The following is a 72,089-nucleotide window of genomic DNA, read 5'->3' on the forward strand; positions in this document are numbered from 1 at the left end:
GACACAAAGCGGTACGAAGACATGCCTACCGAAATAAGGAAAACATTTTATGTCAGACCCATTCCAAAGGACATGGACCCCAGGCTCCACGAAGGCAGAAGGAAGGCCAGGGCAGAACACATTGAAAGAACACTAGCGGGGAAGGATAACACCTTCTACACGGACGCAAGCGCTATGGAAGTAGCGAGCGGCAGAAGCAAATACATAGGTACGGCAGTGGTAGTAAACAAAGATGGGGAACTAACCTCCGGGGCATCCACGGAAATCTGGAGTATAACGGACGCCGAGGAGTTGGCCGTGGCGCTGGCGGCAGCAAAAGGATATAGGGAGAACAAATCATTGAATATTCTCACGGACTCAAAAGAGACCTGTCGAAATTATACGAAGGGCAGAATTAGCAAAGCTGCTCTTAAGGTGCTCAGAGAGTGCAACCTCTCAGAGAGCATAACAGTCCAACATAATTTAATCTGGATACCTGCGCACGAGGGCATAAGGGGCAATGAGGCGGCGGATGGTCTAGCTCGAGCTTTTTGTTTCCGAGTCGGACAGCAGCAGGAGAGCCGTGGTCTGAGCGCCATGGTCCTCGGGGAGAGCTATTCAGAACTACTCCAACATCACAGAGGGGTGAGATATAAATATCCGCCCCCGCATAAAGCACTAACCAAGGAGGAGGCAACAGATTGGCGTAGATTACAAACAGGTTCCTTCCCCAACCTCTTTATATACAACAAGATGTTCCCAACGGAATATAGGGGCACATGCCCGTGGTGCGGGGCCACACCCACACTATTTCACATAACATGGGAATGCGAACGAAACAACGCATTCCGAGAACACAAACCCCCGAGTGCGGAGCACTGGGAGAGCCGGCTCGTCAGCTGCGAGCTCGCCGTCCAAAAGAGGATGGTAGAGCACGCACGGGATGCAGCCAAACTCAGTGGAGCCCTGGCCTGAGGGACCACCCTTTGCTGAAGAAGCCTTCCCTGCAGCGCAGCGTGAAGACAGCGACACGCGAAGCAAGCAAGAAGACTTCTGATCGCCTAAATACTTATGATTCAATAAAAGTTTTCCTATCCTATCCTATCGCACTTGCAACGTTTTGTTGCCATTAATTGAAATACGGAACGTCGAGCGCGAACATAATTAATGCACCTACAACATGCTCACCTTTTTTACGACTTTATTCGCGCATATTAACACATGAAGAGCTCAATTCAAACTTGTCAGTTCCGCATTTCAAGCAGAGCGCTGTACACACGCATCTCGCCGAACAACCCGGAAGTCGGAGTACCCAGCATGCCTTGCGGCTCATTTAGATTGGACACCACCCATTGCGGGACACGCCCTATGTCTGTGCATACACTATATTTGTGCCGTGAGAAACTTGCCCGAGCCCCCGCTTTTCTATGAGAAACTAGTTTGCGAGCACTAAGTGCCGGCTCTCGCCAGGTTCTGGTGCTGTGCTTAGATTTTGCCAAGAAAAACATGAATTAGGAAGCGCAAACCTCTCCTACCACAAGTAAGTGACGGCCGTGTTCATGCTGGCAAGTGGAACATTCAGGTATTTGCGTGCATTAATTAATTCATGAAGTGGAAGTCGTTCCTGCATGCAATGCGTGGCCACCGCCATTCTTCGAAATGAATCAAACGCTATCCTCTGCGAGTACGGTTAACATAAGTTGCGCTTGTCGAAGTACTTTGCGCTTTTGAAGTGTCCGACAACCCGACAAGAAATGTGCAGAGTGGTCGTGGCAGCAGACTGCTGAGTTCTCCATTCACAAAAAAACCTTGTTCCCTTCTTTCACATTTCAGTGCGCAGGTTAGCACAGGTTTCCGCTGAGCAAGACGAAGCTTGCTGCGTAAATGGCTCCTATGCTCCGTTTCATACATCAGGTGCAACGCTGTGAAAGGTACGGTAGTAGTCCGGACGGGAAAATAAAGGGAGGCGTGTTACTCCACGCTTGTTCTGTGCCCGAGTGGTCTAAGGCACGAGAAAGGTACAGCGTGACGTCAGCAGTAAGAGTATTTGATCAAGTTCATGTCAAAAATATGTCATCTAGTAAGCCTGCAGACAAAGGATTCACTATGTTTTGCTCACCACAAGGAACGCACTACTTTTGGGTAGCGGAAGCAGGCAGCGCAAACAAGTGCGCTATCTTTGACAGCGTTGCACATGATGTATGAAACGGAGTATAGTGAGGGGTCAAACGGACTTTAGGCCTAGCAGGCACCAGACACTGCAGTAAGCTCACTTCAAATCAAGTGCCTTCGAATATGAACTGCGTGCGTATAGCTGCACTACACAACCACAAAGTGCACAAAACATCAGTAAAAACTTCAATGGTGAAAACAAAACTGAACAGCCAAAAAAATCCCACCCGTAGCACAGTCAACAAGCCACTAGATGTCAATCCGGTGTGCGGTCTTCCTGGCATGCCTCGGGCATCTATGGTGGATGAAGTGCCGCCAGCTTTCCGTCTAGTGGGTAGTAAGCTGTGTGCTGTAAAGTGGTAGGGTTTTGACGTAGTTAAACTAAGTAGACGGGCTATAGCATGTGTTTAGCCTGGTTGGCTCATGGTTTTGCTTTGCTGGGTCGTCCGCACATCTGGCAACAAGTTCAATAGTAGTATTAGTTGGATGACGTGCAGTGCACAGAATGAGTGTGTGTTGCAGTGAACACGAGGCTTTATTGGCTGCAATGATAGAATAGAGCTCTCGTGCACAGGCCAGCGAAGCTTATCTGTTGCGCCACCACGGGTTTGGAAGCGCGACTAAATAGAACGTGTTGTCGGACTAGTTGGTTCAATACTTCAGACATGGTAGTCACGTGAAACACACACAAGACAGAGTACGGGCCAAGCGCAAGCTTACAACTTACACTGGTTTGGAAACCAGTGGCAACAATATTTATTTTATTCTTTATTTACTTTATTTAGGCTCACAAGGTCAATTCAAGGTTAGGCTTCAGTGGTGAAACGAGTTTTGCAGCTTTGATCGTGAAGTAGAGTTTTCGCTCTAAAAACTAATGCGGTCAAACCTCATTATAACAAAATGGTTTTAATGAAATAATGGTTATAATGAAGGAATAATAGTTCCCCTTGGTAAGTCGGTCAACATGGGCTATAATGAAGCTACGTCTATAACAGTAATAGACGGGTGCCTCCAGCTTCGTAACAAGGTTCAGCTTTGTAAATCTGACCCACCAGACAGTAGTAAGATATTTTAGTATATAGAGTAGCGTCCATTTGAATTTTCACACTTAAAGCTGTTACGGCAAAGTGATATATGCCTCGTCGACGAAAGTATTAGTAGACCGTGGTGGCTGCTTCATCCAAGAAATTAAAAACACTGGCGTCATCTAGTTACAAAAGCTAAAAGAAAATTGTTGACGATGCGAAGTGAGTGTTGCTTTTTATCAAAGGGCACACTGGAGAGAGTGTAGCTTATAAATAAAATATGACGACCACTCCTGAAAGAAAACACTCTGCAATTATAGGACTATAGACACCAAATGTTTGCTGGTGTTTTCTTCTTTCAAACAATGCATTGAGAGATAAGTATACATAAAGCACCTTGTGGTATTCGTGTACGACAGCTAAATAATTTATAACTCATTTTCTTCTCGACAGTGTTTCAATTTTGGTTTCATCAGTCTAATGATGGCTGTGACGCGTAGTTGGTGTCTAGGCCACATGAGGCATAAAAAATCGGCTATATAATTGCTGACAGGCCATGTTTTATCATTCCAGGTCTTGGAAGAGGCTGGATCAAGTGTCATAGTGAATTAAAACTAGATATCTGTGATTACATTACTTTTTCTAGTGGATCACCTGACCAAAACATCAACTTGCCATCACAGTCGTCGTCCAGTCAATGAAACCGAAATAGTATGAGAGAAGAAATTGAATTATAAATTATTTAGCGGTTGTAGGCAAATACCACCTGGTAATTCATGTATTCTAATGTCTAACACAATGTTTGATAGAAAGAAACGTGCAATAAAATTAGGTGTCTATAGTCCTTTAAAACAAATAAGCGATATTTTACTGAGATGTGGTTACGTGGTGCGCTACAGTGGTAATGACGGGTCGCACCGCAAGATGGCTTCTTATGCGATTTTATATGCCAAATTAAAATATAAATCCTTGCTTCTTTGATATTGCAGTTTTTACAATTTGAGGCAGGATCTTTTGATTTGTCATAATCTCGTGACACGTTTTGGTCAGTGGTCAGTCCCTTTAACATCCTTTTCTGATACAGTCCAGCCTGGATATGTTCAATTTGTATATTTTTAATTGCTTGCTATATCAAACAAAGAGTGTCCCCTTTTGTAAAAGTGCAGTGTGTTGAAGTGCTATTTTGCTGATTTTTCAATATTTATCGCATAGCGCATCAGTGCAAGTGGTGAAGTTCTCTTTGATCACTTATGTATGCGGAGATGGGTCGGCGGCGTGCCTTGACCGCCTGCTGCCAGTGAGGGTGGCCTTTGGTCTCTGGTACACCGTTTCTGTGCCACATCGCTGGCATGTGGTGAAAGCCAACCTAAACAATTAAAACCTAGTGGTGGCCTGTGCCTGGTGTGCTCTGCTGGTGAAGGCGTTGCAAAAACACTACCTTAATTTTAATGGGTGAATATTCTATTTTGTAGTATACTGGTAATGGGATTTGAGAGCTTATGATAGGCAGTGGCTACTTCCAAAACACAGTTTATTGTGGCATCAACGTAAAGCAGGTTAGGCCTAGCAACACCTGGCGAGCAGTGCGTTGCCAGCATCTGGTCGATTCAAGAAGCACGTCACTAACGTGGGCAAAATGTATTCTTGCTCCCAGGATACTGATAAACTTTTTCATTATCCCTTTCGAGTTGGATATGTCCTGGTTCGACTGGTAAAAATACGATTCCTACTTTTCCATACTTTGTTATGTCTGATGTTGTGAGGCATTGCCTGTACGAAGTGGGAAGTTTTTCTAGAACAATGTCTCCAACTCCCTTCAACTGGTCTGTGTGTAGTTCCTTCACCTCACCTTACCTATAATTTAAAATTGACCTTGTGTGGCCACCTTTTGGAGCAAATAGTGCCTCATCAGTGTGGCCTGCACACTCTGGGATGAGGGATACCCTCATAAGGGACGAGTTTTGTAATCTGTTCTCTGCAGTTATTATTATTGGTGAACAATGGCTGCACAGATATTCAACACACTCGGCAAGCTTGGCATCGGTCAGGCAGTTGTGGGTGGCGTGGCCAACAGTGGGCTGTACAATGGTAAGAGGACCCTTTTTCCGAAGCAGGCCTGCACTGTTTCCGTGCCCCTCACTTGACAGTGGGCGGATGTGAGAGTAGGGTACAACTTAAGAAAACGGCAGTTAGCACTGGCCCACGGTCCGCGGCGTCCTGTATTACCCCGCAAGCCAATCGCAACAGGAAACGAAATCAGCTTTCAGTGCATTGGCATTACTGGCTGCGATGAGTGATTTCAGCGATCCGCTTCTAATCCTTCTGCCTCACACAAACAGAGAAAAAATCCCGGAAAAAAAATAACATGGGTTTGAACTCAGGAATTTCTCAGAAGAGAGCACAGAACCTCATAGCCATGACCAGGGCTGTGTTACTTGATGTATAGAGGTGAACATAGTCTATGTGGCAAGGCAGCAGCAGTGGCAACGAAACTTTCCACGATGTCATCCTAGGTGGCGTGAGCGAACAGAAGGGGGATGACGTATACAAACTTCGCCTCTCTGTTGACGTCATGGAAAGCTACTCCGTGCTCGCCTTTAAAACCTCCGCGCATCACCCACTCGCATTGGCCTCGTGCCAAACATGGACCAGGCAAAATGAGCAGTGCTTTGGCATGTCTTTAAGCCTGCCACTGATACAAATAAAAACAACAAAAGAAGAAGAATGATCAAGTATGAACAAGACAGAGGTGGCAGGAGTTCAGCAGAAGCTAAGAGTGAATAAAATAAGCGGTTTGCACTGGTTTGAAATATAGCCAAGAAGTCGTTAGTGTGGTCAAATGCTTTTTAGGGCATTCAAATCTTGACTAGTGGTAGGACGTTTCGGTTTAAAAACCGGTAAAAGTACGCCGAATTTAGTTTTTGAAATTTGGTTTTAACTGAAAAATGTCATTATTCTTGGCATGCAAGACTTAGCTATACTCCGTTTCGAACATCATGTGCAGCGCTGTCAAATTAGCGCTCTTCTTTGTGCTGCCTGCATTCGTGACCAAAAAGTAGTGCGTTGTTTGTGATGAGCGAAACATAGTAAATGCTTTCCCTGTAGGCTTACCACATGACACATTTGTCATGATCTTGATTAAATGCACTGTTATTGCCGACAGTACGCTGTCGCTTTCTCGTACCATAGACAACTAGGCTGGCATAAAACAAACGCGGAGTAACACCCCTCCCTTTATTTTCTTGTCCATACTACTTCGTGCCTTTTGCAGCGTTGCACCTGATGTATGAAATGGATTATAGTTGCGTGTTGAGTATGAGTTACACTCGAAAATTATCTAAGTAGAGAAGCCATGACGGGATGGTGGTGTTGAATAAGCGGCGCACTTGTGCAATTTTGAGGCATTTTACACTCCTCTAGCACCACCTCCTCACTAGCAAAGCACTGTTCGGTCACTATCATCGTCTGCTTAGAGTAAGCTTATCAAATGCAAGTAGTACGCTGACGAGAAACCGTGCTTGGTAGTTCTGAAAAGTATCTTGTCCGGGCTGCCGTGATGACCATGGCTCCCATCAACATGCAGACTACGTGGTACCCCACCATCTCACTAGCTCAGCCAAACTCAAAAACCTAAAAAAAACGTTTGGGTTTGCGGGTTTAACGTCCCGAAGCGACTAGGGCTATGAGGGACACCGTAGTGAAGGGCTCCGGACCACCTGGGGTTCTTTATTGTGCACGGACATCTCACGGTACACAGGCCTCTAGAATTTCGCCTCCATCGAAATGTGACCACTGTGATCAGGACTGAACCTGTGTCTTTCGGGTCAGGAGCCAAGTGCCATAACCACTGAGCCACCGCAACGCGTCAACCTGGCTCTTAAATTCCACTGGCGTTCTTGACCGCCGGCTGTCTCATTAAACGCATTGCATTTTTTTAATGGCAAAAGCAATTCTATCTACAAGAACACCTTCAGGTGCAAAATTACTCCTAAATTATGTTAATTACTGGAAAAAAAACTGCTCATGCCGAAAAATATGATGAGATTGACTCTTGGCCCATATTGTGGGAAGAGCTTCACTCTGTATAGGACCTGTGAAATGGGGAGGTGGAACCTCGTGAAGACTGTTTGCACTCTCTCCGCTCGCATGAAGGCTCGTGAATGAAAAAGTGGGTGGAAGGAGAATTGTCTGATTTGGGAGGTCTGGCACTTATTTTACTCGTGCTCTCATTTCGGGCTCAGCTTTGTGGAAGGTGGTGCCAGCTGGCACTTAAAAGCCTTTTATGCGTTTGCTGCTCATGCCACCATCTTGGGTGTAAAGTGAAAGGCTTTCTGTCGCTCAAATTTTTTGAATGCGCCAAGGGATTTACTGGGAAAGCAGCCTAAGGAGAGCTAGCCAAAATGGCGGTCTGAGCTCCAACAATCAACGCAACGATATCGCGCTGCTGCCCGTCTTTCTCTTACAAATGAATTAATTTACTGTTGACAATTGAGTAACTTGACCCTTTCTTTTTTGAGCCAGAAACATCAAGCTGTTCGGACATCCTATGCTTTCAGGAATCTTATCCTCATGACAAGTGTAAAGAAAAAAGAGAAATCTGTGGCATTTTACTGCGGAAAACTTGGAGGTGCAGCCTACTGTTTGCCACCAGCGTGAGAGCAATGGTGGTGAGGGATACAATAGACCCTGCCATGTTGCCTAGTCCTTTCGGGCGTTATGGTACGGTGCTATTTGGCTGATTTTGGATTAGCAGCAGTCGAAAGACCCTAATGACATTTAGGCGCTGCTTTTGTACTCGGCCAGCTTGTTGTTTCCTCTAAGTGGCTCCTTCCCCTGCTGTGCCTGCTAGAATGTTCGCTTATTTCAGTATTTCAATGCAGTGTGCATGCTGTTGGCGCTTTATTGCTCCTTTGTTCATTGCTGATGGCACAAGATGCTCCTACTGGTAGTACTTAAAAAATGTAGTCTTCATTTTTGAAGGAACAAGAAATGAACGGGTGAATGCTAACATCTGACGCAGTTGTGTGGAAGTTCAAAGTACTTTGATGCTTGAATTCGAAGGTGTCAGTGAACTGAGGGGCACATTTAAGTACAAAATACTTGAGCTGCGTGAACAGATTGTGCCGTTATGGTCGTTGACATCAGGGCATCGTAAAAGCTAGCCATGGTTCACGAAGGAAGTGTGCAGAATTATTTGGGAGAAGACATGCTTTAATACGTTATAAATGGGGGCCTGTCATCGTTAAGAAAGTTAAATGAAAAAGAGCTATGAGATAGCAAAAAAGCATAATTTAACTTAAATTTGCGATTGAAATGATGGTCCTGCTGACCCAAAAAGACGCAGGTTCTATCCTGGCCGCGGCTGTCGAATTTCGGTGGAGGCAAAATTCTTGAGGCCCGTGTGCTGTGCTATGTCAGCGCAGGTAAAGAACCCCAGGTGGTCGACATTTCTGGCGCCCTCCACTACGACGTCCCCCATAGCCTGAGTCACTTTGGGACATTAAACCCCAAATATTAATGTATATACTCGTTTAAGGGCCGTACTTTTATTCTGTGTTTCAACAGGGTGCAGCCTTTACACAGGACCGGTATGCTGTGCTGTGCTTTAACTATGTGAAAGTTTTTTTTCTGCAATCGATAAATGTTCTCTTTTATTAGCTAGGCCCTGTGATGTACGTTTCATTGCTTCCCTCTTGGTTTGAGTGCACATGTCGAAATTTCAGCTGAATTCTCCCCACTGTAATGCCATGGCATTGCAATAAATTGTGAGGTAAATGAAAGCCCCTGCGCCTCTCAGGTGAGGCTGCAGCAGCTTAGAAAGCATAATGGCCATGTGAGGAGGCTGCCTTCCAAAATAGCCCTGTTTGCCTGCACGGCATGGTGTTGGCCTGTTTGAGCAGTCTTCTGCATGCAGTGGACGGGGGCCACCGGGCGGTGATCTTTGAGCGCTTCACGGGTGTCAAGAGCTACGTGGTGGGTGAAGGCACGCACTTCCTCATACCCTGGGTCCAGCGGCCCATCATCTACGATGTGCGCTCGCGGCCACGCAATGTGCCGGTCGTCTCGGGCAGTAAAGGTGGGGTTGTTTCCTGCTCACACGATTCTAGTCATTGTGGTGGAAGAAGGGCACAAGGACATGGCACAGTCGCCGACAGATTTTTTGGATTCTGTGGGACCTGGAAAATGGTCCGAGTGATCAAACGGTCCGAAAAGCCATACTTTCCGCACAAAAAACTGGCTTTCAGTTGTGAACTTGATCGCACCGTATGTTCTAATTGCAAGTAAATATATTAGACTGTATCTAGGTCAGAGTCATGCTTCAGTCATGTCCGCATCACTCCACATCACGCTACCAGACAGTGTGACGCAGCCGCAGGTCAAGTCTCTAACGAATGCACTCGCTGCGCGAAGCAAGAACCGTCTATTTGCATGGGCAGGGATAGCTGCGAAAATCCGGACAGGAAACGCACAATAAGCGAGCTCCTCCAAAGGCACCCGTTCCCTTACTCCCATTTGTCCCGCACCATAGCGGATGCCGTAGCTGTCCAGTTTCTAGTGCGGTCACGCACCCTTCTTTGTAGGTCGCCTTGATGGGACAGAATAGAGTGCCATCAGTGCCGTTATCTCCAGCGGAAATGAGCATAACTAAGCCTATCCAAGCCAGTTCACCTAATTCCCTCCGTCAGCACCTCTCGTGTTCTTTTGACTGCCAGTTCTATCGCCCTTTGGGCACCTTAATTCAGTGGAATGAATATCCGCGTTTTGTTGTAGGCCACCACCGAGACGGTTCTCTCCTCCGTGGAGTGAGCCGACGGGGAAGAATAAGGAAGGAGGACAGGGGAGGGCCAGCCGTATTTTGCTGGCATTTGACGAAAAAGGGGAGCAAATAAATCCAAGATACGGTGCCTTTCAAAGGTGAATCGGTTGGTTGTGATGCCTGCTCGAGTCTTTGTCAGGCCGAAAAAATTAAGTTTCAGTTGAAAAACAACTTCCACAGTAGTGGCGATGTGTATTTTAGTCTGAAAAAGTACAACTTCTGGACTTTACACGTACAGGCGAGGTAAGCCGAGTTTGCTGTCCAGTGTATCGCGGAAGAAAACTTAGTGAAACAGATGAGTAGTTTTGTGGAGGGATTCGATGGGTGGAAGGTTTGGGCTGGGATTTTGTGGTTAGTTCCTTTCGCTGTTCTGGGGGGGGGGGGGTAAAGTTGAGCCATATGACGGAGGCCCTAAATTGATGTCACATGTCCGGATTTAGAGTGTACTGTAAAGCCTTGCAAGATAACAAGTTTCATGAATGACGGTGCTTTAGAAAACATGAAGGGTTCACCAGTGCGAGACCCTGTAGCGAATGCACGCGTGCATTTTCAGCATCTTAAGGGGTGCGTGGGTCTTGTCACATGGGCACATCCAACCCTAATTGAACTCGATATGCATCAAGGTTTTCGAGTACGATTGAAGTATCTGGTGCTACACTGGAATTTTCAGTGCTCATTGAGAACTAGTTCTCATATGCGTTGGTCGCATAAAAGGCCGGGCACCTATTTGACATATTATTGTGGGACTGTAAAAAGAATGAAAAATAAAGTGTCCCTGACCGGGAGATCTCACCATTGCCTGTGCATCGCATGCATAGCATTGCATCCTGCAGATGAAAAGGAGTGGTTTGACTTAAACTTTTGGCACCAAATTTTCAACTGGTGCACAGAGATGGCCAGATATCGGAAAGGCGCATGGTGCACCCGCTCGAGAGAATCAGAGCAGGAGGAAAGCAGAATTGTGGTTGCTGCGGAAGAGAAAAAAAACCTGTCAAAAAACTAGACCGGTGCCATTTTCAAGTAGGATAATGCGAGCTTGTGTCATGCAGTCACTCTTCAGTGTATTGTATATAGTGCAATGCATGCTCTATTTATATTCTCTTGCTGAAAGTGTTTACTGTTTTTATTGACACACCTAGCATGTTCACATATCTTGTTTTCATTTTCATGGTCCTGTCTTAAAACTGCGTTTCTTCTCAATCCCTTTTTCAGTGCACTTTCAGGTAGAAATTAGGTTTAGTCTGATTTTTGCAATGTGCTCGGGGTGCAGATGCATACCTGCCAACCCTTCCGATTTTTCTGTAAAATGTACGAATTTTCACCCGTCTTACGATTTTACGATTCTTGCCTCAAATCTTACGGAAAATAAATTTTATTTGTGATAAACATAAGAAATTCTGTAAAATAAACACACACCGTTACCGTGTCTCGCTATGACGTGCTCTATTAACCGATCGCCCAAATATTCGTCCCCAGGCGTTGTTTGTTTATTTACCGAAAGCGTCTTAATTGCCGCTCCGGCAAGGCTCTGAAACAAATACACGTTGCCCTTGATTCAGTCCGCGTGGTAGTGGTGTTCTTCCAGCATCGAAGTTTCATGCTCGTCATGTGCTGTTCGCCGTTTGTGCATTCCCTCATGCGCGATTTTGATGAATGAAGCCGATTTTACCGACTTCGTTAGATTTTACCGCTTTGCCTGTTGCTTTGCCAAATGGTCCCTTGTGAAGGGTAAGGGATGATACTTGAGGTGTGTCATGTGGACTTGCCACCATCAGTGTGTGCATTTCAGACTTGCAGAATGTCAACATCACGTTGCGGATCTGTTTCGGCCCGTGCAAGAGCAGCTGCCCCGCATGTACACCACACTGGGTGTTGACTATGATGAGCGTGTGCTGCCATCCATCACCAATGAAGTGCTCAAGGCAGTTGTGGTAAGTGACACGTTTCCCCAGCTGAGGGAAAGGGGGTGAGCTGCTCAGATTTTGTTTCAACTGATGCAGGCCCAGTTTGACGCCAGTGAAATGATTACTCAGTGAGAGTTGGTTTCACAGAAGGTGTGCGATGAGCTGACTGAGCGGGCCTCGCAGTTTGGCGTCATTCTGGATGACATCTCCATTGTGAGTGCAACTTTTTGTGCGTCACAGCGTTAGAGCGGACGTTCCGAGGAAGAGCCATGTGCATTGTCTAGTTCAGGGTTGGTCGATAGGATTGTGACGTCACACATTGAGCTGTGGAATTGAAATGGTTAAAACTCGAGTTCAACTATGACTATCTAAGTCATAGCATTCAGGTCGTAAAATACCATATATACTTGCGTAATGAACCCGTCCCCAACTTGTGTTAATGTGAAGGGACGAAGTAAGATCAGAAGAGATTTCGATTCCGAGATAACGATAGGAAGTCACGGATTCGAGCGCACTGTTATTAAGGTAATAGACGCTAGGACTGCAGGAATTTCTAGAGACACGTAATGCTTTAAATTTAGATGTATTACCGTCCATTTTCCACAAGTCACACCAATTAGTAATAGCATCCACATCATGTTGCAAGGCATTGGTATCGTTCGAACTGTTAATTTCCCGAAAGACAACACAATCATCAGCAAATAAATGAATGTTAGAGGATACACAGTCAGGTAGGTCATTAATGTATATCAGGTCATTAATGTAATTAGCTGGGAATGGAACCCACGACCCTTGTGGTGCGAGTCACACTACCATCGAGGCATGTTCGTTCGACATGGTTAAAGGGAGGCCTTGTGTGCCATTGGTGTATCACGTGGTCTAGTGTGCCTTCTGATGCATGCCAATAAGTGTAATTAAAAAGACGCACTAATTAAGAAAGAGGCCAGTAAGCATTAACGCTGCCTTGTCATACCCGTAAGGCGGAGCTTCAGTCTTTCTTTATTTAGTTTATTTGGTGACACAATGCTTGCATATGAGTGTGTGTGTTGTGCTGGCTTTTTCTCATCTCTAATATTTCAGATTGACTAGCTACGTTGAACAAGTCTTGCTGCCATCTGTTTTATATATAGTCTACTTAGAACATTGGGCTCAACAGAGGCCTAGATATTGGTCGTGAATATGCATGCATTTCTATGTGGTATGTGGCAACTCCTCAATAAAGTCCAAAATCTCGTACAAATATCAATCATCGGAATCTGAAAAATTGGTCTTTTGCTGCTGTAACACTGAAGGATCGTCTTCACGTGACGATATGAATATTACGTTGCTGTCACGACACTTGGTGTGACGTCACATTACGGCGTGGCCACGTGACTTCGTGTTACGTCACACTCCTATGCCATCACTAATCACACCAATTAGGCAGTGGTCATATAATTACTCTAATTAGTATCAGCCACTTTCAAATACATGAATTAGCATTATTTGTTTATGTTAATGGTAATTATTCATCTTGTTTAGCCTTAATCAGTGATGTGACGCCGTCATCATCGCGACATATTACACCACTCATGGGTTTCCCGTTACGGCGTATTTCACCGATGACGTGACTTGGCATGCCGTCGACTCGTGAGGTCACATGGTGCCATTTTTTGCGGACACGTATTGCGGACATAACCTTGGAAGTGAGCCATATAATGGTTTCACATTAATAAAAAACATTGCTTGCGATTTAGCATTGCTAAGCACGAAGCATTTTTTTGCAGGTGGACACAGGTACCTGAAAGCGCGATTGAGGTGTCCACTGACTCAGGTAGCCAGTCATGCGCGTTTCCTTTCCTCAAAATCAACATAGTCTTCAACATTGTCATCGCCAACGGCAGTGAACTCAATGAACGCCAGCGGCCTATTGCTCCATGTTTCTGCCGAAACGTTGTCAACGCAAACGCAGGCAGCGCATAGCTCTCGCAGTCGCCACGTAGCTCAAAGCGCGATTGAGGTTTCCACCAACCCAGGGAGCCAGTTGTGCGCGTTTTCTTTACTTTCGAGATTTTTACGCTCAGATGGAAGTGCATAAAGACGGCGGCGTGTAATGTACAGCGCTAGTGTTTGGCAGCTTAACACAAGATGTGATCGGCTGCGGCGATACCGTAGTGCTGTCGTGCAGCGGCCAGCGTAGCTGATCTGTTGGCTCTGCTGCGGGGTCGAAATCCAGACGCAGCACTATTTATTTTATTTCTGCAGGTATCTGAGAGGCTGAGACAAGCGTATATGCTCTTTCAGGATTGCTTGTAAAGCAGTGCTTTCGCACTAAAAGCAAGCGCTCTGCGAAACGGCATTTCCAGAAAACTTCAAGTAAAACTCGAAGTCCAAGGAGCTCGCGAAGGAGGAAGGGAAGATACGTTTTCAAATAAGTTCATGACTAAGCAAGATCATTTTTTCTGGTCCTTCGGAATGCACTTCGCCATTCACCTGTGTTGTTCGTAGTCAGTGCATCTGCAGGAGGGAGAAAGTGCTGAAACCTGCATTAATTCCATGCGTAGACGTACAGAATTTGTGGATAAAACAGGGGCTGAATCCACGAGAAGGTTCGCTTCCCCGCCAGCCTCGCGCGATTGGCGGCGTGTCGTCACCGCTGGCATGACGACATTTCACGGAGGCGGGACCGCGGTTTTTGTATACACTTCACATGAGTTGTCACTAAACTGAAAGCTAACCGTTGTGCCGGCCGTTTATGGAACCGAGACGCTCGTTCGATTCAGTGTAAACAAGGTGGTTGCTCCGTTTGCCTCCTCGATCTGAGCGCTGTCGAGTAATCGTTATCGGCGGTCGAGCGAAAGTAAGTGAGGATCCCATCGACATGCCTGATGATGCTTTTAGGCGGCAGTTCAGGCTTTCGACCGGATTTGTATGCCGGCGGTCCCCCGAACTACAGGGCCAATTTGGGCCGCGGTGACCAGAGAGAAATATCATCTGCGCACATAGGTTTTTTGCGACCCTATAGGCTTCCGAGTGGACGTTAGCAGGAGGACATTGGGCACTGCTCGACGTGAGCGTGCTGAGGGCCGGCTTATAGCTGTGATACGTGCAGAAAACGATGGGGAAGGCGCTGTTCAAAATCTGCCTGTGCTCCTGGCTGTGCGTCCACGCGTGCTTGCCGGGTGAAAGCACTGCCATTGAACTCTGTACCATCACAAACGCTTCCTCGTGGCGCGCGTTATAGGTTTCCTTCTTAGAGAACTTTGTTTCGCTGCTTTTTACTGAGCCATACTCCCTTTCTTTCCCAAGGTAACCATGCGACATGGTATGTACCTTCTGTTTGCGTGGTTGTAAACGAGCTCCCGTTTTCTTGCAGGAAACTTTGCAGTAAACGAGCTGATAGAGGCATATATCACCAGAAAAAGTAGTAGTGGATGTTTGATTTTTTTTATCGGGTTTAACGTCCCAAAGCGACCCGGGCTATGAGGAACGTCGCAGTCGAGGGCTCCGGATAATTTGGACCACCTGGGGTTCTTTAACGTGCACTGACATCGCACAGTATACGCGTCTCTATCATTTCGCCTCCATCGAATTGCGACCGCCGCAGCCGGGATCGAACCCGCGTCTTTCGGGTCAGCAGCCGAGCACCATGGCCTCTGAGCCACCGCGGCAGCATAGTACGAATGTGGCATCCAGCCATCCGTAGTGTACAGCGAGGTGCGATTCGAGGATGCTGCTTGAACTACAACGGCGCGTTACTTTGGGTGCTCTCTCCTGCTCGTCTGTTTTTTTCCTTAGGTGCAGTGTAAATATTCTGTGATATTCATTTTAATATTTAGTGCACGCGTCTCTTCGTTCCGCGTCTGTTTAGAGCACCGTTTTTTCTTCATTGCATGTTCACCAACTAATCCAGCTTCATCTATGCTGCTCTATGAGTTCATCTGGCAGCTCACGCTGGCGCAGCGAGTTGTGCAGACCCAGACGGCAGCCTCTGCGTGCCGGCACTGATCACACGAAAACGACAGCAACGAAGGCTTCCTGAAAAAAAATAGCGCAAAAGACGACGGACGTAGGAAAGAAAGACAGCATAAGCGCTGTCAACTGGCAACTGATCATTTAATCACAAAGCTCATGATAACTACATACTCAAAAAACAACAACACAGAAGACATCATTGAGGCGTGTCTGGATATGAAAACTACCTTTCATGCAGTACAACTGATGGGTCGCTAACACGTAGGCTCGTTCTTATAGATAAGATAGGCCTCTGACACCTCCAGTGTTATTCGATTACGATGCCTAAACAAAATTGTGGTTTGCTTCAGAAAACGCTCATACCCACAGCATTCGCTACAGTGCTTCGCTAGATTTGAAGGCTACGGTTTATTTTTTTTATTTTTCAGAGTTAAATTATGCTCCTGCAGCCGTACATTTAAAGATCGGCCGGTTTGTCCGACATACGAACTACCGCAGGAGAGGGTAATTTTGAAGACCACCGGTTTTCACCAGTGCGCCTCATTGATTTCCTCTCTTTTGTAGTTTTGAGAGTATGTACTTATTCTGTGTTTTGTGAATAAACGATTAGTTGCGACCCAGTGCTTGTGGTGTCTCTTCTTTCTATGTCCGTCATCTTTTGCGCTTTTTATTTCCAAGATGCTCTACCAAGTAGCTCAAATGTCAATATTGCAGCATAAGCTTCCCGCGCAAGTTCAGAAATTAGTGGCGCCCTCTCAGCAACGCAAAAAAAAAGTTCGCCCCATCCATGCCTACGTCAAAATAACTTAGCGGCAACACCGGTTTTCACCAGTGCGCCTCATTGATTTCCTCTCTTTTGTAGTTTTGAGAGTATGTACTTATTCGGCGTTTTGTGAATAAACGATTAGTTGCGACCCAGCGCTTGTGGTGTCTCTTCTTTCTATGTCCGTCATCTTTTGCGCTTTTTATTTCCAAGATGCTCTACCAAGTAGCTCAAATGTCAATATTGCAGCATAAGCTTCCCGCGCAAGTTCAGAAATTAGTGGCGCCCTCTCAGCAACGCAAAAAAAAAGTTCGCCCCATCCATGCCTACGTCAAAATAACGTAGCGGCAAAGCAAACAGGTCAGAAAGCGAACTGTTTCGTGGATTCGGCCCCACGACTGTTTTCGGTCTTGTACACGACTTGTGCGGAAACTTGACTAGGAAAATAGCGACACAGTTCCTGTCGCAAGAGTTTTATGGTAAACGGAGATACTCCAAAAGAAAATGAATGTCGACCTTGTAGTTGCTGAACCGCAGCGCATGAATTACCTTTTTGTCGCAGTTTAAGGTTCCTTTAATTTTGCATAGAAAATAAGAGGAGGCAGCTTTTGGAATGGTTGCCGTCTGCACAAGATGTCAAACATTCCATATAGTTCGACTAGCGGTAGTTATGAATTTGACGGGAATGGTTTGGTTTAGGTTTGGTTTATGGGTGTTTACGTCCCAAAGCGACTCAGGCTGTGAGAGACACCGTAGTGAAGGGCTCCGGAAATTTCGACTATTTCTTTGACGTGCACAGACATCGAACAGCACACAGGCCTCTAGAATTTCGCCTCCATCGAAATTTGACCACAGCGGCCAGGATCGAACCCGCGTCTTTCGGGGCAGTAGCCGAGCGCCATAACCACTGAGCCACCACGGCGGCTTTTTGAGGAATGCCTCTCACGTTCCGACAGCAGCGGTATACCACTCTAAGATGCTGCGTGAATACGACTGACAAGCAACTGTTGAGTATTGCTGAAATGCTTAGAGAGAATATTGCCGCGAATATTTGCAGTGTTTGTTCGTTCTTTGTTATGTTGTTCAAGCGGCGGTAATCAACGCATCATCGAGTACCTGGAAGGCAAGGTTTCTTCACCCCCCCCCCCGCGCTTCATTAAAGCGAGGACTGTCTTCCTTCTGTGTGCAGAATGAGGTCCTTGTGAAGAACTTTGCAGCGAGCAAAACAGCCTACCTCCTTGTTGTACCTGCTTGTCTCTACACAAAAAGTTCTACACACTTCACCCGACGAGCCGACATCTGGACAACTCGGGTTTACTCACACCCTCCGCCGCATTCAAGACAAGTATTACTGGCCCTGACTGTCTGCCGATGCCGCACATTATGTGAAAACCTGCCGAGATTATCAGCGACGAAAGACCCCTCCCACACGACCAGCAGGATTTCCGAACCACATTGAACCTCCCTCAAGGCCCTTTCAGCAGACCGGCATGGACTTGTTTGGCCCTTTTCCAACGTCAACGTCTAAAAATAAGTGTATCATCATAGCGACCGACTACCTGACCCGCTACGCCGAGGCGAAAGCCCTACCGAACGGAACAGCAGCAGAAGTCGCCAAATTTTTCGTAGAGTGCATTCTTCTTCGACACGGCGCCCCCGATGTGCTCATCACGGACAGAGGAACAGCATTCACGGCGGAAATAACGCAAGCCATCCTGCGTTACAGCCAAACCAGCCACCGGAGGACAATTGCATACAATCCGCAGACCAACGGACTGACCGAGCGACTGAACAAAACCATCGCCGATATGCTCGCCATGTATCTCGATACCGAACAAAAAACCTGGGATGTCATCCTGCCTTACGTCGTCTTCGCCTACAACACCGCAGTGTAGGAGACCCCCCAGATGACGCCTCTTAGGCTCGTCCATGGCAGGGAGGTCACGATCACGCTAGACGCCACGCTGCCCAACGTTGCAGAAGAGAACGTCGGCATATCCGCCTACCTTACACGCGCAGAAGAAGCTCGAAGGCTTGCCCGATTACGGATCAAAGATCAGCAGCGGTCCGACGCCAGACGCTACAACCTACGAAGACGCAGCGCGGAATACAATCCAGGAGGCGAAGTCTGGGTTTGGACGCCCATTCACCGCCGTGGATTGAGTGAAAAGCTATTTCGGCCCGTACAAGGTTCTTCGTCGGCTAGGTGAACTGGATTATGAAGTCATCCCTGACGCAATGGCTGCATCCCAGCGACGCCGTGTACGACCAGACGTTCTGCATGTAGTCCGTCTGAAGCCGTATTATGCGCGCTAAAGGACGCTGCATGTCCATACTCTATTTTCGCAAGATCCGTTTTATGTCTTACTAGTCGCGTTACTTGTTTTAATGCTTCGGGTCGATGCTTCTTTGAGAGGGGAGTAATGCGAATATTTGCAGTGTTTGGTCCTTCTTCAAATCTGCCCCCACACCACTTTATCGCTTTGTTTGCGACGCAAGAAGCGACTAGATTTATCTCGATTGATCGCAGCCAGGCAGAGGTTATTCTACGTTGTTCCGGTATGTTCCAGTAACTTCGCACTCTTTATCTCGAAAGTTCGCTATCAGCTTTAAATTGAGCACGGCCGACAGCGGCGGGCATTCTGTTCGACGACCGCCGAGCACGCTTGTCGATTCGCCGCCGCCGAGTGATTCAGTCCATTGTGGGCGCAAGTCAGCCGAATAAACAGTTTTCTTTTAGAAGACGTTTTGTCCGTCTTCATCGCTCCTTCAACTGCTGTCACCACTACGTCACAATATTGTCACCGCGGGGTAATAAAGATGAGGACGTCAGAATATTTAAGGCTGATTTGGCATTATTTGTTCTGCGACTCTGAGCTACCCGTCGCGTGGCCACTAACGGGGCACCACACAAGAACCGAGTTGGGAATGTTGGCCACCGCGCCAACTATCAGCCTGCCTTAGCGACGCCGATGAGACGATCATCGTGCCGGCCTGAAACCTGGCAGCGTCTGTATGTTGCAGCCCCGCGCAATTGTCTGCGTATTATTTTTATTCAGCAGGCTTCAACTTTCTTTATCTTATCTTTTCCATGCTCCTTTCTTTGTGTTCCCGGGGCTTTCTATTCCTACCTTCGTTGGCTACTTCTTTTTGTACTAATAATTGTGTTTTCTTGGAAGTCGACCAGCCTATATATACTACCTTACTTCGCACTCGTTAGTGTCCAATGCCCCTTTTTGGGCTTGCGTTTTTCCTGTTCACGCCTTCTTGGTACTCTTCGTCTCTCAGTTTTTTTTTTAATTTTTCTCTTTATGGAAGGGAGCACTCTTGTGGTGCGGTCTCTCTAAGCCTATCAGAATTATCGGACGCGCGAGCTATTTGAGAACACTATTTCTTATCGCCATAGATACCAGTTGTCTCACCACATCTATCTAGGCGTGCAGCTTCTTGTGTATTCACACCTTACCATTCATACTGTTCAATCTGTTCCAAGATGGAAGCGTACAGGTTGACGCAGGAAATGAAACGCCATGCAGTCTTCGTCACCCTGGCCGCACACCAGAGTGACTTGGAAATAGCCGCCTTTCTGAACGCAGCGTGGTCTTTCATTTGCAAGGTGCGGAAAGAACTGATGTGCTCTGACAATGGTGTGGCATCTGTGGCGAAAAGGAAAAAGCACAGTCAGCGGTCAGATGTCGCCAGAACGGGCATGTACAACATTACTGTAGAAATATTTTACATAGCGGAAAATTGTACGGTACTCTAATGGTTATATTGATGATAATGGTCCATTCTTCCAAAGTGTTGTAAAGTATTGATTTTGAAGTTTTTCCATCGTTCGCATTGTGCAGTGAAGACCGCCATATAAAACAATTGGGGACGCTTTTAAAGATGGTGAAGAGCGGTTTATTGTAGAGCTGAAAGGGCTAGCGGCGGAACCGTTGCACAAACTGACCCAGCAGCAGCGGCACCAGTACCGAGTTCCAGAGCGAGCTCGAGCTCTCCAACACGCGCGGCAGCCGAGGCCGGCCGAACCTCTTCATCGTCGTCAATGGTGGCGCACTGTCGTCTTCTTCATTGCGACTGCCCCGGCGACAAGAGGGAACCATCCTGACGACTCAGGGGGAAGAGATGACACGGAGGTCGTAGTACGGCTTTAGACGGCTGACATGAACAATTTCGCGGCCCCGACAGCGATGATCGGAAGAGGGGGTCACTGGCTCGACGTATAGTTCATACGTGACGTGCGCTCCAAGACACGCTAAGGGCCGAGGTACTTAACTGCAAACTTGGAGGCAGTCGGCACAGACAACCAGACGAGCGAGTCAGTGGGAAAGTCATGGGCGGACTGGCCGCGGTCACTCGCTTATGTGCGGAGGCCTTGAGTGGTACTCGCCAACGAGCGAGCCAGCTGGCGGCATTGCTCGGAACGACGGGTAACGTCAAGAGATTACTCCCATATAGGCGTATTCATGTTTATAGTGTGCGTGCGTGCGTGCGCGTGTGCACTCTAAACAGAAATGAGTAAAATGGGAGTAAGCTACTTCTTTTTTCCCTCCCATATAGCCGTATTCAACCGCGCCGTAAGGGAAGGGATAAAGGAGGGAGTGCAAGAAGAAAGGAACAGGTGCCGAAGTGGAGGGCTCCGGAATAATTGTGGCCACCAGGGGATCTTCAACGTGCACTGACATCGCACAGCAGACAGGCGCCTTAGCGATTTGCCTCCATAGAAACGCAGCCGCCACGATCGGGTTCGAACCCGGAAACTCCGGATCAGTAGCCGAGTGGTCTAACCATTGAGCCACCGCAGCGGGTAGTTTATGAAGCGAAAAACTTCACTGCGCTAGGTAAAGCAGTCGTCGGGTAGGCCGGAGAATGACCTTGAACGACCTTCAGACCCAATCACGTTCATCTCTTCCTTACGGCGCGGTTCGGGTGTCTACCGATATATGTGAGAGAGTAACTGCTCCTTTCCTTCCCTGAAAACCAATTTTCCAACCGCTGGTGGGCGCACTGCCTGTGCAGTGTGCGGAACGCACTCAACGTTACAGACTCCAAGCAGCGTCTAGTTGCCCGATACACCACAGCTTTCGCTCTCTAGCCAGGTTTCGCAGTAGTTGAAGCACAGCTATTTTTTATTTTTGATGGAAAGAAATCGCTCAGCAATTGTTTTTATGGTTTGTGGGGGTTTAACGTCCCAAAGGGACACAGGCTGTGAGGGACGCCGTAGTGATTGACTGTGGAAATTTCGATCACCTGGGGTTCTTTAACCTGCACTGACATCGCCCAGTACACGGGCCTCTAGAATAAATAAAAATAATTGGTTTTTGTGGAAAGGAAATGGGGCAGTATCTGTCTCATATATCGTTGGACACCTGAACCACGCCGTAAGGGAAGGAATAAAGGAGGGTGTGAAAGAAGAAAGAAAGAAAGAGGGGCCGTAGTGGAGGGCTCCGGAATAATGTCGACCACCTGGAGATCTTTAACGTGCACTGACATCGTACAGCACACGGGTGCCTTAGCGTTTTTCCTCCATAAAAACGCAGCCGCCCCTCCCCCTGCGGCGCCTTTGTTCTCCCCGGTGCTTTGTTCCCCGATTCGAGACGCTTCGCAGCCTTTCTTCTCCCGATAAAAGCCTCTTCGGCACGGCGCATATTTTTCCTACCGGGCCAGAAACACGTGCGCTGGTGACGTAGGCCGGGAGAGGTCTATTACTGGAAATTGCGCTCAAAAGATATTGGGAACAAACAATGACATACTGCACACCAGGAGAGAGCCCAGACTATCAACTGAATTTTTTTAGTAACGCATGCCACTCATAGGTTTGGCGAAGTCGCCCTGCTTAGTATCTTGCTAACGTGTCCACTGCGTACACTTTTATCTTCAGATAAATCCTGTAATGAATCTGATCTCAAGCTCCGTGAGTGAGATAAAAGGGCTGTGGATGTTCCTATATTTGTTGTCGGTGATGTGAAATGCCTCCCAATTAGCTCTGCTAGGTTTTTTTCTTCGCCCTAGACTGCATGCCACTTTGTTCAAAATGTGGCATACTACCACAGCTTTCGCAATGGTCTGCAAGATTCCTGGAGGCACTAATCTCCTGGAAATTGCGATAACGTTCCCGCAGCCTTTCACTAATGCAGTGTCCTGTATTTCCGAGGTATGCTCCTATGAAATGTGCAAGGAATGCGCATAGGCCTGCACACTTCAAAATCATTGTAGAAAAATACATGATTTCGGCTGTGTTTTCAGCTCAATACAAGCCGAGGCCTTCCAGCAAGAGAATTAACAGGAGCGTAGAAATAAAACAAGAAGAAATTAACGGTGGCGTTGAGTAGACCTGGAAGTTGGACACGTGTGGTTAGCAAACGGTGTCCAACACTCCTTTAACTTGGCACACCAGCCAATAATCCTCACCGTAACTGGATGCCACCTTTAGCCTTTCAATGTAGACGCACCAGTACTAGCCTCATGTAACATTGATAACCAGGGACGTTGCTTATACTATTAGTGCAGAGCTAACATATATCAAAATAGGTAGCTGCAAACTTGCGACACTTGCGTGGCCATGTGGCAAAAAAGTTCTCGTATTTTGTGGAGCTCTTGTAGCAACGGGACAGGCTTTTTCTGGCTGCAAGTTTGAAACGGAGTTGCAATTCTTGCTTTTAAAGCAACATGCACAAACTGTTTTTAAACACTGAATACACTGAAAACTTAATATTATTACATTGAGTCTCATTACAATTAAAATTGCATTACATAGAATTTTCAACTAAAAAATTGACACTAACAAACAACATAGCACATTGTGGACGCTACTTGCAAATATTTTTGCAATTTTTTACATACATATGCATTAAAGTGCATAACGAAGCACTGAATGTACATGAAATTTCCCTAGACTGACGACTGCAGTCCAGCTTATACATCTGTGGAGTGCTGTGTCTGCCCTCATCTTCTAGTCCCTGTATCTTTTTTATCTGGCGTTTTCAACGTGAGTGTACAGGAACACTCTAGGATTCCGTCAGCTTTCACAAAATCGAAGTTCAGCAGAAATAGTGCCCAAGATGTAATTGCAAAAACCTAATTACTTTTAGAGTGGACATCAACTCCACCAAAGATTACATGAAAATAACCTGAACCAAGCATGAAAATTCACTACCTTAAATTTTCATCACCAACGAAGAAACACTGCAGTGAGAATGCTGTCACATTTATATTCTGCATAACGTAGGTGCGAGATGGAAAAATTTTCCATCACCGGGCATGCTCCAATTACTGTATGTCACTGCCAGCTGGCACGTACAAGGGCACGGCACAACCTGCAAATCAGCTGTAGCAGAACACCTTAATAATTCAGCAGAGTGTAGGGCATGCAACAGTGATCACAGAAACAGTCTCAGTCTCTGCAGAGTAATATCACCACACAATATATTATACTGCATTTTATCATATCGTAACTATCATATTGTACTTTCTAGACAGACCATCTATCAAGACCATTTAAAAAATGATGATTTAACTGGCTAAATAAATCAAGAGGCCAAACTACGTGCCATGTGTGTTTTTCATCAGTGAACAACGTGACACCACAAGCATAAATATGAAGAGCGTAGTACGACGTAAAACTTGGTTTTACGTAAAACAAAACGTAAACACGAGATGGCAGCATTGGCAATGACACTTATTCCGGAGCCCTCCACTACGGCACCTCATCCTTCCTTTCTTTTTTCACTCCCTCATTTATCCCTTTTCTTACGGCGTGGTTCTGGTGTCCAACGATATATGAGACACATACTGCGCCATTTCCTTTCCTCAAAAACCAATTATTATTATTATTATCAATGCAACGCTGCCGCTAGAAACAAGAAAGGACGAATATAGGAAAACAAGACGTTCTTAACTCTCAGCCCACAACGTCGGCTGTAGGCTGACTTGCTGCTTCCTTTTACAAAGATTCTCGTAATCTTTTGCCGCAGGATTTCAGCCGTCATCACAGCGGCCACGCTCAGACAACTTTCCGTTTTTGCATTGTACAGCTGTTTGAAGATTTTTTTTCTGTGGTTGTACGGGCACACAGGCAAGCGGTTCATAGCCACTGCACTTGGCGTCAGCCTGAAGCCTCAGGCCGCAACTGCGTGACACAACCACCTCGTCCCTTCCAAACTATGCAGTCTACACGAGGCACCTGTCAATTAACCGTGATCAACAGGTACTCGGCTTCGCTTAGATGATTAGTCGATTAGTTGATTTTCAGAAAGTCTTCCGTCAATCGAGCCTATGTTACGCAAGCGGTTGCGAAAGTTGAGGAAACACTCCGCCGGTCTACGGAAAGTGGCGCTCCTAACTTCTTTGGAGATGCACCCGGAACGAGGCGTTATTTCTCGCGAAACAACACATGTGAGGAGGGGGAAAAAAAGAGAAACATCATCGCACGGGTCACATGCTGATCGCAGTTTCCCGAGCTGAGGCGAGTTACCCTCCGCTAAGAATGCTCGGTCCTAGCTAGCAAAAACCCTACCGCGACCTCCGCTCATGGAGCTACAAGGCAAAAAAAAAAAAAGACTCCGTGCACAAGTCGCCGGGGCTGCGAGAAGCAAGACGCAAAGTTGAGGCGACGTCCTCACCCCGTGTTGATCTTGACGAGACCCGGGAACGACACAACTTGCGTGCTGGAGGACGACACGGCGGGTGGACCTTGAGTGAAACCGGATTCGGGAGTGAGTCTGAATGGAGTGTTGGTTATCTCTCAACGGATTGTTGCTGCCGCCGATCAGATCATTCAGGGCCACCGCCTCTTTGCACGAAGCGCATCCGTCGACCACGCCGGTCGTAGTCCACGGGCCACGGCGGAGGCTGTGGCCAGCAGTTCGAGTACGGTATGGCAGAGGTAGCCACAGCGCTACGCATTTGTGCTAGACGTACGTACTTTACAGAGAAGATTGTCCAGTTTCTATTTACTTATCGTAATGATGATGACATAAGAAAATCATCCTTAGCCAAAAAAAATGACCAACCAGAACAGCAATCAGGCAAACGAGGCACCTGGGTTACATGTCCACAACATTGCGCTAACATTTGAAAGCCCTGTTATTATATTTATATTTAATGTCGGTTAAACTCTAGACTTGTAGCCGCGGCAGTTGCATGTTGAAGTTTCAAATCCAATATACAGAGACCATAGTAGTGGTTGTAAATATTTTGCAAACAGTGACATTGGTGCCGGTGATGATAGCGATCGCTATGAGTGAGGAACTTCCGTCATTTTTGCCGCCTTGTTTGAAGCTGGGGCGGTGCAGTCGCGACCGCGCCTGGCGCCCTTATTTTTCCGGTCTTCATCAGCGGCCTGAAATTAGTGGGGAAATTTTCAAGCAGCCTGCAGCTGGCTAAGAAGCACAGAGGCCCTACCAAGACCGAAAAATAATTCTGTACTTCTCCACTGAAGCAGAAGCTAAAGCAGAAGCTAGAACGCGACCCCAAATTTACATATTCGTATTTGGCCTAACTACGCAAATATCAACTGCCATTTTTTCAGTACAGATGGTACATCAGCAACATGAAACAACTCCAAATTTACAGCCATGTTGTCTCACGGAAGTAGACGTCACATGAATGCAGCGCGATTTCTCTGTTCGACAGAAAACCGAATAAAGCACTAATTCTTTACCTAGCGAATAGAATACATGCGACCGCCTTTCCCGGGGCATACCTGGGGTCAAAAAGCTCACAACTACTACGCAGCAGGTAACCAGGATGCCCAGCTGCATCTGCAGCAGCCACCACGGCATAAATGAGAAACACAGTTCGCCAGGTGCAAGATTTTGTCGTCCTAAGAGTAATGTACGGGACTGCCTACATCCACTTTACCCAGTCAGAAATAGCAAAGCTGGAATCACTAATCACGGCACTTGGTCTCCCATAAGACAGGATCAGCATCGCGCCTCATGTCTCTCAGCATCCACAACACGCCCCAAGAAATCTGGGGGACGCAAAGACTGTCACAGCTCCATCGCCTGGCCTTCACTCGAACAGGCCAGACACTTCTGAGCAAGATGCACCTCACAGTACCCTACACGGTTGACCCAAAGGAGGGAACTTCTATTCACCCGCAAGAAGATCTATATATGTCCATCAAATAGCCAGAAATATGCTTCCAACATTTAACACGGAGCGAAGAAACGGCAGAGCCGAGAGCCTGCGCAAGAAAAGGGATGGCCACCGGGACACGCTCTACGTGGATGCAGCCTGTCCAATCCATGGGCGGATCACCATTGCCATAACGTATGCCGAGGGCAAACTAATCGGCTGCGCGTCAGTGCGCACGTCCAACCTCGCTCACGCAGAGGAGCCAGCTATTGCGCTAGCGGAGCTACCAACCGAAACGCCACTGTACGGACAGGAATGTCAAAATGACTAACCGATGACACGTCCCCGCTTGACGCAACGAGGAATCAGCCAATTACAGCAGGGCGGCGCCCCGAAAGCAATTATTTCCCTCCACGATTTATTTGCATGGTGAGGGACCGTCAGTTAAATTATTGCAAAAAAGTATTAAGAAATATACAGTGACCAAAGTAACTAATATTTTATTTTGCCAAAACAATGTGTTTAAACTTGAAAAATATTAACAAAAAAAGCGCTTAAGGTTTTGTAACTAAATTTGCCACTGAGTAACTTTTGCTGCCGTCGGAAAGCGCTGACGGTGGTAAAACGTCCAGCCGCTTTGCACACTCGGAGTTTTTTTTTTCTTCCATTTTAGCACGAAAGCAGCCGATTCCACGCCGTCTTATTGTTTTTTTACGTGGCGTCTGAAATCAAGCTTCTGTGCGGATGATTTAAGTGCGCAGAAAAATTTGAACGAATGTAGTGAAGGATACGTGCCTCCCGAGTGAAGTTGCAAGGACCGCACGGAACGAAATCGACGAAGACAACTTGTTGAAGTCGGTGTTGTTCGGCTCTTTCGATCGATGACAAAAATGCCAAAAGGTGTGGTGCTGCAGTATGTGATGTGTGGTTATTTCATTCTTTTCCCCTGGGAAACAGAAGACGATCACGAAGCGCAGTTTGCTGGGAAAAATAAAGTGCTCTGACAGCATAAGCGTGTTTTACTTATATGCAGCTGTGGCACAGAGGTGACCGCTGGAGTCCGCCCCATCTGCGTGCTTACTTTGCAGAATTCCTCCAACACCTGCCGCACGCATTCACTTACCATCGGTTGCGCGATGCCGACGTGCGCCTCGTTACCAACGGCGGTTTGAAATTAGCCTGTGGCAAATAACAGCAGAGCACATAGCACCTGCGGCCGCACGGACAACGCGCTCGCAAGCACGCCTCCCAGTTCATCGCAGGTGAACTCGTCGCAGAGCCACTCCACAGTCTGCTTCTCCAGTCAAAAAAGGCGTCGAAACAGCTTGTCCGGCAAGTCAAACGCGTCTTCGCGGGCTCTCCTTCGCCGTTGCTCGCGCCGGCGCAGCTGCCTCACTCGTATCGCCGCGTACACCGCCATTTTCTGTCACAAACACAACGGTGAAATTGACCGCCTCGGGGCTATCACAAAAAACTCTCAATTTGCGCTTGCATAATTACGTGTGCACCGTCACCACTTCTGCCCCATACGAGACGTAATCTGCAGCCACCCATGACGCAAAAAAGCAATATGGCCGCTATCACAAAAAACTCTCAATTTGCGCTTGCATAATTACGTGTGCACCGTCACCACTTCTGCCCCATACGTGACGTAATCTGCAGCCACCCATGACGCAAAAAAGCAATATGGCCACAGACGTTCGATTAAGAGGAGTGAAACTGACCCGTTTTTGACAAGTTTTTGAAAGCTTTGCTATTTGAAAGTTCCGTAATATAGCCCCAGTTCTCACACTCTTAGCCAAACATCCCGTAATCAAGCATCAATCATATGGTTTCCAGGCCACACGGATCTCACGGGAGGGAATGATGCCTCCCACCGGCAAGACCCAGTTCTCTTGTACTTGGATTCCCCCTTAGTCGAAGACTTAGAGGAACACATTACGCAGCCCATAATCAGCTTTGCCAAACACCTAGAGGCCTGCAGACAGGCCAGACAAACATACCGCACACCTCATAAAACTCTAGACAAGGAAGAATAACACACCTTTCGCCGACTACAAATAGACACTCTCGTAACTCCATCAATGGTAGTCCTCACTCTACAAACCAGAGTGCACACACTGTGGAGAAAAAGAAATAGCGACAGGTTTCCACACGGTGTGGCCATTCCAACTCAATTCTGCTACAGACACACTTCCGAATCGCAATTTGGGCAGTGGGAGGCCATTCTGCACAGCGAGGACCACCGACCAGCAAACAGGACTGGTTCGCAGGGCCCATGCTGCGGCGCAGGCCAATGGGCTGCCGGAATAGGCGGACCACCCAAGGCTCCGGCAATTTCTATTGCTAAAATAAAAATTCTATCAATCAATCAATGGAGTTAAGCCTTTGTACGCCTTTGCACCACCGTAGTCCTCATAACTGCCAGAGTTGCGAAGGCGCTCGAGTCCAGCTCAAATTTGAGGCGCGAAGATTGGCTACGCAAAAACGAACCACACTACATGGCTCAGGAGCAGACACGATTGCTTGTAGACTTCTGAGAAACGCTGTACCTACCCTTATGGCTCTCTCTCTCTCTCTGTTCTCACTCCCTTCTCTCTTCAATGCTACAAGTGTAATCTAGCCGCACTGCCTACGGTCCTACGGACAACTTGCAAGAAACAGCCATGTATACAGGGTAATATAGCTTGCATAGACATCACAGCAGCCGCCATTTTTGAACCAGGAGCACTGCAAGAAGGGCTTCTTCTGGCCTGCATGGCAAAGCTATGCCTGAATCACCACTATGGCGCACGTTATGTCATGTCATGCATGTATACAATAGCCGCTTTTCAACACAAGTGTGCCTCTACTGCTACACATGAGAAATAACCTTAATGGTTATCCAAGTGAACTGCGCGGTGCATATGCAGGAATGGGTGAAACATCTGTCGTGAGTCACGTAAAATCCATTTCTGCACCAATATAGGCGACCCCTCATAGCAGAGAGGGAGAGGTCTGAAGGTCGTAATGCAATTATCAGATCAAAAAGTTAAGAACAGGTCACACGGTGACCTTTCAAGTTGCACAACGGCTGAGACCACCTGGAGTGCGTGCACAATGTGTCGCCCACAAATCGAAACCAGACTTTTCTTTGCTTCTAAAATTTTATTCAGAAAACGAGCTTCGTCCGCCTTGCTTACCAGATACGAACCAAGCATAACAGACACATAGCTACACACAAATAACTGTACAATAAAAAATGCAGAAATGAAAAAAAAAATGAGATCATACCTGGTCCATTAGGGACAATAATCCTCACACTCAACGGCAAATGAATAAAGGAAACAAGAGAATTCGGTGGTCTAAAGGTGGCCAGTAATATACCAGGTGTTTCAGGGAAGGTTATCACTAGTGAGTAAAAACAGGGTTTTTGAGGTAAACAGAAGCTTTTCCGGCATAGTAATGCCAGCATTGGAGGACGTCAAAAAACAGGCGAATCATTTTAACTGTCTAAGTGATTACTAAATTGTAATAGGCAACTTTCTAACCTTTAGCAATAGGCACCTGACTGCAAATATAGATTTGTAGCTAGCCGTTAATAATAGCCATATTAGTTTTAGAATTTCGAAAATGCCATTGCTCTCACCGCTGTGGCACGACAGAATTTTGATTAATCGTGCTAAAATATGTGCACTTTCGGAAAGTATGCAGGCAAGCAACCCCTTCAGTGGTCGCCACTAGTTAAATTAACCAAATTTTGTTGTGCCACAGCGGCGAGAGTAATGGCGTTTTCGAAATTCTAAAGACTTATATGGCTATTACTAACGGCCGGCTACATATATCTAATTGCAATCAGGTGCCTATTGGTAATATTTAAGAAGTTAAGTATTCTAATTCAGTTGATCACTTAGCTAGTTAAGATGATTCGCCTGTTTTTTGACCTCCGCTAACACTCATAATACTATGCCGCAAATTGCTTCTCGTTACCTCAAGAACCTTATTTAAAAAAATAGTTATCACCTTCCCTTAAACACCTGGTGCACTAAAGATGGCAGCGAACTATATTAACATCCAACATGAAAACTGAAAAAAAAATCAGCTGGGGCCATGAATCTACAACCCAACATAGAACCAAATTATAGAGCAAGCCCAGAATCAAAAAATTGCATATTTCAGCACTCGACTGCAAACGATGACCACTTTTGAACTCGCACCTAGCTAGCGGTCGGAGTGGATCACTCCCAGCTCTACCTTCAGAAAGGTGCCATATATCACCTAGGTGCTGCCTGCAGAGTGATATAAGGCACACGACATTAAGGGTGAGATAGAGAAATGATTCACCTCATGCTTGGCAAGAAAAATTAAACACGCAGCAGCATCATCAAAAATACTAGGACATATTAAAACATGTAAAAGCTGCCATTGTCTAGCAGCGATGGGTTGACCCCATCGAAATCTAGCTTCGCTCCGAGAGGCAAAAAAAAATGCCGTAAACGACTACACAGTTTCTTGAACGGCGCATCAAACAGCCGAGGGTTCAGGGTCTAAAACGTTATAGTTCGCCTGAATTTCGCGGACACTCACGAAGTGACCGCAAGATTTGTACCCTGACTATGAGACCAAGTGTTAAGGAACGTCTTAAAAACACGTAACGGGAAAAACCACTTCTTTTAACCGCCGCTTTACCTTGTACTACGAGGACACGATACTGGTCTCCACCCGTGCTCCGAAAGAAAGAAAAATTTAAAAAGAAACCCGCATTCTCTTTTGCGTAGTGGAGAAAGCTAATAGAGAGATTTAGCTTGGCGGAGACTTACTAGCGCAGGTGTATACCAGTTTACAGGACACAGCCTGCGCACGCACAGTGGCCCTGCCTGGCTCCACCGTGCCAGTGCTGGTGAGCAGGAGGTGTCCGGTAAGCCAGTATACGTCTACGCTAATATGTCACCGCTATGCTAAATCTCTCTAATAACAAATGCCGACTCTTAAGATGACTGCCCTGGTCGCAGTTACGCCGTGAAAATCATCCTGTCAGAACCCGAGTATGGAAGGCGCCAGCCCGTCGCCCAGGTGCTGGCTGCTATCTGCAGGTGCCGCAGGCTTGGTTACAGTGCAACGGCATCCGCGGGAGTTCCTTCCTCCCAATGCCATACGGCTCGGGCTAAGCATTCGTCGTTCTCGGCAAACGCCGGATACACCAGGATGTACCACGTCCCGTCCTCCATCATGACGGCCCTCCTTGGGTTGGCGATCGCCGCAAACACAGGCTCCCCTACGTATGGCCACCCCGGCAATTGTAGCCGCCCAGATCGCGGCCGGAATCCAGGTCCCGTACCCCATGGCCCGGTCTCTTCTTGTCGAGGGGGCGAAGTGGGTCCTCCTGGCAGTGGGGGCTCTTGCGGTGGCCACGGGAACTGCGGGGGCAGAGGCAGCTCCGGATGCGGCAGGGTTCCCTCTTGCGAATTTGATGGTCCCAGTCGCGGAAGGGACTGCTCCTGAGGCATCACTGCCTCTTGTTCTTGATGCTTTTCCTGACGAGAAAAAGAGAGTTCTGGTCGCGTATGCGGTTCCTGTGCAAGAGCCAGCTGCGGCTTCTGGTGTGGCGAAGAATGGCCAAAGCCCTCGCTGGTCGGTTCCACCGGCGTGTTGTGCGTAAGTTGCGGCGAGCAAAGATAAGGCACAAAATACTCGCCAAGTGGCTGTGTGGCGCCATGTGTTGCAAACGCCACAATTCACAATTTTTTTTTCAAGAAATAGCGAACACTTGTGATGGAATTGCGCGTTATTGACAAGAAAAAATTCATTTCACTGAACATGAGCACTCCGTCAAAATAAAATGCCGCAAAGCACTAGAACACCAGCTGACCGAATGGGCTGTCACATGGATGCTTTTCAATCAGGTGATCGTGCTTAGCCAATACAATTGTGAGCGGCGCAGGGAAAACAAACGCGCAAATATAGGAGCCTGTACACTAAATCTTGGAAAAATTGACAGTCAGCGTCCACTGGCGGCGTATTTACAAAACTTTTCCGCTACAGCGCAATGTTCCCAATTTTATAAACAGCGGTGTAGACTTCCATGCTACGCGGACCAATAGAGTATATCAATTGGTCCACATGGCAACGTTCTCGTGTACGGATGCAATACTGCTGTAACTGCACGTACGTCTACTGCGTACTTTTGTTGTGCACATTTTCACCTAACATTCTACACAGTTTTTAAAAATAGGCGTTTTGAGTTAGGATGATTTTGTTGGCGTAACATTGTCAGTGGTGCAGGACGTCAGAATACAGCTAAGGCGTGCTAACTAGCCGAATGGTTAACTAGTATAGAATAGTTAACATAGTGAGTGTAGCTGTTAAACTCATTAATCATTCAAAGGCGTGTAGTCCACCATAATATCCATATCAGTTTTAAAAATAATGAAAAAATGGCTACCCTCGCCACTGTGGCCTAAGAAATTTTGCCTCTTTCGAACTCTTGCACTAGACAGGTTGTTTTGTCTGCAAGCTTCTCGAAAGCGCATGTATTTCGCGCAATGTGACGACATTTGTTGGGGAGGCAGAGCCAAGAGTAACAGCGCTTTCAAAATTCTAGAAAGTGATAATCATATTACTTACGGTGGGCTACATACCTCGCAATAATTAACAAGCCGAACTGCAACTCTTAAGCAAGTAAATATTCAATATTACCTCCAGCGCTGAAGGGAACAACGAGGATTTTGGACATTCTATTAATATTCTTCGAGCTCTTCTGTATTCACCAGAATTCTGTCTGTTATTTAACATTAAATATTCTTCTGTCGTTATTATTGATAAATGTTTCAAAATTCACGCTTGATGGTAAAATAATTTTGTCGTAATCTCCTAACGAAATTTCTTTGTTTATGCCTCTACACCTTGGCCAATCCCCCGAGTGGGAGGGAAGGAAGGAAGGCCTCAGACGTTGCAGGCACATGCCCACTACAGGGGAATGGCCAAGATACAGGCAGTTAATTGCTGGATACAGGAAAGTTTTGACGGGAAAAGGAGTGGTAATAGTATGTGTTCTGATAGATGGGAAGACGGAAGGACAGGGGTCCTGTTAACTTGGAGATCGAGGATGGGACAATGGCTAAATGTACATAATAGTATACAATGACTGTAATGTTTCAATGTCGTACTGACTGACGGAAAAAGAAATTAGAATGGGAGTCGCTGCGTTTCTTGAAGAAACTTTCGCACAGCAGAGCGCACACTCCTATCTCTTCAGCCAAGCAAAGAAGCGCCAATAGAAAGAACAACTCCGGAAGACACAGGCAAGCCGAGTTGATGAAATGGAGTTTGCAAAAGACGCTTCCTCATATGAGAGAAGCGGCGGCAGAACAGCAGGAAGTGATCTATTGTCTCAGGTTCGGCACAAAAAGGGCACAATGGGGAAGCCGCCAGGTCAGATCTGTGAAGGTAGAAATTTAGAAGGGGAACCCGGCAAATACCCGCGTGGGCATTTGCAATGTTTACTGAGGTAAACAAGTGCGCGGCTCGTGCTCTCTCCTCGGCCGCTTTTGCTGACCGCTGCGGCGCCTAATTCTTCGGGCTTAGTCCTTGATCTACCTGCAAGGCTGTTAACCTACGGAAATAGCCTACGTGACAGTATTAGTTAACGAGGCTAATATTTAGCACGTCTCCACTGTATTCTAGTGTACTACAACGCTGGCGTTGCTAAGGCGAGATAAGGACTCTGACTCAAAAAGCATATTGAAAAAAAATTATGTAACGGCTTAGGCGAACCATCCTGTATAACAACTGCGTAGCTTTCTGGGTGGATGTTAGGAGGCGGAGGCTGTCCGTGGGTAGTAGTTTTTTGCGTTAGGTGACGTCTGTGGACTCTGCGGAAATTACGACAGCCAAGGAGATGACAGTCAAGTCCACAAAAAACCAATCCTAATCACCACGCGTTTCAAACGGCTCTGTGCATTCTGAAGAGAGGAAGGATACCACACAGTGTGAGCGGAGCAGGGGACTCGTTATCCACAAGAAAGGCCTGCCGTCATGCTCTACATTGCTCTCTTGAAGGGTACAGAATAACTCAATTAGGTGGAAGTCTTCTGCAAGAGCAGCATAAGACCACGTGTTTTGATCTCCTGCTACTAGGTAGTGGAGATATTTATAATATCCATAGCGCAACCATTATCATTAGCCAATCTAAGCCCCCTACAAAAAAAAATTTGGGGACACAGCTCTGCCATACGGGTCCTGGGGTCCTTTTTGCACATCACTTCGAAAATACTGTCACTGGTCCTTATTTGGTTTCTTTGATCGCATCGCACTGGTCACATTCTTCAAGTTGCCCGGCCTCGGACCCATACGACCACGTTCGCTGCCTCCTTCTTCCCCCGAGCAGCATTAGATTGGAACGGCCTTTCCCACAGCATCGCCGCTATCACCTGCCCATCCAACTTTTCTAAAGCACTAACAGATCATATTGTATGTTGAACCCACATGGCAAACCATTGTACTTATTTTTTTTGTATAATCCACCCCTTATGTAATACCCCCACGGGGGTTTTTAAGGTAATAAACTGAACTGAACTGGATGTGTCTCCTTAGTCTACGTGTGTGAACCCTCTTGAGTAGCATGTGTAACTGGCTCCCTGGGTCAGTGGATACCACTATTGTACTTTGAGGTACGTGGCGGTGGTGTCCACCTTCAGGAAACTGCTTTCGCGCAATATTTTGGGCTTAGCAATGGTGTAGCAGTAGCCTTACTTGTTTTATTCTAGATCTTTTTTAAATTCGTGATATTCCTCAGGACACAAGGTCTCCCTTGAACCAACTCGGACGAATTTTTCTTACTGGACCAGGGGTAGCGTGCCCGGCTCACGACCAAAGGGCAGCGCTTCGAGTACAGGCTCGACCATTTTCCTTATCAGCGCAATAGTTTTCGAAGCAATATTGAAACAAAAGCTTGACTACGCCATGTAAAGCCAAGGCACAGGGTCGAGCAGGAGCCGTTAGTGTGCATGCGCCGAGCAACAGGTACGCCACTCGTGACGTCAAAGTTGCGGCATCGCCGCAGCAGCTGCCAACGACTACGCATCGTTGCATCGCGCATGCGCAGTTGCGCAACAGATGCGCGTCATTGCTCGGCCCCTTGATAAGCATAGGATGCGAAACGCTCGTTCTTCAGATGAACAATGGGCGAAGAAGCGGAAAGTCGGCGTGTATACTGCGACCGACATCAACGGCGACTGCGGGAAGCCACGTCGACAGATCCCGAAGTCGTGGCGTGGTATAAGGCGAGTCAACAACGAGCCCAAAAAGCCGTGAATGCCAAGCGCGCGGCCGAGACGCCGTACAACGAGAGGGACGGCTCTCCAAACGACGCCGTCAAGAAGCGGAAAAATGACAGCGACAAGCCGTGCGCGAAGCTGCGTATTCTTCGGGTCAGCTATCGCGCACATACCAGGTTTGACCGGAGCTGAGCCAGCAGCAATTTTTATCTCTTCGCAAGCACTGCGTACAGGTAGTGGAATGACGCCACGTCCATGAAGACCAATGAGGAACTGTGTTGTGACATAATCACTGTTGTTATGTGTTGATATTGCGGGATGTTTAAATGACCCTCGAGAGGTCATTAGCCTTTGACTCCACGATAATAATAATTGGTTTTGGGGGCAAATAAAAATGGCGCTGTATCTGTCTCATTTATCATTTGACACCTGAAACACGCCGCAAGGGAAAGGATGAAGGAGGGAGTGAAAGAGGAAAGGAAGAGAGAAGTGCCGTAGTGGAGGGCTCCGGAATAATTTAGACCACCGGGGGTCTTTAACGTGCACTGACATCGCACAGCACACGGGCGCCTTTGCGTTTTGCCTCCATCGAAACGCAGCTGCCGTGGCGGGGTTTCATCCCAGGAAATGGGGCTCAGTAGCCGAGCGCCCTAACAACCGAGCCACCGCGGCGGATACTGTTGTGGTTCACACTGTTCCTGCAGACTTCCTAACGTCGTCTGCCCACCTGACTACATCTGCCGAGTATGTGTACTTTAGCACAAAGCTGGCCCAACTGGCTGCCAATCGGAATCTCGTCGATGCTGCCGAGTACGTACTTGAGCACAAAGCGGGCCCAACTCGCTGCCAACAGGAATCTCGTCCATGCCGGTGCACCAGGCCGGCGGCGACATGTGAAGCATGTAGAGGGGAGACATCAAGGAGGGTTCCGCGCTGCTTGACTGGAGGGTTGGCGCTGATGAATGGGTCGGCATAGGCCGCGCCACAGGCGGCTGCTGCCTCTGCATCGCCGTTTGTGGCGACAGCAACACCTGATAAGGTGTGCACGCCTGCTGTTGGGGCGGAGGAGACTGCAAGGGCGGCAGCAGGTCAAGCTCCATGTCCAGGTCCTGCGACCACACGGACGGCGTAGGCTCTGGGGACTCCCCGAAGCCAGTGCTCGACATTTCCTCCTCCTCCGGCATGGCCCATCCGCGCGGCCTGCAAGTGCACCGGTTAGGATGGAAGTGGGAGGGTGTGAGGGCTGTTCAGAGAGCTTTGTCTATCGCACATCTATAGGCGATAGAGCCGCTACCCCAAACCACTCGTCCTGAACACCATCAGTATTTTAAAAATACGTTAGCTAACATTGCAAAACGCCACAGTAATTTGTGCTTCGCTTTTCTGCCGGGTTTCTTATTTTCTGTTTATTATGCCATGAACTTGACCACTCCAATATGTAATTTCAGCCATTCCTCGATGTTACCAACAAGTGAAATGAAAAGAACGAAGTGACGTTCGTATTCGTTGTCACTGGCTTCGTGTTTCGTCGAAGCACCGACCCACCGAAAGCATAGCTTGCCTTCTTTCGTCCTCACACTCCTCCATCTTTCAAGGGGTGCTAGCGCGCAACATGTCACAGTGTGCAATGGCCGCAATACCCAATGAAGACAAGAGTGATGCGCCGCAATGGCGAGCGGAGCTTTGCCTGCTCCCAGCCGGAGGGGATAGTAACTAGGGTAAAAAGACGCGGAAACAAGGTAAGGAGGTTTGGTTTCGTTTATGGGGATTAACGTCCAAATCGATTCAGGCTATGACAGACGCTGTAATAAAGAGATCCGGAAATTTCGACCACCTGGGGTTCTTTAACGTGCACTGACATCGCATAGCACACGGCTTTCCAGAATTTCGTCTCCATAGAAATTCGACCGCCGCGGCCGAAATCGAACCAGCGTCTTTCGGGTCAGCTGCCTAGCGCCATAACCACTGAGCCGCCTTGGCGGCTGGAAAGAGGAGAAGGCATAGGAGGATAAGGGGGTTTGTGTGGGTCCTGGTCTCCTTCCGTGTGTGGGGTGTGTTTTTGTTCTCGTTAATATTCCTTCAAAGTCATCTAATGAGCTAGAGCACATCTTCCTTTCGGGTAAGAACACGGCCAGTCAATGGGTTTCACAAGCTGTTGCGGTCAAAGATGTCTGCTGCTTGCAGGATGGCCGCGGCGAATTCTCCTCTATGAATTGCCGGCTTGAGAAAAACAAAGCGTAAAAATTTTCTCTCCCCTTTTCCGTGCTATATATTTACAATCAGGGTGCGCCACATAGCCTTCGCACACTGAGTGCACAGTATGCCGGAAGTCCAGCGAAGGAGAGAGCAACGATCATAGGATGAGGCATTTTACTAGCCAGAACTGCCTCGCCCAACCACCACAAAAAAAAAGAAAAATTCACAGGGACGCCTATTTTTCATTTTGTGTTGCCAGTGCGATAGCATCAGCAGCTGTTGATGTCTATCTTCAGTGGAAGTGACGTGACCACCGGTCTGCTGACGTTTTTTCTCTACAGCAGGCGGGAATGCTCCCATCTGGTGATGTCAATTCATTCCAGCAAATGGGAATGCTCCCATCTAAACATGTCACTTCCCTGCAGCCATTAACTGTCTACCCGATGACGCTTCTGATGCTATCGCATTCAGACGAGGCGTCGGCCATCGAAGCTCGCCGCTCTATGCCTCCGCAGCCCACCATTCCGTAGGCGCACTTGAGGCGATGCGTACCTGTTGTGGTAGTTGATCTCCCAAAAATTGCTTTTGCCACGCGCGGCGTTTCTGTCCGGTGGGTGCGTGTGCACCTTCTTAAACCATCGCTGGGAGAGGGCGTGCCGGACAGAGCTCTGCGACAGTGGACACAGGAGTGGGTCACTCATTTCAAACAAGTGGCCCCGGTTTCATAGGCAAAGACATATCCACACACTTCTCTACAGAACGCTAGAACGGTGCGGTGTGTTGTGCGCTTGTGACATTCGTCGCTACTTGCCGGGCTCGATGCACTTTTTGAGAGACACGACAAGTAAGCCATGATTCATGCGAATGTTTATGCCCGATATGGCGATGTTTCGAGCCCTATGGCACTTTCAAGTACCGCCGGTGCATCCCGGTCCATCGTTCGAGCGTTCCTTGACAAGTGTGTGTGTGTGGAGGTCTCCACTCCCTTCGTCGTGGTTAGCGGGAACACGCTAGCACGCGGCCTCGCTTACTACCAATGCTTTCTAGCGGCGCTGCGAGGAAACAGCGTATACATGAACAGGGCATGAGAGGCGCACATTGCACATATATCCCAGGCAGTCCCACTAGAACGGGCTTGTGCTACGCGATGCCATTAATGAGTTCTCGTGTTCCCGCTAATCGTGACGAAGACTGTACAGCCACGAGTAAAGAAGATTGGAATTAGGGACGTGCCACAGGAGTGGCATACAGCAACACTTGGCGCTGGGGCTAAGAACACGCCGATAACTAAAGTGCTAGGTGTGTTCACAAAGCATGGCGCCGCTTCACCGCGCGGTGCTATTTTCATCGCTCCGGTGATGTCACTGTACTAATCTTTTTTACTCGCGACTGTTCCAGCAGTATGACACGCAGCTGTTCATTTGTAATCAATGTAATCAATGGACGAACTAAGCTGATCTGTAACTATAGATAACCCCATTCTATTGAAAAATAGGCTGCTTTAACTGGAAAAGGAGTCTTTGTTAGATTAGAAAGCTAAAATGTGAAATTCAGATGTCGCCGAGACCGGCCATTTTTCAAACGACGTCAGCGCTTTTAGTTTTCGAGGTCTCTCGACTGTATGCTACACACTCGTTCACATCTAGCATGCGATAGCGAAGCTTTGTTCATCACTGCCATTAACAGTTCGAATGGATGGGCGAAAAAAAAGTTTTTCTTATACCACTTTTCTCAATGTATCTTTTGCTGCGTTTGCTCCAACTTCAGTATAGCGACGAAGAAGCAAATAATCTATTTTCACTAAAAACCCCAAATGCGCTGAGTGGCTCCCAAAGTCCCTGTAGTATTCTTTTCAAGCTCAGTGCCAAGAGGTACCGCACGTTGTGATCATCGAGTGCGAATTTGTTACGGCTTGTACCTGTACACAAACCAAGCGTTAAACTTTTTGCTTAGCTGTCTACAAAACACTGTTCTTTGAGTCATACTTAAAATCTAATGGTATATAAATCACTAGAAATTGGTTTTCTGAAGTTTCATAATGGAACTTTTATTTTCGTGTTTGTGCACTTTTCCTTTTCTTACCCCGAAGTTGTTTTTTTTTTCGCCAAGTACTATCCCACATGGAGAGTGACAGCTCTCCGCTCTCTCAGGTAAAAAATTCTGGCACACCCAATGGGAACTAAAACTCCACTGAACGTCCGGAGGACGTCTTAATTGCCTCCAGGACGTCCAAGGGAGTTTCAGTGCCCAAATGGAAAACCGCATATCAGTGAAGATTTTTGAATCAATCTCGGAGCTTTGCTCACCTTCCAGGTTGTCTCGTCCTTCTTATCCATAAACATGAAATATGGATATCTCTTCCTGCAAATTGGGGGAACAAACAAAAAAGAGCGAGAACGCCGTCAAAGAAACACACGGGAACATTCGACCCGGAACTGCAGTTTCTCAATGACAATACACACACTCGAGCATGCCTCTATACACCGAAGCTGGCGCACACTGAAGGTGGCACATGAGCGTGGCGTACACAGGCCATGTCTTTCTGTTTTTTCTGATAAAAGTGACAGACGCTGTCTCCGCCGCTTCGCATCTCGCTAGTTGCGTAGATGCTGCCATACCCGTTCAGCACAAACACAGCCGTGGTTCCTCCTTTTAGAAATACCTCAGAATTTAACCCTTCAGGACAACTTTTGTCATATTCACGCTTAGATTACGGTTATTTACTCGATGGCAAACGCGATGTGGTGTTTCCAGTGTAGTCTAGTGCTGGCAACTATGACCAGAGTGTGGTGCTTGTAACTGGGCCCTGTTGTCATAAGCCAAGTGACCGTGAAGCAAGCAGTCACGGTAGTGGCCGTAGTCATGTAACCGGCAGAGGTTCATTAAAATATCATTTTCAGTATCAGCTAATGATCGTCTCCTCACGTGTACGCGACTCGCGGTTTCAGCTCAAATAACATGACAGGAAACGCGGGTCAGATCCGTGGTCACACCGCAGCCAGATGCGTATTTGGGGCTCCAACCAACCAGCGCGAACATAAGCGGACATGTCTGCTAGGTTATCCATGTGCTCCACCCGTGCGAGAGCCGTAGTCAGTAGAAAACCGTTTGAGCCCTCGCCGGTACAGGGATTCGAACCCTGTGCATCCCGCATACGAGGGAATTCCCTGTGGTCAGGAGGTCAGGACTCGCTGCAACTGCGCCTCGCATACAGTGACCAAAACCTGAAGCGCTGATCGCAGCTAATCGCGTTTTGACTTTCTCTGCATATGCTTCGCGCTGCTGCTAAAGACGAGAGTTAGGTTTTACACACTCTACACATGAATACGCCTATATGAAAGTAAGAAGGGAGTAAGCGGTTTTTTGCCGCACCAATCTCTTTGTAAATGGGAGCGCCCTAGAGGACAAAAATTTATTGCGCGATGAAGTGTCCCTGCCTGTGTGCCCTAAAGGGAAGCCTACTCCATTTTCACTCCCTTATGTTTAGAGTCTAAAGCAGTAGTTTCAACTTGGTGTAGCATGCGATACTCGGCTCCATAACGCGGGTTGGCGCGCTATCATTTAACGGGGTCTTAGACAAGAACAGAGTTAGCGCCGATATCCTCGTACCTATGAAATACTTTTTCTCGGTTATTTTATGTCCGTGCATAGAGAGGAGGCCAGCCAAGCACTTGGGCTTCCGAACCCAAAGCTTGCTTGAGCTTACATTTTACGCGGGTTACGCTAAAGACGCTTTAAAGGAAGAGCTAAGACAAAAAGGTTAGGCAAGACCACACACCATTCATTATTACCAAGTACAGAACAAGACGATTGCTTATGACACGGTACTTCATGCTGTGGTATGCGCCTATCATAAATTGAACGGTGGAGGACAAAGGCTCTGGGTGCTTGCCAATGTTTCGACAAGAATACTTGTCTTCGCCCAGACGAAGGCGAGTCCTTTTGTCGAAACATTGGCAAGCACCCTAACGCTTTCCCGTCCGTTGTTCACTTTGTGATTATCAACAACCATCTGCCCAACCACTGTCGACCATGGACTGGTATAAACGAGGAGGTCAAGCCGGCTCTTACTGAATCACAAGTAACGTTACTGCAGCCGCTGGTCGCAATTTAGCAGGAGGTCTCGACAACACCCTCCCCCCAAAAAAGAAAACGAGGGACTTACTTCAACGCCTCGTACACGTGCCGTACACGCAGGACCTGTAGCGGGCTTTCATGGATCGCCTGCGCCACCAGCTGCACCAGCTTGCCCGGAGGCCTGCGGACGATGGTGCCAGCAGGGAGCAGCTCGGCCAGGGGACCCGGAGGCAGCTTGGCCACGGTGCACGTGCCGGCGGGGCTGGACATGGTGCGGGTGCGGCCGGAACGTTTGGCGGGCTCTGAAGAAGCTGCCCGGCCACGCCCGGCGATGCCGCGGTTAGAGTTCATTTCGAGGCTTAGCGGAAGTGTCTCCTCGCACGCGAAATGCAGCCAAGCATTGCGCGCCTTCTCTCTATCAAGAGGGCCCACCTTATTTCATCACCGTGGAAGGATTTCGAATGGGGCGACAGGGCACGCATTTAAACAGCGTCTCACAAATCCGGCCTGGTCAAAAGGACGAATGTGGCAGAGTGCATAAACTGAAATGCCGCGTCAACGGTACACTCTAAAAGAGAAAGGAGTGAAAAGCGAGTAACCTGTCCTTCACCACAACCTTTTTTATAAAATGAAGAGCGCTAGTAGAGAGCTTACTCCCTGTTTACTCTCCTATAGGCGTATTCATGTTTAGAGTGTACGCGCCGTTTGCGCAAAGGCCACAGCTATGTAAAGCAACGACAGTACGATGCAAATGTAATGTACAGCAGCCATGTACAACTTGTAATCTGCCAACTGGTAATAAGCGGTCAGAAGTTCAAAAAAAATGTTTGTTAGAATTTCTTTTTCTCTTTTTGATAATACGCATAGAAATCGATCTGGAGAGCTCATTCCACTTAACTTCATTATTTGCCACACAAATTTCGCATCGCAACCTTAATCTTCTAGACTCTCTATATTCGCTAAAGCAGAGTTTTCGTTCTTTTGACACACAGTAACAGACTAGAATGAGATAGCTAAAGCACTGTCCGGTGAGGTCTAACCAGATGGTGTTCTAATTACCTTTTAGAGGCAAAGCTCAACTTCACGACCAAGGCTGTAAAAAATTAATGCCGATTTGAGGCCTTGACCTCTACCTCTAAAAAATTAAAAATTAAAAGTTTTGCCGCCACTGAGACTCGAACCCACCGCGGCGGGAATAGATCTGGTTCGCTGCCCACTGCGTGAGAGCACGATTATTTTTTTTCCATTGCACAGAAATCAAGCCCGCTACGCTACCAAATGCTTTACGGGCAACCATACTATTCCGCAATGCCGACACATACTTTCATGTCTTCTTACACTGCACTCTATAAGCACACCAAAATGCCGGGAAGCATACACATGCGTCAAGAATTGGCGACCATTCAGGCTGTCTGTCCTACGCCGCATAAACCCCCCGCACCAAGGCGCACTGCTCACTAAACAGAGGCTTAGATGATAGAGGGGGATCTGTGTGTCAATCCATCATGCGGTTCTTCCGCAGGCTAAAAAGTCCAGTCATCATTAAGAGATAGCACGGAATCCCGGAGTTTATCAGGGCCGGGAAGAGCCTTATATTCTAAGGCGAAATCTCAATATCCGTTTTGATTGTTTGCTGCAGTATGTCCCAGAAAAACACTGAATCACGGTATGGCTTGAGTAGCAAATTCCACAATACGTTTTTGCATTGCTTGACGCCTGTCTTGTTGGCTTGTTTTACCGTCCAGTATCATTGTTTAACGTAGAATATAAAATATTTGGAGAAATCCTTTCTTACAGCTTGCACCCTGTGGCGCCGGTTTTATTTAGCTCACGTCAAGCGTGAGTCATTCGAGGCCGCAGTATCCAAACTCATTTACATATTGCACGTTCGGTGTTGGAGTCGGCAACAGTTTAGGGCGGTCAGGTTGTTCTAATTAATCATCAATAAAAAAGTAACGCACCGTAAATAGTTAAAAAGTTAACCATTCAGAATTAGTTCACCAGCCTGCTAGTAGCACGTCTCAACTGTTTTCTGATGTATTACACCACTGACAATGCTATGCCAAAAAAAGTGATCTTTTAACTCTGGAAGCTTGTTTTTAAAAATTGTGCAAATTCCGAAGTGAAACACCCAGCATAAACGAGCAGTGTCCACGGTAAAATATGGGGGAATGAGACTGTCGACGGTAACCTCTCGAAGATTTCCCCGTCCCCGCAAAGCATCTCCTGCAAACATGAAGTGAGGCTTTGCCGCCCAACTTGGATGCCTTCTGCAACAACTTCACAGGTCTAAGCTCAGCTCTAGGTACTTGCGCAGTAACTCTGATCATCACGAAAGTTGTGTTCGAAAGAGGCACAAGTCTCTCACCACGGCGCCTCTTCGTGGTATCCACGTATTCCAAGGAGCGGGACCGGCGGCTGTGGCTGGTAAGGGAAGAGTCCCTCCCTTTGAGCCTTACGACCGTGCTCAGGTCCGGCTTGATGGTTTCCAAGTACTCCCTGGCAAGGTCTTCCAATAGGTCTTCATTGTACTGCGAGTAAGACACAGGCGAGGTTATTAGACATAGGATATAGATTCTGCCGTGCAGCTTAGGTTACTTCAATGCAGCCATGAAAGAAATGCTTGCGTTACATTAGGCCGAGACGGGAAAGACTCAGCCAAGCAGCTTAGGCAGCGGTGATTTTGTGAACGAAGCAGAAGCACAACCACAGCCTACGCGCATTGGTGGCGGACGGCGTTGGTTTGAAGCCAACCATCCGACGGCGCGCTGTACTTAGATCGCGCCATAATAAGCCCCCCAGTGCTAAGAAGAGATGACATGCGCTATTTCAGACCCTTGCTGCGATGACCGGCCAGAAGTTTTTGACCATTAACTCTACTGGTCGGCCTCCGAGTGGTGCTGATTCCACGGATAGAATACAAGATGGCGGCCTCCGTAGCAACGACATCACATAGAGAGGGAAGCTCTACTTCTCGCGTTTCGGGTCACAGCGTTACGCGTTATAAAGCAAATCGTAAACCACTGGCTGCCATGGTAACCGAGGTGGTTACATAATGGAATTAAATAATAACAGGCGACAGCGTCATGCCTGAGCACCACAAATGAGAATTAAACTAAGTCGACCGGTGTATATATCCCTCCGGCAGGCGTCAAAGTGGGCAGCACTCCTGACATTGGGTTAAAAGGAAAACCATTTGCCGCAGAATTTTCCTGATGGCGTCGCAAAATTCAGCCATTTTTACACAAACTTACTAGTACGGTTAGAGCTTAGCTCGCAGCAGGGATTCGAACCGGCGAACTATATGCACCCAGTTCCACGTCTTTACGAACCTTCATATGAGCATCTTTTGTAAAACAGCGCGAACAACGTCGCACAAGAGCAAGAAAAACACGGGACAGCGCTCGTCCCGTGTCCTTCGCGCTTTTTTCCGACGTTGTTCGCACTGTTTTACAAAAGATGCATCTGTACGAACTAGCCCCACTGAACGCCTCTGTTGTATGAGTATTGCGGCTCAGCCGTTTGTCCCCGAGTGTTCGTGGTTGTGGCACACGATGTCGCGCTCGGTGCAGCTTAAACTTACTAGTCAAGTTAGAACCAACGTCCTGGCAGAGATTCGAACCGGCGACCTATGTCAGGTGTGTTAACGCCGATATTCGATCGCTGCCTCAGCGTCGGCTCATTGTTTTCACCGTTCTCGAGGAATGGACCGCATGTAACTCAGCTGTAGTTTCTGACTGCCACGAGATTGTTGCCACGTCATCAGTGCCGTAATTCTGCCCAGCTCTCGAATGCCTCCAGCGAACACTCCTTCGCCGAGAATATACAGCTCACCGGGTATACTTCTGCGCATGCGTTTTGGCTGGTTCTGCAACTTCAGCGTTCTAAATGCCTCCATGGTTGTAGGAGCTCGTGTTCTTACTCGTCCTTAGCTTAGGAATCCTAGGAGGAATTATTAGAGAGCCCCACTAGGCGTCTTAGAAGCAAGCGAACACCACCCCCCCACCCCCCCCCCACCCCCCGGAGCTGTACTATCGCGATGGAAAGAAGCGCAAACAATGCAACGGCTACACGCTGCGCTGTTTGAATTTGTTTGCATCGCGCTTTTACCCCGCTCGTACGACAAAGACGTTAGATTCCTCCTGGAATGTATCATGGACGGGCCTAACGTGTTTTGCTGTCACCCCCTACAGAAATTGTGTATACATAGTCTACAAACATCTTATAGACTATACTGCCTTTCTATACGTTTATTTTTGTGTAATCATAGTCTATAGACCATCTATAGACAAAAGTCTGCCGAAAAAGTATGGCCATAAATCTGTAGATTGCCTATAGAAAGTCTATAGTATTTTTATTGCCAATCGTCTCTTCTGCAGGGTTCGACTCTAAAGAGTCTATAGGCTCCATAGACAGAAGTCTATAGACAGTCTATAGACTCTAAAGAAGATTTTGTAAGGGGGCGATGTAAAAGCGCGATGGAATAAAGTCGAACACAGTAGCATGTAGGCGCTTCGTTGTTAGCGTTTCTTTCCATGACGATAGTACATTTTCTACAAAGGCTTTACATGCTAGTGCTTCCCGGACGCGAGATAGAGGAATGCCATCTGGCTCATCACCACTGCCGGCGGCTCTTCCTCTGTATTGGGCACGTGGCCGCACTCCATCGTGGTACCGGGTGGCGGCTGGGAAACGGCCGACGAGCCCAGCTTCTTCTTCTCCTTCGTGGGGACGCGATCCCGGCCACGGCGTCCCCGTTTCGCGCCACATTCTTCATTTTTCTTGAGGGGGTGGTTCGAGCGCTCTGCGTTAAAGCGTGGGATAGCAGGCGTTGGTTTGCGGGGCACTTCACCCTGCGCGCTACACTGTAAACACTAATATGCCGAGGTGGGACTAAAAAGAAAGTGAGCTGCCCTCTAGAGTGCGCTGGAGGGCAGCTTACTCCCTTTTTACTCCTTTTTGTTTACAGTGTAGCTTTGCTCATACACTTCTATGACTATTTCGTCGTTTATGATTTCGAGACGCATGCCTTGCATGGAATCGACGAGAAAGCTATCATTTATCCGCGGAAAAATAAATACTGGCGGCGAATATAGACAGAGGGGCCTAAGGGATGGCCGTGCACATATACAGGGTGTTGCAACTAAGGTGTTTTGCACTGATTTTTAAATAGGCGCTTTTATTTAGAAGAGCGCTTTTTCGCCATTGCATTTTCAGGGGTGTAGCGCATCAGAGCACAAGAAACGTTAATTATCAGGCTGCTTAACTAATATTTGATAGGTAGTTTTCTAACTGTTATTGTTGGTCTGCTTATTTAGTGAGAAACTTGTAGCCTACCTGAAGTAAAATCTATACAGTTTTTTTTAGAATTTTAACAACGCAATTACCCTCGGCAGTGTGGCCCAACAAACTTTGCCTATATCGTGCCAAAATACATGCGCTTTCGAGAAGGTTGAAGGCAAAGGAACCCCTCCAATGCATGTACCTTGTCGAATTAAGGAAATTTTTTCGTACCACAGCGCCTAGGGTAACTGGGTTTTTGAAATTCTAAAAGCCAATATAGATCTTACTTATAGTGGGTTGAAGAATAAAAAGAGACTAACGGTAGTAGTAAGAGTAACAGCAAAAAGTTAACTATTAACTAGGCTACTAGTTAGCACGTCTTAGGTTTATTCTGACGCACAACGCCGCTGACCATGTATACTGAAAAAAGTGCCCTTCTAAATCAAAAAGCCCCTGTTACATTATCTTTAAAACATGCAGAGCATTTTAGGCGAGACACCCGCTATAACTACGTGGTGCGGCAATGTAGAACTTTCCTCTGTGCTTTGGACGCTTGATATGTTTGATTATGCTTGGCATTTTCCAGCACATAACCAAATGTTCGAAGCGCGGGAATCTCAATCAGGTTTAGCGAAGGTGAATTTTGAAAGATCAGAAAATCTGGACAAGGGCTTCTAGTTCCCAGGGCTGCCACTTCTTACTGTGTGGCACTGAAAACTAGAAATTACCATAGCAATTCCGAATTCGTGTACATCGCGTTACTAATGGAAATGAAAATTGGTTGTTGCGGAAAGGATATGGCGCAGTATCAGTCTCACACCTTGGCGGACACCTGTGCCACGCCGTAAGAGAAGGGATGAATGAGAGACTGATGAACAGAACAGAAAATTAAAAATGGTTTTTGGGGAAAGGAAATGGTGCAGTATCTGTCTCACATATAGGCGGACACCTGAACCGCGCCGTAAGGGAAGGGATAAAGGAGGGAGTGAAAGAAGAAATGAAGAAAGAGGTCCCGTAGTGGTGGGCTCCAGAATAATTTAGACCACCCGGGAATCTTTTAACCTGCTCTGAGAACGCACATTACACGGGTGCCTTAGCGTTTTGCCTCCATCGAAACGCAGCCGCAGAGGTCGGGTTCGAATCCGGGAACTCCGGATTAGTTGCCGAGAGCCCTAACCACTGAGCCACCGCGCCGCGTGAACAGAATGCAATTCACGAAAAAAAAAAACAGGCTGCAGTGCTGAGTGCTGAACCCTCATGATATGGGTAGTTTTTCTTGCTCGACTAAAAAAGCTGCATAAAGCTCTGGCAGGCAGCCGCCGCAACCGGAAGTCGAACTCACGACCTCGATGGCTGATGAGCAGGTTTCCCCAACATCACTACGTGTGGAAACGCAGTGTAGTCTTCGTTATAGTATATAGCTTCGGGTAAATTTATTCACACACTTTCCAGCGAAAGAAACTGAAGGCTATTTACTGCCTCTCAAAAAATTTGTCTACAGCAAATGATTTAAACCTTTAACTCGATACTATCATGACCGATGTAGTAAACCTAAGAATCGGCAACAAAGCTCGCCAGACTCCAAAGGGGCAGCTGTTGAAATAATAATCGTAAAGTCACTGGAGCACTGAGCTGTGGAACTTATGGTGAAGGATTTCCTTAAATTAACACAGTACTAAAATAAAAGTAGTATATGAAATAGCAAAGAAATAAAATATATATGAAAAACAACACATAACAGTGTTTTTTTATAGGTTTGAACATCGCCTGCGCCTTGTGAAGTTCTCGGGTTTTTATAGAGCCTTACCACTGACTCTATTAAAAGATACGTGTAAGATGCCAGGATTTTTATGTGGTCAGAAAGAGAGAGTTGAGTACTCGTTGCAACAGCTTCAGGTGTCTCCCGGATGTCTCAAAAGAATCGGAGGACGCTTAAGGTTCGTCTTCAAGAGTGAGTCGCGACAGCGTGTCAGTACAACGAACGCCATCTCCCGTTCGGCGCGACGCATGGCCCGTTGGACAATTTAAGGAAAGGACACCTGTCTCACATATCTCGGCGGAGAACCGGGCCGTAACGGAAGGAAAATGAAACGAATTGCTTTTAAGGAAAGGAAATAAAAATAATTGTTTTTTTTGGGGGGGGGAGGAAATGGCGCAGTATCTGTCGCATATATCGTTGGACACCTGAACCGCGCCGTAAGGGAAGGGATGAAGGAGGGAGTGAAAGATAAAGAGAAATAGGTGCCGTAGTGGAGGGCTCCGGCATAATTTCGACCACCTGGGGATCTTCACCGTGCACTGACATCACACAGCACACGGACGCCTTAGCGTTTTGCCTCCATAAAAACGCAGCCGCCGCTGTCGGGTTCGAACCCGCGAACTCCGGATCAGTAGTAGAGCGCCCTAACCACTGAGCTACCGCGGCGGGTAAAGGAAATTACGCCTGTCTCACATTTCTCGCTGGACACCCGGATCGCGCCGTAAGGAAAGAAAAAATCAATCGACCGATCGATCGATGATCAATAAATGATCAATCAGTTGATCAATTGACCAGTAAATCGATCGCTCAATCAGTCGATCGATCGATGTGGGCACGTGAAGCGCACTGTAATGGACGGAATTTGATTGTTGATGGATTGATGGCCTGATTGACTGACTGATCGATTTATCTATCGATCGATCGATCAATTAATCATTCATTCAACTAATCAATCTAGTAATCAATCAATCAATTATTCAATTCTTAACGCTGTCGCGTTAAAATCGCTTCCCTTTCGGTTCAGGTGTCCACCGAGATGCCCCATTCTTCGCTCACTGCCAAAGACGCCGACGCCGACGACACCGCCTTTTCTGTGACACGAGCTCCTTAACGCTGTCGCGTTAAAATCTACCTCAGCCTAAGCCCAACAGATAAGTTGACTAAGGAAGGCGGACTAAATTGGGAATTTAGAGAGATAACTCGAAAATCACGCGAATTTCTGCATTCGATTGGGTCCAGGTGCCGTCCGCTTTTAATTTAAATCCCAAAAAGTGATCAATATAACAAACCTCTGGCATACCAAGATCAATCCTCAGCACCGATAGGATGAACTCTCCGAAATATTTTTTTTTCGTTTTGACGAAAGGAAGTGGTGCCGTAACATATCACATATCTCGGTGGATACCTGAAGCACGCCTTAGAGGTACGGATAAATGAGGGAGTCAAAGAAGAAGGAAGAAAGAGGTGCCATAGTGGAGGGCTCCGGAATAATTTCGACCAGTTGGAAATCTTTAACGTGTAGTGCACCGCCATCGCACCGCACATCCCCCGTCTTTTTTCTCCCATCAAGCTACCGTGCCTAACACAGGGTGGAATATATAAAAAAAAAACAATGGTCGCACGGGACATTGCCCAGAAACACACTATACAAGGCAAAAATGCGCAAAAATATCTCTGTAAAACACTCCAGACGCAAAATAGAAAAACGCTAAATATACTGGGGCAGCTTCGGACAGGACAGACAGGAAAAATAACTAAACCCAGGCGCATTAAGAACAAAAAAGCAACAACGAAAACAAAAACAGCAGCAATGAAAAAAAAACGCGAAGAGTGTTGTGGTAGCTGGTTTATATACAAAGACCACCCATTGCCTGCAATTTTCCCCAAACATGCACGCTCAAAACTCGAAGCAGCAGAAAACAAGCGCCTAGGGTAAGCTTTCATTTAATCAATCAATCAATCAATCAAATGACTGATCAATTGCCAAAATGATCAAAATGACAAATTAAATTAACCAACTGATCTACTAATCAGCTAAATGATTGATTAATCGCTCAGTTGAACAACATAGAAAAATAATGAACCTGAAATTAAATCAATGACAGTAACTAAAACGATCAGTCAAATAACTTATTCAGTGGAGAGAGAGTCATTGATTTATTATATCAAATAATCTAGTCATCCACTCAAGCAATGAATGAATCAACAAATCCATAAAAATTGATTAGTCAAGAATGAATGAATGGATCAATAAAAATCAATTACTGAAATTGATTAATTGGTCAATACCTCAAATTAAACCAAGCAGCCGATCGACTAATCTACCAATCAATCAGTCAGACCTTCAATGAATGAATGGAAGAATCGGTGATTACGCAGTTGAGCAGTTGACGAGCATATCAAATTAAATATTTAAAACAATCTACAAATCAGTCACTTCATCAAGAAGCCAAATGACTGACTGATTATTTGGCCGACTAATCAATCGGTCACTTGATCAGCACATTAAATTAGACCAATCATTCGATCATCCAATCAATTAATCAGTCGATCAATTAATTAATTATTCAGTCAGTAGTTTGATTAATCGATTAATGAATGGATCATTCAGGCAATTATATCTATAATTCAGATCATTCATTCAATCAAATATATGATCATTCGGGCAATCGTTCAACAAATTAAAATAGTCAGTCAATCAGTCAAGCAAACGATTGATCAATCGGCATTTTGACCAATACATCGCATTAAATCATTCGGTTGGCCATTCAATAAATCTAATGATAACTTAATAAATGAATCACTCTGACTATAAAATCAGTAATTATTCAATCAGTCAACTACAGAATGAATCAGAACAAAAATCACTAAACTCAACGAGTCATGTCGCAATCGGCCAAGCGTTAATAATAATAATAATAATAATAATATAAAAACTAATACAGAATATAGCCAATGTCGCTGAATAAAAAGTCGATCATTTGATCAGCATAGATCAAATCAATCATGCGAGCAATCAGTCAATTCACTGATAATTCGGTCAGTTGATCAAACTATGGAATTAAATCAATTATTCTATCAGATAGCACATGACTCGTTCAATCAGTTGATAGTCAATAACTAATGAATGAATCAATCAACCAATCAATTGACTGATCAATCGGTCAAGTGAAGGTAAGCTTCCATGGAGGCGAAGCAAATGCATCTCGTGTACTGCGCGATGCCAGCGCACGTTAAGGAGAACCAGCTGGTCGGTACTAATCCATAACCCTTCACTGCGCTACCGCAATCCTCATAGCCTGCGTAGCTTTGTGGCGAGAGAGCCACGACAGAACACATCTTTCGGGACTGCCCCACAGACCCACCACACGAAGAATTCCAGGAGCTCATAAGCTCGCATAAGGGGGACAACCTGGTAGCCAGCTCTAATGCGGAAGTACAGTCGTCCGCAGACCTCTGCTCGAACTCCTTGCCGAACACCTTGCGCTCTGGAAGGGTGTGCGGACGACTGTACAAGTCAGGGTCACAGCACGAGCGCAGAACACTGACTGAGGGCCATCAGGTGTGGTGGACAGAAACCAGCAATCGGAGAACAGATATTAAATACTGGGACGTTAAACCCCATCTGCTAATGGGAGAAAGTGGGGCAAGTTTCTTGTAATAAATGTTTGAATAGCGGCGTAAAAGACAAACGGACAAAGAAAGAACACAAGGACAATCACGTTTTCAACCATGTCCATATATATAGCACATCAATCAATCAGTCGCTCAGTAAATCGATCGCTCAATCAATTAAGTCAATCATACACTATACATATTTATCGATCAGTCAAATAATTCAGTGATGATTGAACCAGTCAATCACTCAATGAATCAGAGCAATGAAAATTAAATAAAAAAACTCAACCAGTCGTGTCTCAATCTACCGAAACGCTAATCATAACATAAAAACTAATACAGGATGTGGCCAAACTCGCTGAACAAAAAAAATTACGCCTGCCCAGCGCGCTAAACATGGCGCCCTCAATTCCTTACGCCATGTTTCAAGAAGAACGGCCGAAACGTGCCCTGGCAGGAGCGGCGGATGGCTCGCGCCATGCGAGCCTTCATCATCTCGCGCAGCTAAGCCGGCGCTAATGAAATACCGTTGTCATCGCAAGCATCCGCGCAAATGCGCGAGCGAGCGCCGATAAGAAGCGCGCGTAAATATTGGCGCAAAGGCGAAAAACTTGCAGTAACAGACCGCAGACGCCGTACAGATAGGCTTAGCGCGACCCGGTCCCGGTCATCTTGAAAGCCCGCGCAGGTCGAAAAAGTAGGTCAATATGGCGGCTATCCGTCCAGCACCACTTACCGCGAGGCTTGGCTCGACTGCGATCTCCTCCCGATCCTTTTCGTCGTGGACGCTTCGACTTCCTGGTCGAGGATGACCCCTCGAGCTTCGGCCTCTTGGTCGGCTGGAAGCCGTCCCCGTCCCAGGTCCAGTCACTGTCGTCCATTGTCTGCAAGCGACAGGAAAATGCGCAGTGGTTATCGCGGCATCAAATCGAAAAAGTAGATGCACTCATCCGTACCACTCAAGAGAATGTCGAGCTCTGAAGAGAGGTCACACGTTGCAGGCGGTACCTAGGTGCTTTTCCTCCTTTCTCTCTACCTTCTCTCTACGCTTTTGTCTGTTTTTTCTTTGCAAGCGCCAGCGTTGCATGGCTTTGCAGACGGCACGTTGCCTTCCCTTTCCCTCCTCCTGCGCGTGCGCAACTATTGCGCATTAACTTTCCGAGCAATTAAACTAATAACAGACAAAAGCAAACACAGTGTCGATGGTGGACACCTCTGCCAGCGCGAAGGAGCTATGCCCATATTTGGAATTGCCAACGAACGCTTGCTTCAAAGGCCTGCGTTTAGTTCTGTGCATCTTTAACAGGGGTTTACGGAGACGCACTTTGCGACAGTTTTGGAGATTACCGATTGGTTTTTTATTAATTTTCCGCTTTGAAAAATAAATTGCAATTTTGAGCGTTAAGTCGTCTTTGTTGGTTGGACAATAGGTGAAGCATATTTACGAAGCCTAATAAAAAAAGAAAAAAGGCAGGAAATGCAAGTTTAAAACCATGCGTCTACAGGAACGTGTGGCGATCACGGCTGGATTTTCGAGGCAATATGAAAAAGTTAAAGCACTTTCGTGAAACACGAAAACAGGCAGTTAATTGGCGCTGAGAAGTGTCAATATTCACTGCCTAATATTACAAAAAACAAACAGCGCAGTCGGCGAAGGTGGTTCCAGGGAACCTTTGCGGCCGGCTCGCAGTCTTTCTGTCGTAAGACAGGCTACATCTCATATTATCTTACTGCAGTAATGAAGACGTTCTTACTATTATTACGTCTAATGTTAGGACACGCGGCATTTCACGAGAAAATATTGGCGGTAATGCTTGGTTCGCGATGTTTCCTGCAGGAATACATGGTAACAGACGCACAAAATGATGCCGCGAGTGTGACCCCATAGAGGACGGATGGAGGGCTTTGTTTTGCAGTCGCCCATGCCGGTTTTTTTTTTGCTTAGCTTTTCGTTCACCCTTCCTGAGACGACTGCAGAACTTTTTATTCTCTAAAAGAGCACAAAGTGTTCCGCTTACTGCACCTCGTATGCGGTGGCTTTTTTGTTCCACTAAGGCGATTTCTCTGGGCTAACCAGGCATGAAGGAAGTCATGGGTGTTCTCGAAGCTTCGAAGCGTATGTACCCTAATGTACGCCGGCCACCCTTTGTGACTAAGTTGACTCAAGGTCCGAAACGTGTTTAGTCATCACAGTGGGTACGCCTTTGACTGTGGTATCAGAAAGCGCAGCGCGAGCGCCTGTGACTTTGTGGCTTCATTTCCGTGCAGAAAGTTGGAGCCCTGAAGTTGCCATTCAGCGGGCATTGAGTTCAAGCTGCCAGGTGTGGCTACATCGGCTCGCAAGCACCGTGGAACGGACATTCTTAGAGAAGGAGGCGCGCTTAGGTTGGGTGGGTTAGTGGGTTTTTTTTTTCAGGAAAGAAAATGGCGCAGTAACTGTTTCACTTCTTGGTGGAGACAAATCGCGCCGGGAGGGAAGGGAAGAAAGTGGAAGTGAACGAAGAAAGAGGGAGATAGATGCCGTAATGGAGGGCGCTGGATTTCGTCCACTTGCTATGCTCAAAATGATACGAAATCATGCCGCCGCGGTGGCTCAGCGGTTATGGCGTTCGGCTGCTGATCCAAAAGACGCGTGTTCGATCCTAGCCGGGGGAGTCGAATTTCGATTGAGGAGAAATTCCAGAGGCCCGTGTGCTGTGCGATGTCAGTGCACGTTAAAGGACCCCAGGTGGTCGAAATTTCCGGAGCCCCTCACTACGGCGTCCCTCATAGCCCGATTCGGTTTGGGGCGTTAGACGCCCATAAACTATAAATCAAACCGAAATGATAATGAGCACCGTTGATTTGGGCCACGGTTGCACAGTTTTGCGAACGGGAAGAGATCAGGAAAAAAAAACGCACGCAAATGTACACCTTTATTCCAAGAAAGGAAAGCCACGGTTAATTGGCGCTCTTCCCATGGACGCCTCCACCGCTTTGGAGTCGAATGGAAGGAGGGAGGGGAAGAAGAAACAAAAAAGGGGAAGCTATAATGGAGGACTTCCTCTGTAGGGCAGTTGGATTTCGTTGACAGGCACCGATGTCCCAGAGCAGACACGCAGTTCTGCATTTCCCCTCTGTGAAAATATGGTCGCCCCGGCACGTTTTTGATTCCCTGACCTTGATATCTGGAGCCGAACGCCATTCTAGGGAAACGGCGCACCTATCAAGCTTACTCAGAAGCTACTGAAAGAAGGGCTTCGGTCACCCTCCATGGATGACCCCCGTTGAGAGATCATCGTAAGCACTTCAGGACGTACGCACGGTGGCAAGAATAGTCCTATGCGGACAAATTAAAAAGTCACACAGGAATATTAACACGCACAAATATATTCGACTCTGAACTTTCCATGCTGAAAAGGGAAACCTATATTCAGCAAAACTCGATTTTATATTCGCGGCGAAACTTTAGCGTCATATGTTAGACACCCACGAATAGTTGTTCGTTTCAGCAGACCTTTACAGGAACTCAGGCATGATGAGTGGGAGGCGAACGTAGCTCACACAGAGCTCCCCCTTCAGCAACAGCTGATCGGTCAGGCCTGGAGGGCCGTATTCGCCAATGGTTTGTTGGACCTGGGTGAACCACCGGCATAATTACTTTATATTTATGAATAAAATTTATTCTATCTCTCTCTCTTTGTACCTCTAATCAGGCCCAGTAATTATGAACAAGGACATTTTTCCACGCGATATTAATTATTAATGTTTTCCATATCTCGTAAGATTACTATATAGCTGTCAACGTTTCAGTTCAAATTTCTGCTCGGCAGGCTCTGTTTTCTCGCCACGAACATTTTCGCTGTCGTCAGAATCGTGATTTGATTATGTGGTGATTTTTTAAGGCATTCGCGAAGGACCATCTCCACTGGAGAGCATTGCTTACTTAAGTTTTACAGCTTTGATCTTTAAGTTTTACAGCTTTATGTTTACAGCTTTGATGAAAAATGGCGCCTACCGCGCAAAAGCAGTTAGCACAGTGCGCTAAAATTATGTTACGTCCTGTTTTTAAATTCCTGATACCGCAATAAAGGCAGCAAGGCTACTAAGGGGCCGCGTAGCTCCTTACCAACTTTTTCAAAAACCTGACTATTCCCCAGAAATAATTAGAGAGTATCAGACTTTCCGCAAAGCCCGTCGCCCGAAACCCGAGTTAAAGATGGAAACAACATTGCAAGGCCCTAAAACCGGCGTCGTTGCAAGCTACAAGCGGGGCGTAGTAACACGCGCCGCACGGGGTGTCCACGCACAGCGCGGAGAAAAAAAGCAAAAATACACAGCGAAACCAATGAGATGGGACGCCCGCAGCGTTTGGCGATTCTGCTCAGCGCGCTTTTCATTTTCTTCTTTGCGCGTGCGTCTTAGGCGAGCAGTTGCCAGCTACATCTAGGCTTAATAATAATTAATAATTGGTTTTTTGGGGAAAGGAAATGGCGCAGTATCTGTCGCATATATCGGCGGACCCCTGAACCGCACCGTAAGGGAAGGAATAAAGGAGGGAGTGAAAGAAGAAAGAGGTGCCGCAGCGGAGGGCTCTGGAATAATTGCGACCACCTGGGGATCTTCAACCTGCAGTGACATCACACAGCACACGGGCGCCTTAGCGTTTTGCCTCCTTGAAAGCGCAGCCGCCGCGGTCGAGTACGAGCTCGGGAACTATGGATCAGTAGCCGAGCGCGCTAACCACTGAACCACCGCGGCGGGCAGTCTTTTGAAGCAGAAAACTTCACTACGCTAGGTAAAGCAGTCGTCGGGTAGGCCGGAGAATGACCTTGAACGACCTTCAACCCAAACACATTTATCCCTTCCTTACGGCGTGGTTCGGGTGTCCACCGATATATGAGAGAGAGTTACTGCTCCATTTCCTTTCCCTAAAAACAATTTTCCAACCTCTGGTGGGCGCACTGCCTCTCCTATGTGCGGAACGCACTCAACGACAAGAACTCCAAACCGCGTCTAGTTCGGGAAACACCACAGCTTTCGCTCTCCAACCAGGTTTAGTAGTAGTTTCGCCAAAATATTTTTTGTTGTTTTCGAGGAAAAAATGGCTCAGCAATTGGTTTTATGGTTTATGGGGTTTAAAGTCCCGAAGGGGCACAGGCTGTGACGGACGCCGTAGTGATTGACTCCTGAAATTTCGATCACCTGGGGTTCTTTAACCTTCACTGACGTCGCACAGCACACGGGCCTCTAGGATTAATAATAAATATAATTGGTTTTTGAGGAAAGGAAATGGAAGCACTACCTGTCTCATATATCGTTGGACACCTGACCCAAGCCGCTAGGGAAGGGATAAAAGAGGGAGTGCAATAATAATAATAATAATTGGTTTTTTGGGGAAAGGAAATGGTGAAGTATCTGTCTCATATAACATTGGACACCTGAACCGCGCCGTAAGGGAAGGGATAAAGGAGGGAGTGCAAGAAGAAAGCAAGAGAGAGGTGCCGTAGTGGAGGGCTCCGGAATAGTTTCGACCACCTGGGGATCTTTAACGTGCACTGATAATGCATAGTACACGGGCGCCTTATCGTTTTGCCTCCATAAAAACGCCGCCGCCGCGGTCGGGTTCGAACCCGGGTACTCCAGATCAGTAGCCGGCTCTGAACCGGACCGCGCGGGCTGCGTGTTTATCGAGGCAAAACCCCTCCATCGAAATTCGACCGCCGCAGTATTTCTCTCACGCCTTGACAAACATCCGAACCGCGCCGTGAAGAAAGGCATGAAGGTGGGAGCGAAAAAAGAAAGAGAGAAGGAGGTGTCGTAGTGTAGGAATCCAGATTGTTTTCGACACCATGGGGGTCATTAACAAGCAATGAAGGCTGTCCGTGCCATTTTATCACATCGGCATATCCCAGTATTTCCCTCTTTTACTCCCGCCTTCATCCCTTCCCTCACGGCTTAGTTGACGGTTGATGGCGCTTAGAATTGCAGTTACTGCGCAATTGGGTACCTGCGCACGCGGGGTCTGAGACTGAAGTTGTCGACCATTTTGCCGAGGCCTAACCAACTGGGCAGCCGGCCCCTTGAGCCCGGATGCTCTCTCCGAGGCCCCCCTATCCTATGAGGAAATCAACTTTTGCAAGGAGACAAGACGCGAGTACCCGCCTCCCCATCGTGACATCGACCGAGCTCATTCGCACAGATTGCGAGGTGACGCTGATCCGCATTTCTGGAGCCATTAATGAATATCGTGAGGTCGTCATTGTAAAGATGAGCCTCCGGGCCATAAGCCCATAATTTTGGTGTCTGTCTTCTAAAGGCCTCTTACCACACAGCTCAGAGTGGACAAATATGAATGGATTCAACAACTGATTGCAACCGATCACCGCAGTCCAGTTATTGTTGGCGGTGACTTCAATGCCAAAAACGCTCTTTGGGGTTACTCCACGACCGACTGCAGGGGGCGTCGTCTCGAAGAAGCCATGGATATTTCTAACTTACGCCTTGGCAACGAGCCACATGTGCCCACACGTGTCGGCCTCCACGCTAGACACGCCGACACTACACCGGACCTCACTCTTGCAACCCCTGGCGCGGTAAAACATTGGCAAATTTTAGATACTACATGGAACAGTGACCACTTCCCCATTTCCATCCGTGTCAACAACAAATGACTTCGAGCCAAGAAGACGTTGCCCTCACTTGACTGGCAGCGCTTTCGAGAAATGTCACATTTTAAATGCCATAGCTTCCAACAATTTGTCCATGAGGTTACCACAGCTAAAGCGGTGGCGACAGAAGAAATAGAATGTAGCGACGCAACCACTCATCTCGACGACTTAGTCAACATGTGGAAGCGTGCCTCTGTACTCACGAACCGCTACCGTACACGCGGCCAGCGCCACAAGTATCTTCAAAAACTTTGTCGCCACTACAATACCATACTACACACTTCGCCTTGACGGAGAAAACTGGCCCCACGTCTGCGCTGAGGTGGGGCAAGAAAAAGGGCTCCGTAAACTATGGGCCCTTCACAGAAGCATGGCTGGAAAAGGAAAAACGCGGACTTCCATTTTCGCACAGCTCTCCTTACAACAACCGATGTCGAGGAACAACTTATATGGACCTTCTTTCCACATATTGTAGACCAACCTCCTGATAACCTTCTTTCCGTTACTGTGTCTACTCTAAATCACGAACTTGACAGGCCGTTCACAATAGGGGAACTGTCGGCGGCACTCGCTCATGGAAAGAGCCACTCGGCCCCAGGGCACCAAGGCGTCACCTGGCAGATGCTTATAAATCGTATTGATGCAGCCAAAGCGCAGCGCCTAGAAACAGTAAATAGCTCATTGGAGACAGGGGATGTGCCGGAGCAGCCCAAGCTAACACTGGTTTACCCCATACCAAAGCATGCAAAAGATCCTTCAATCATTTCTAACCTGACCAAGTGCTCTCACTTCCACCGTCTGCAAATTGATCGAGTGACTAATCAACAATAGGATTCAATATTACCTTGAATACCCTACAACTTGGTACCACACTGCGCAAGCCGGCTTTCGCCCCAATTTGAGTACACACAATTGCTTATGGCTGCTTCGGCGAGTCATTGATCGAACTTCGATCCCGACACCTCGTGGCTTATTACGTCCTCGCGGTTGACATTAGAAAAGCTTTTGACAAAGTCGATCAAAATTCCATCCTTGCGGAACTCGCCCAGGCCTACCCTAATCAACCGGCGCTGAACTGTGGAACTTTATCCAGAGCAGACGCGTACGTATAAACTGTGGTACCCAAGAATGGACCCCTTGCACACACGACCTCGACAGGGGAGTTCCTCACGGCCCAATCCTCCGCCCTTTACTGTTAAACTTGGCGATGGCGAACGCAGCAACACGCCTATAACAAGACAGTGCAGCAAGATTCGCGATCTACGCGGACGACGTAACAGTATGGGTAGAGGGGAATGATTTTGAGTCCACCGATCACTTGCAAGCTGATTTTCAGGCAGCGGTGCATAGCCTGGAGACTTCACTAACAGAGCTGGGCCTTGAACTGGCACCTGAGAAGACTGAATCTCTCTGAATTGATGGCATGACTCGTACTAATCCGTCCCAACAGTTGCATCTTCTCATGGCAGGCCAGGTGCTCACATTTCATAAAGGATCACTCAAGCTTCTCGGTGTGCCCGTCAGCAGCTGTAACAGCTAGTCCTCGTACTTTGATCAAACGCCTCAAGAGAACCTGGAAGAGTACTCTACATCTCATCGCTCGTATGTCAAACAAATACGGTGGGGCAAGGCAGGAGGCTTGTGAGATGCTGGCTCGCGCGGTAGCAGTTGGCAAGATTCTCTACGGCTCCCCCTCATATGAACTGACCACGAAAATCCACGAAGACCTAGCTCGTCTGCACAGGGCCAGGTTGTGCACCATAACAGGTCTACCACGACATACGCGCATCACGGCTCTAGAAGAAGCGGTGGCCCTTCCTCCTATACACAAAATCATTGAGGAAGCTGCAACTCGGCACGAAACACGCAGAACTTGCGCGAAACAGGGACGCGCTTTAGAACGCTGGGACCGGCAACTCTCGGCACCGGTTGATTGTGAAGGCCGTCCGGTTCCGCCATGGCTTTGTCCACACCTTCGCCGCTAAAGAGGTACGGCTCCACACAGAGCACTTACGGCGGTACGGCTCCACCTAGCTCGACACACTGCCGCTGTTAGAGAACAAGATGAGGAGGACATATACGGAGATGCATCCCTGAAGGACGACGCCATATCAATGGCATGGCGACGCCGTGAGAATCTAAATTTCAAAGGCTTTCGTACTATCCGTGCACCCGATGGGTGCATAAAGCTGCTCGCTATATAAGGCGCAGGAGGAATACGTTCTGGTCGGATATCAATTGCTACTAACTGACATATCGCGCAAAATCCTAATACTCTCTCATTCACATTAAGCTGTACGCGAGCTCCACAAACCAATCAGAGCCACCCCGTTGCACAGCAGATTACTTCGATAATCACGACCTTCTCAACACGCCAGATGCGCATCCGCCTCGCGTGGATCCCTTGGCGATGACGACGGGAACCAGTGCGCTCACAGCGCGGCTCGGGAGAGTGTCTCGTTCCGCCCTCCGCTGGTATACCCCGCAGTTACCGACGACCCTGCTGCTATGTCCAACTTGGCTGTCCTAACCTGCAGACTGGAGCGTGGCAAACAAAGGAAACCTGCACGACTTACGGCCGTCACACCACCGGGTTACCTCAATACCTCGGCTGCTCTCACACGGCATGAGCTGATCTTCATTAATAAGATCATCGCGGATGCCGCCTGCACGACAAACATAATCCGTATTTAACTTACCGGCCTTCGTTGGCATCAAGGGGGCAATACGGGCGTTGTGATGTGCCCGTGCTGTGGCTGTATGTGTCGTGCTGGCCTGTACCACCCATTGTCCAGAGTTCCGCAGGGGACGCGACGACCTCGTCGCCAAGTGTGGTATTCCCACCGATGGCGAGGAATTTCGTGCATTGACCAGAGCCGGAGCGAAGGGCATCTGGGAAGATATTGGCAGATATGCTAAGTGGCCTCTACAAAGCAGCGTAAAGCGTGGCTAGACCATCCATGACGTCCCTTCATCTATTAATAGACCCCTACTTTTCCCTTCCTTAACAACGCAACTCCCCAACAAACGTACGGCCTCGAGCCCCCCTTTCTAAAAATCTCATTCATTCATTGATTCACCCTGTAGTGTTGTACGCGTGATGTGCGTGTGTGCTCTTCCTCTTTTCGTTTCCGTTTGTTGTTGGTCCCTTTCCTTTAAATTATAATACGGCTTCGTTTTGTAGCAAAAGCTACATGACGGTAGCACTTCGAGCCTTCAGCGTGGCGGCGCTACCACCCTGTGGCTGCGCCGCCACGCTGTCATGTGGTTGGTCACGTGGTACGAAGCAGCTGCCGGCGGCGCATCGCCGTGGCTGATTACGTGGTTCGTCACGTGGTTGGTCACGTGACCAAGTTCCACTCGGCCAGCTGTAGGTATCGCGACACACCAGGTTTAACCAAAGCTAAACCACCGCCAATTTTCTATTCTCTGATCTATATGTTGTTTCGTTCGAACCTGCACACGATAGCGTTCCCCTTCGGAAAGTCGGGGACGCGTTACCGATTCGCGACAGAGAGGCCTGCGTCAAGCAGTGGGCGTAGCATGGCTGATGATGATCATCATGATTATAGGTGACACCCTTTCTACTTCTCTGGCGGAAGACACCTGTCCGGCGTGTGGCGTCGCCTGCACAGAGATTCGAAGTGAAGGATCCACCCGCCGAGGTGGCTCAGTGGTTAGGACGCTCGACTACTGATCCGGAGTTCCCGGGTTCGAACCCGACCACGGCGGCTGCGCTTTTATAGAGGAAAAACGCTAAGGCGCCCGTGTGCTGTGCGAAGTCAGTGTACGTTAAATATCCCCAGGTGGGCGAGAGAGAGAGAGAGAAAAAACTTTATTTGGTCCATTAAGGGTTTAGCGTTCGGTCTTCGTCTGCATCGCTGCAGACTCTTGACCTTCAAAGCAGGGTTGGGCCCCTAGTCCAGGGCTCCACTGAGTCGCGCTGCTTCGCTTGCGTGTTGCACCATTGCCCTTTGGGCGGCGAGCTCGCAGCTGGTGAGCCGGCTCTCCCACTGCTCCGCACTCGGGGTTTTGTGTTGGTGGAACGTGTAGTTTCGCTTACACTCCCAGGTTATATGGTAAAGCGTTGGGGTTGCCCCGCACCACGGGAATGTGTTCCTATACTGTGTATGATACATCTTGCTAAGTATATGCAGGTTAAAGAATGTTACCGTTTGCAGCCTCCGCCAACTAGCTGTTTCTTGTTGTGTTAGGCCCTTATGTGGCGGGGAGTATCTAATTCTCCTGCCTCTTTGATAGTTTAGGTATTCTGAAAATCCGATCTCCACGGTGAAGTGCTGTCCCAGGGCGTATGGCCGCTCGGCTCGGTACGTGATCTCTCGAGCCAAAGTTGTCTGCCCTTTCGTTTCCTTCTATCCCCGTGTGTGCCGGAATCCAGATTAATTTGTGGGCTGCTGTTTTTCTGAGGTGTACTGCTTCGTGAAGGATAGCTAAGGCAGCCCCGCAGATCCTACCTTTCGTATAGTTTCTGCATGTCTCTTTTGAGTCCGTTAGGATGACCAACGATTCGTCTTTTCGATAGCCCTCAGCCGCTGCCAGCGCAACAGCGACCTCCTCCGCTTCAGCTATCCTGACGCTACGTGTAGTTGCGCAGGTTAGTAGATTGCTTGCGTTATCAACTACCACCGAAGCTGTCTTGTAGTAGCTTTCGCGTCTATTCCATGGATACATGGTTGCATACGTGAAGACTTTGTTTTCTCATTTGGCTAAGAACCTCTCCACATAATCTGCCCGCGCCTGTCTCCTGGCCGCGTGGAGATTTTAGTCCATGTTTTTCGGAATGGGATTGACCTGCAGGGTTTTACGGATCTTGTCGGGTATATCGGCGGATCGATCGAGATGCCCCTTTGGGTCGCGACCCAACCTTGTCAGGAGCGCTCTTCCTGTAGCCGTGTTTCTGAGTCGTTGCAGCTGTGCTTTGTGCTGTGCTTCTGCCAGCTCCACAAAGGCGTTACTGATTCCTAGCTGCAGCAGCTTCTCATTCGATGTGTTTCTCTGTAGGTGGAGTGCCGTCTTGTATGCTTTCCTTAGGATTGTCTCTGTCTATTCCGTTTCGCTTTTGATCATGGGGTGGTATGGCAGCGAGTAGACGACCCTACTGACTATGAGGCTCCGTACTAGTTTTAGCGCGTCTTCTTTCATTCCATGTCTTCGGTCGGAGACTGGTTATCATTCTGCCTACCTGTTCGGCTGACTTTCCGAGCAAGCAGAGTGTGTGGCTGCATTTTCTGCTTGCTTGCAGCCGCATCCCTAGGACTCTTATTATGTTTTTCTCCGCGGGAGTTTTTCTCCGGGGAGGTGGTCGAAACTATTCCGGGGCCCTCCACTACGGGACCACTCTCTTCCTTCCTTCTTTCATTCCCTCCTTTATCCCTTCCCTTACGGCGCGGTTCAGGTGTCCAGCGATATACGAGAGATACTGCGCCATTTCCTTTTCCCAAAAACCAACTATTATTATTATTATTATTATTATAATTATTATTATTATTATTATTATTATTATTATTATTATTATTATTATTATTATTATTATTATTATTATTATTATTATTATTATTATTATTATTATTATTATTATTATTAAATGAAATCAACTTCATATTATGCGCTCAACCTGGCATCGTTCAGGATGACGTCCTCGGAAAGGTGCGCTGTAGCGACCACAGAATGGTAAGGTCTCGGATTAGCTTAGACTTGAAGAGGCAACGGAAGAAGCTAGTGAAGAGGAAGTCCATTAACGGTTTAACGGTAAGAGGGAAAGTGCAGAAATTTAGGAGAGCGCTGCAGAATAGATATTCGGCTTCAACTGAGGAAGACGATCTTGATGTCCATACAATGATCGATAATCTGACAGCTATCATTACGGAGTGCGCAGTAGTAGGGGGAAGGACGGCTCGGCAGGATACCGGCAAGCTATCTCAGGTGAGGAAAGATCTGATTAAGAAACGCCAAAACACGAGGGCGTCTAGCCCTACCGACAAAATAGAAATGGCAGAGCTATCAAAGCTAATAAGCGCAAGGGGGGGGGGGGGGTAGCAGACATAAGGAAGTTTAATATGGTGAGAATCGAGTATGCTCTAAAGAAAGGAGGTAGCCTAAAAGCAGTGAAGAGGAAACTAGGCATAGGTAAAAACCAGATGCATGCGATAAGAGACAAGGATGGTAATGTTATTAGCAATATGGATAAGATAGTTAATGAAGCCGAAGAGTTCTACAAAAATCCGTTGAGTAGCAAATGTAATCAGAACGTTAATGAGAGAGTCACTAGCGCACAGCAATGCATCATCCCGCCAGTTACGAAAAAGGAAGCAAAGAAAGCCTTAGGTGCATTGGAAAGGGAAAAAGCAGCTGGGGAGGATCAGGTAACAGCAGATCTATTGAAGTATGGAAGAAAAATCGTGCTGGATAAATTAGCCACAACGTATCCGCAATGCCTTAATTATGAACTCGACCGTACCAGAAGCTTGGAAGAATGCAAACATTACCTTATTTCATTAAAAAGGAGCCGCCAAGGACTTTAGGATTACAGACCGATCAGCTTACTATCCGTTGCCTACAAGGTATTTACTGACGTCATCACTAATACACTCCGGACAACCTAAGAGTTTAATCAACCAAATGATCAGGCAGGCTTTCGTAAAGGATATTGCACAATAGATCATATTCACACTATTTATCTGGTGACACACAAATTCGCAGAATATAACCAACCCCTATATATAGCCTTCATTGATTGCGAGAAAGCATTCGACTAGTGGGATCCGAAGCAGTCATACAGGCATTTCGTAATCAGGGTTGTAGTAGAACCTTATTTCAAAATACTGGAGGATATATATATGTTCAGATAAGAATGGTAATCGAGGTCCCATGACCATTTTTGTTTTCAATTAAATTTTTATATGTGATTTTTAAATGTGTCCACACAAAGGAATGAACCTTAGTTTTGCAAGGAACTTCGTAGTTTTCACGGAAAAAAATCGTATGTCACAAGAGGTGGTGTCGTGGATCGGGTAGCATGCCGTCGCTCAGCAGGTGTTGTCGGGCAGAACAGGAACGAAGCGGTCCGGAGACGGATTTAAGGTGACCAAAAGGGAGAACTTTATGTACAGTATTTACATTGTCATGGTAGCGTAAAAGCTTGGTCGGAGACCGACCGGCGGAGCGGCCACTCTACTCGAGAGTAAGAACACACACCACTCCACTTCCTTCTGCTCGGAGTTTTTCTGTCGGCGAGCCGGGTATTCTCCTCGCAGCCGGGACACCCAGGTCCTCCTCTCCACGTCCGCTGCTCGGTCACAGCCTGTGCCAGTGCGCCCAGCTAGCAGCCATTCTGGGAAGGCGGGTTTGGCCCGGAAGCGTCCCCAAAGTCATCCCGCACTCCAGGCCCGCGGGAAGGCCGAACGAGGCAATCAGGACAACAAAGGGAGGGTCCGGCATATGGTCGTCCGCGAGCGACGGCGCCTCCCAGTCTCCGCCTGTGGGTCCGTCACGGCCACATCTGCCGTTGATTAGGTCGTCCCAGCCCAAGGATCACAACAGCTCGTCCGCCGCCAGGAAGAGGCCTCGAAAGGGGCTACATCTGCTCGGTGTCCTCTGAAGAGGCCGGATCAGCTGGACAGGTCCCTTGTTCTCCGGATGGTCCTGATGGGGAATGACTGCAGGCCCAGACTCTCTGGTAGGGCATTAGTGATCAAGCCTGCGCAATGCCCCAATCCAGCAAGGCAAGAGCATCACCGACCACCCCGAGCCGTGCCAGGCAATCTAGGAACAACGCCTTAAGCTGTTCTGCATGAATACGCCCCGTTTTTCCCACTCCCAGGGCGTCAGGTAGGGTGAGCTGCGTGCATATTAGACATATGCGGGCGATTTTAGAGCCCAGCACCTTACAATTTTGAATGAGATTTCACGGCATTGTAAAAAGAAACCGCAGCTGCCGCTGCAATCAAGAGACAAACAGCCGATGGATGGGTTACGAGAGCCTAAAGTTGGACATACGGGATGAGTTCAACATAACATTTATCATTCTCACCTAAGCTACAACTGAACACAAAATCAAATGCGGAAGGGCACTCATAAAAACGAAGGTAAAAACAAAAAAAAATTTCATTACGCCAGGTACGCTTAGACGAGCGCCTGGAATAGCCAATTTCGCTTAGCGAACAAAGCCTCTGCTGAGGCCATCGGCATTACCATTTTCTTTACCCTTCCGGTAGCGAACTTCAAAATTATGCTCCTGTAGGGCGAGACTCCAGCGGAGCAAGCGTCCGTTTTTCGGAGACATGTTCTGAAGCCAGGTCAATGGACAGTGATCAGTCTCGATGACGAATCGCGAACCGGCCAGGTAACACCGAAGTTTGTGGGTGGCCCACACTAAACAAGCGCACTCCTTCTCCGTGGCACTGTACGCCTCTTCACGGGTCGTCAGTTTTCGGCTTACGAATAACACAGGGTGTTCCTCTCCGCTCTCGTCGCGCTGGCTCAGGACCGCCCCCATCCCCCTCTCACTCGCGTCGCATTGAACAATGAAGGTGCGGTCGTAGGAAAGAGCCTTTAGTACAGGCCGGCTGGTAAGCGCTTTCTTCAACGCGAGAAAAGCCTGCTCTTTGCTGGTATTCCAGTTCACCTTAATCGGCTCCTCCTTCCTTAAGCTATCTGTGAGCGGACTCGCCATTTCCGAGTAGCCTGGAATATAATGCTGATAATAGCCAGCCAACCCTAGAAAGGCGCGTATGTCAGTCTTTGTAGACGGCCTAGGATAATCGCGTATGGCTGCGACCTTAGCGTCCAGCGGCCGGCGGTAGCCCCGTCCGATAACGTGACCAAGGTACTCGACCTCAGCTTTACCAAGCTTGCACTTCTCAGCCCGGACAGTCAATCCCGCGTCTCGCAGTCGGGTCAAAACCTCGCGCAAGTGGCGCAGGTGAGCCTCCCAGTTGTCAGAGAAGACCGCAATGTCATCCAGGCAAGGAAGCGCGTATGCTTCTGTACCTGTCAGCACCCGATCCATCAGCCGAGAAAAGCAAAACGGCGCGTTTTTGAGCCCGAAGCTCATCACGAGTGGTCGGAAAGTGCCGAGGGGAGAGATAAAGGCCGCGTACTGACTGGCTCTATCCGTCAGGGGAGCCTGCCAGTAGCCGCGGGTTAGATCAAGAGTTGAGACATACTGGGCCTTGCTGACCGTTTCTACCCGCTCCTCCAAATTAGGGATAGGATAAAGTTGGTCTCGTGTGATGGCATTTAGCTTTCGGTAGTCGATGCAGGGCCGTGGCTCCTTCCCGGGTGTTTCTACCAGTATGATAGGTGACGTGTATTCGCTCTTCGTTGGCACAATAACGCCGAGGTCAAGCATGCGGTGAATCTCAGAATTAAGGATCTCCCTTTGCCTCGGAGAGACGCGATACGGTCTGGAGCGAATAGGCTCGTCGGTGGTCACCTGAATATCATGCTCCACTAAGAGTGTCTTTCCCGGCCTGTCAGCGAAAGTGTCCTCGAAATCTGAAAGTAGCTGCTGGAGGTCCTCTTTCTGTTGTTCGGTAAGCTCTGCATCACCACGTATCCTCTCGAGAACTCCAGTAAAAGCGGGGATGTCACCGCCTGGAAATACAAAATCTGTTTGCACCTCTTCAGGTGCATTCAGCGCAAGCTGGACGATTGCTTCGCGTTGTCGATAGGGCTTCATGAGGTTACAGTGGTAGATCTTTACCTCGTTCCGCCTACCCGGGATCTTTACCGCGTAGTTCGTTTCTGACAGTTTTTCCACAACCTGCGCGGGGCCCTTCCACTGCACGTCCAGCTTGTTTGCCTTCGACGCGGCCAGCAGCATTACCCTGTCTCCCGCCGAAAACGATCGCTGTCGTGCGTTTCGGTCGTAGTAGAGTTTAGCTTTCTGCTGGGCCGACTTCATGTTGGCCTCAACGAGCTCTCTCTCTGCATGACTGAAGCCGTTCCAGAAGCTGAAGTACATATTCAAGGACGGTGGGATCCTCACCTTTGCCCTCCCAAGATTCGCGAAGCATGCGAAGGGGCGACCTGAGCGACCGGCCGTATACCAGTTCTGCTGGACTAAAGCCGGTGGCTTCATGTGGCACTGACCGAAGCGCGAACATGGTAGCTGGCAAGCATGCCTCCCAGTCTCGGCGGTGCTCGTAGCACAAGGCCCTGAGGACTCTTTTTAGTACGGAGTGCCACGCCTCGACACTATTGCTCTGAGGGTGTCTGATAGAGCTGTGGATAAGGCGAATGCCGCATTTCTCTAGAAACGTGACCGTAAGTGCGCTCGTAAAAACGCTGCCTTGGTCACTCTGTAACTCGGCGGGGAAACCTATTCTAGAAAAGACCTTTAACAGCCCGTCGACAATTCCCACGGAGTTCAGCTCTTTCAGGGGAATTGCCTCCGGGAACTTCGTCGCTGGGCAGATGAGTGTTAAAATGTAGCGATAGCCTGATGCGGTCACAGGTAGTGGACCTACAACGTCCACCACAAGGCGCCGGAACGGTTCGCTAATTAGTGGCACAAGTTTCAAGGGCGCCTTGCATTTATCGTGGGATTTTCCTACCCTCTGACATGCGTCGCAGGTCTGGACAAATCTTTCAACATCTTTGAAGCACCCTGGCCAATAAAATTCTCTTAAAAGCCGGGCCTTCGTTTTTTTGATGCCGAGATGGCCGGACCAGCCGCTTCCGTGACACAGCTTTAGAAGGCCTGCCCGATATTTTTGGGGCACGACTAGCTGGTCGTAGTGCACACCTTTTTTGTCTTTGTACTGCCGATAAAGTACTCCTGCGCGCTGCGTGAGAACGACGTTTTTCTTTCCCAGTCCCTCACCGACATGATCATGCAAATCTCGGAGAGTTGCATCGCTATCCTGTTCAGCTGCGATGGTCTGTCGGTCTACCTTGATCAACTCGGGAAAGCCGTCCAACTGGGGAGGCAGAACCGAAATTTCCAACTCCTCAATGACCTCGCCACACGGCGCTGAAGGCGTCTCATTTCCGAAAGGAGCGGTCTCTGCGCCCACCTGCACAGTTTTTTCGCCCGTTGCATGCCTCTCTGCTTCCCCGGAACGACTCAACTGGGCCGCGATTTCGCGGGCTTTAGAACGCGTAAGCGCGTGAACGGAGCGATCCCCATAGCTCAACCCCCTCGTCTCCAATTGCTCCTCCGAGCGGTTTGAAAAGAGGTAAGGGCACTGCTCTGGCAAGGTCGCCGACACCGCCGCTTCAGTGTGCAATATCCCAAACGGGCCCTCAATGGTGACGCGCGCCACAGGCAGATAGACACTGTCCTCTTGGGCCACCTGCCTGATCCACGCGCACTCGCCCGTGAACTCCTTCGGCGAAACGAGCGCGGGGTGCACCACGTCCATAGTAGCGGCGGAGTCGCGTAGAACGCGGCACTCTCTCCCATTCACTGTCATTTTGCGCATATACGGTTCCAGTAGGCGCATGCTTTCATCATCGAGGGTGGTGAGCGAAAAAACAACCTTTGCCTTTCGGCAACCGCTCGCCAGATGTCCACGCTCGTTACAGCGGAAACAGACTGGCGGTTTCCTCACCTCGAAGGCTCTCGCCCGCTCTTTTTGCTTCTTTTCTTTGTCCGCGTAGTCTCCCTCGACGGGCCGTTTTCCGTGCTCCCCCTCGTGTGTCCCTTTATCTCCCTTCGTGGGGGTCGCTCGGTCCTCTCGCCGCCATGGACGATTCACGGAATTCCTGTATGGCTTTGTGACTGCCCGCACGTTTTCCTTCCCTACGTCGCGCCTGGCCTGAAATTCTTCTGCAAGCTCCGCGGCGCGCTCCAAGCTTTTCTTTTCGGGCCTATCTTGAACCCAGAGCCGCGTTTCCTCATTCAAACAGTTGTAGAACTGTTCTATGCAAATATGTTCTACAACTTTGTCGCGGTCCTCATAAACTTCTGCGGCCCTGAGCCATTCGACTAAGTTTGCCTTTAAATTGTACGCAAAATCTGGGTAGGACTCTGTGGGCTGTTTCGCGGAGTTTCTGAACCGCCGACGGAAAGCGTCGGCCGACAATCGGTACTTCTTAAGCAATGTCGCCTTCACTCTGTCATAGTCGTCCGCTTCCGCTTTAGTAAGCCGAGCCAGCACGTCGGCAGCCTCACAAGGAAGAACCGTCAAGAGGTGTTGAGTCCAGGTGGTACGAAGGATTGCATTTTTTTCGCATGTGCGCTCGAAGTTTACAAGGCATAACCCTATGTCCTCTCCCATTTTGAAAGGAGACAAAAGATCTTTCATTTTTGCCGGCTTAGATGACAGGTTATTCTCAACATTGGGCGTAGCCGCTTTTGCCTTTTCCGCCTCAGCTTCAGCTAGCCTCACTTCCAGTCGCTTGCTCTCTAGCTCAAGCTCATATTGCCTTTTTCTTTCCTCCTCCTCAGCTTTATTCTTTATGTCCTCCCAACACTCTACGATCTCCTCATCCTCGAAGCCGCCTTCTTGAATCGCGTCGACAACTTGCCGTTTTGTCATGGATTTACCACAATCAATCCCCAATTCACCACATATCAAGACCATC

At 47.9% G+C, this 72,089-nt stretch overlaps 2 protein-coding genes and 1 pseudogene across 2 annotated transcripts in view; 1 reads left to right on the forward strand and 2 right to left on the reverse strand.

The window, feature by feature from the left end:
* The first annotated feature begins 5,176 nt into the window (after positions 1-5,176).
* On the forward strand, positions 5,177-12,986 carry LOC144128399 (prohibitin 1-like; annotated as a pseudogene).
* A 17,466-nt stretch (positions 12,987-30,452) lies between these two features.
* LOC144106825 (uncharacterized) lies at positions 30,453-53,834 on the reverse strand. The gene is made up of 8 exons (XM_077639775.1): positions 53,624-53,834; positions 46,847-47,031; positions 44,596-44,758; positions 42,316-42,538; positions 40,457-40,511; positions 38,703-38,818; positions 36,773-37,154; positions 30,453-32,213 (listed from the first exon to the last, which is right to left on the reverse strand). Exons 1-8 carry the CDS (start codon positions 53,766-53,768, stop codon positions 31,788-31,790), a joined length of 1,695 nt encoding a protein of 564 aa, XP_077495901.1. The 5' UTR covers positions 53,769-53,834; the 3' UTR covers positions 30,453-31,787.
* Positions 53,835-67,295: 13,461 nt separating this feature from the next.
* Positions 67,296-72,089, reverse strand: part of LOC144116173 (uncharacterized) — a 5,551-nt gene continuing 757 nt past the window's right edge. Inside the window, exons 1-2 of the mRNA XM_077650882.1 lie at positions 71,114-72,089; positions 67,296-67,587 (exon numbers count right to left, since the gene is read on the reverse strand). The exon at positions 71,114-72,089 is cut by the window's right edge and continues 757 nt beyond it. Coding sequence (XP_077507008.1) covers positions 67,528-67,587; positions 71,114-72,089 — 1,036 coding nt within the window. The 3' untranslated portion in view covers positions 67,296-67,527. The remainder of the gene's footprint in view (positions 67,588-71,113) is intronic.

Source organism: Amblyomma americanum, chromosome 1 (assembly GCF_052857255.1).
Source record: "Amblyomma americanum isolate KBUSLIRL-KWMA chromosome 1, ASM5285725v1, whole genome shotgun sequence".
NCBI lineage: Eukaryota > Metazoa > Arthropoda > Arachnida > Ixodida > Ixodidae > Amblyomma > Amblyomma americanum.

Coding starts and splice junctions, on each gene's coding strand:
- LOC144106825 (XM_077639775.1), bottom strand. CDS start 53,768: ATGGACGACAGTGACTGGACCTGGGACGGGGACGGCTTCCAGCCGACC. Junction 44,759..46,846: donor AGGAAGAGCCGCCGGCAGTG/GTGATGAGCCAG, acceptor TCTTACTCGCAG/TACAATGAAGACCTATTGGA. Junction 38,819..40,456: donor AGGACGAGACAACCTGGAAG/GTGAGCAAAGCT, acceptor CCACTGTCGCAG/AGCTCTGTCCGGCACGCCCT.